General features: G+C 44.8%; 1 protein-coding gene across 2 annotated transcripts; it reads right to left on the reverse strand.

The window, feature by feature from the left end:
* Window positions 1–23,616: 23,616 nt before the first annotated feature.
* SHOX (SHOX homeobox) lies at window positions 23,617–34,609 on the reverse strand. 2 transcript variants are annotated; one of them, XM_075136054.1, is made up of 5 exons: window positions 34,336–34,609; window positions 30,816–31,024; window positions 26,430–26,487; window positions 26,243–26,331; window positions 23,617–24,695 (listed from the first exon to the last, which is right to left on the reverse strand). In XM_075136054.1, the coding sequence occupies exons 1-5, from the start codon at window positions 34,607–34,609 to the stop codon at window positions 24,450–24,452; spliced, it is 876 nt and encodes a 291-aa protein (XP_074992155.1). In that variant the 3' UTR covers window positions 23,617–24,449. The 2 variants fall into 2 exon arrangements, with proteins under 2 accessions (XP_074992155.1, XP_074992096.1); XM_075135995.1 differs by having other exon boundaries at window positions 23,617–24,721; window positions 26,233–26,331.
* Between the last annotated feature and the right edge of the window lie 37,480 nt (window positions 34,610–72,089).

Raw genomic sequence — 72,089 nt, forward strand, 5'->3', positions numbered from 1 at the left:
TTGCACTATTTCGGATTCTCCATTATGTCCTCCTCTTCATTCTGAACTGGGGAACCGGTTAGTTTGACAAACTCTAACTCCTTTGTCAAGAGTTAATTCTTGATGTTCCAACGATTTGTTCCAGATCCCAGTCACAACCTCCTCTGTAATCAGGGCCTTGCTCCATTGAACTGCAAAATTTCCTCTTCAGCCACAGAGACTTTGACTGTTATGGATTTCACCTTCTTTTTTAATTTGTTCTCCTTTTTAAAAAAATCCTTATATTTCGTTATTTCAGAGTAAAATACTCCTGGAACACTTTCACAGGTAATTCCAACTGCCTAAGTAACTGGAAACCAAAGAAACCTGTCAAGACTTCAGTACCACCTATTGTCAGACAGAGCTATTATCTTCTAACTGTCTTCCCTTTTGTAAGCAGATAAAGAGTATGGAGTCATTCACATCTTCTACTGTTATCTTCCACATATCCAGAGTTTCCTCTGCAGTGGATTTTTTCATTGCTTTCACTCAGGGTACTTTCCTCCTTCCTTTTAATTCCCAGCACCATCAGTTACCTCCTGGTGCTTAATGGACTTTGTATCCCACCCATTTCCCATCGCTGTGGATAGCTACACCAGGTACATGGTCCTCAGCCAGACCGACGTCTGGGGCCCTTCACCTTTACAGGCTGGAGATCCAATCCCACGCCCTCTGGCTTGCGGGCACTGTGGTTCACAAATGCCACACTGACAAGGCTGACACCTTGAAGGAATTTCTAAGGCACGAGGTTGCTTTGCTGCCTCAGGGGATTATAGAGCCTGAAGACATACTGCTTGTTGAACAGATTTCTCTCTCAGATACTAAGGTTTCTCATAGTCGCTGAATTTGTCTTCTGTCCAAAGCTCACAGAATAAGTTTCCCGAATGGGGAAGCACTCCTTCTTCTTGAAGGTCAGTTTTCCTACAGTGGAAGACGTTTCTCTTCTTCTTTCTAATTCCCTCAGAAGAACTAGGACTAGGGCAGTTCCTCTCATCATTTCCTAGGTGTGCAAGCCACGCAGCACAAGTTCAGTAAATCTAACAGTTCTTGGAAGGACTGGATCCGTTACACATGCAGGCTGCAGATGGTCTGCACACATCCAGTAAATCTGCTGCTCTCAAGATGCGCAGGACTTAGCACATCTGGTCCAAGATCAGTGGTACAGTAATAAATAAAAAAGGCAAATAAAGTCACACCTTTGGTATAAAAGAGAAGCAGGCAAATACCCCAACGGATACATCGAAGTGGGAAAATATCATTTCCCTCTGTTTGTTGGGGAATCCCAGGCTTGCTGCTTCTAAGACAATCTCACCCATGCTCAGTATGACAGATCTCTGAACACGATGAGCAAGGCTTAAACTACACTCTACGACCAAGCAGGTCGTCAAACGTCTGAAAATCCTTTATAAATAAAGGCAGTCTTCGAATTCCATGCGGTTAGAATTGCCAAAAGACAGAAGGGCATCATCTGGAAAACCTAACAAAATGTAACTTTAAGCAGAGTCAGGAGAAAGAAAAAAAAAAGGAAAATTACTCAAAGTTACCTCTTACCTTGCTTTTTTTGCTGAAAGGCAGAGTTTGAATGGGTTGTACACCTCAGTGATATGCCAGGTGATAATGAAAGATCTTCCATATGAACATCATACATAGGCATATCTGCAAATTCATAAAAGGTCTGAGGCTGCTGCAAGAGCTGACCCAGTGAGCAATGTCGCAAATTGTTGTCTTTTTGTCTCCTGACCACATAAACAAAACTATCTTTATACAATAACTGAGAAAGATGCATCATCAGCCCGTGAGCTGCTGTCAAGAGGTAGGGTGTACTCTCAGTTTTTGTTAAGGCACTTAACAAGCCAAAACTGAATCCGAAGTTAAACCATGATAATAACACCTTTATGGAAAAACCCAATAAATTAATAACATCATAATAATTTTTTCCAGGTTCTCATGACACCTGGTTTTGACTAAAATCCTTACAATCCAGCAGCAACATGCTATAGGACAGTGCAAGAATTTATAGAAAAGTTTTCATCTTCTGCGTTCACACTTCATATGCTTTTTAAATAACTGCTACTACAGTTTTGGTCTCCCCACTGTGTAAATTTGGTAGGATTTACACATAAGGGCTGGTCTATCATCTGTTTGTGGAATATTCAACTCTTGCAGGGGAATAAACTATCTGACATAGCCAAACTTTCCTTCTCCAAATTCCATGTTCTCATAATCCCTGCAGAGCTACAGATTCCAAGAGAAGTGCTGCTATTACGGACCAATGCGAGGCCAACCTTCACTCAGATTCAGGGCTCTGGAAGCACTTTTCTTAATCCAAAACAAGAAGTCAGATTAAATTTTTCCTCCCAACCCTGAGCAAATCCATCACTTTAAACCCTCACAGCTTAAAAATATTAATGTTTTTTCCCTTTTGAATTTGGCAAGATTCTCCTGAGTCAGTGAGAAAGCTGATTGTTTCAAGTTGGACCTGCATAGGTCATTGTGTCCTTAAGAAAACCAAAAGAGAGTGGTTTTACTGACATCATTCAAGGTACATTGTGGTTACATTGGCTGAAGATATAGCCATATATTTAGCACCATTTCAAGTCATAAAAACTTGCTCGTATTTTTTTTTTTTAACTTGAAAAGTTTACTGGCTGGTCACACGTGCACAATTGCAAAATGACTGAACAAATCTTCCAAATGTCAGTTTTCTTTTCAAAACATATTTGTCATTAAAATGAGACAACACATGATCATTTTTACTGCCAATGGACCATTTTAAAGAAAATGTGACTGAGTGAAAACAGGATTACTACAGAGATTTTCTAATCTACTATAAGCAGTTCAAATACAAGGATAATTTGTGTTCCGTTCTTGATTATCAGGAAAGCTTTTGAAAAGTTTGGAGCTAAAGGCTAGAGACATCAAAAAGGAAGTTTAGAGTTTTGTCAATTGCTTTCACTCTGAAAGATTTCTCAGAGTTTGGCCTTAAAAGAATTTTTGAAAGAGTAGACATCGAGCTGCATGGTATGGAAAGCCCTTTATATGCTCTGGTGGGGGAAGGAAAGGGGGGGCCTACCAATTATACTATTACCATTCTTATTACCAGTTTTAGAGGAGAATGACAGTTTAGCAATTTTAGAAATAACGACACTGTATTATCTGATCCTTCTCTTTCCATAATGCAGTATCCTCAACCACACAGTTTTGGGGTCCATTCTTCTAAAAGTACCTGGAAGTTACAAATTATTCCTGGCTGTCAAATTTGGTAATTGTAATACATAAACAACACTGAATAGCCAAACATCCTGTGATCAAACTCACATGCAGAGATAACTGCCTGTGCAGAACAGGCTTTAGCTCATTGAACAATCTTCCCTCAGATAAGCCTGAATTCATGGCGGTTATGATCAACACCAACACCCTCTTCTTGCTGGTGTTCTTACAGAAAACAGGATACTGTGTCTCCCTATAGCTTTCACTCAAGAAAGGATTTAAAGGATTGAGGGTTCCTAAGAAATTTCTAATTAAATACAATAGATTAGGAGGTCTGTGGCATTACAGCTTCATTTGGCCATCCATCAACATTTCATAGCCTTAAGCATATTACCTTGACCAGCAATGTGAAATGTGAATGAACTAGAACACTGACAAGGTTGAGCCCCAAGAGAGAGGAAGATAGAGAAAGAGAAGGGATGGTGGGAAAAAAGCTTACTGAAAAGAGATCTGAAAGAAGAAATAGAATTATGCTTTCTAATGTTGGCAAATAAGATAAATGGATATCAACATTGCAAGTTTTATTATTTTTAAGGTTTGAAAAGCAGAATTTCTATCAGGAGGGAAAAGCTGCCTCTCTTGCTCTCAGATCAGGGTATGTTAAAATTCAAAATATATGACATAATAAGGAAAGATAGTCGGCCTTCCAGTACTGAAACAATGCTTGAAAAATTAGTCTTAGGTCTCTGTTCTGCCCTCAAGGTATTTTTTCTGAACATCATGATGAGAAGGGTTACCTCCAGGAAGGGAAGTAAAGTTAGTCCTAATGAGGCTGAGGCCATAGGCCATCCCATGTGCCAGAATAAGAGAGAAGCATATGGCAGACCTGAGGACCACAGGTGGATTTTTGCTTCCACTGACTAAATTCTCTCTTCTTGAGTCACGTCGCATTCATACCCCAGTCAGTAGAGAGCCAAAATCCAGCCCTAAAGCAGGATGCAAGGTAACAGGTTTTGTTAGTAAACATCTTGATGGTCTGCAGCTGGCAATCTGACCTGGAAAAAGAGTCTTCAGTAGCTGACAGTCTAAGACTCTACTCCAATCCACAAGTGCTTGAGAAAGCTCCAGTTGAGTCCCGGGTTTATGAAAGGGATACCCAGCTCAGTAGCCTTGCTAGACATTTCATTCAGCCTTGCTCGCTCCCGTTCCTTTATAAGTGAACAGGGAATGGTCCTCAAGCAACAAGATGCTTAGGAGCAACAGGCATGTTTCAGATCGTGGTAGTCTGCCCTCACTCACTTTCTTTCCTGGACCCCTCTGAAGCATGTAAGCTTTTCCCTGAGGCATGTATGGACTTTAGCACAGCCTTAGCCAGCCCAACAATTCTGGGAAGCATCAGCCTATTACCCTTGCACAGTAAAGCCAATATTATCGAGCGGTGCCAGCTCCAGTCCTCCTGTACAGTGGATCCCGTTATGATGGGAGACAGGAATCAGCCTGCGGTCTCATCTGCCACTAGGAGAAGCTACTTGGCTCATCTGACCAGGAGAGCAAAGCAATATTGTTTTATGACATATGGAAAAAACTAAAGGCAGGAAAAGTATGATTTAATGAAAAGTGATTTCTGGAGTGCCCACTACAGATGCACTCAGCTGCGTCGCATAAATTGTGAGGAAAGACTCTGGGTTTCTGTGCTTTATTTTGCTTTAGGGTTTTTTCTCAGCCTGCTGGAATTTGTCAGTGCAGGTTTCTGCTGCTTCTAAGATTCTAATTTATGCTTTAGTGTTTTTTTCTTTCGTATATGAAGTGAATTCCTATAAATGCAAAAAAGATTTTTGTAACAGACTTTTCTTACTAGTACCAATATTTTGTTGTGTCTATCAGGAGTACAACAGATGCTTCATTACTGGCCTCATCGGCTTGAGGAGGTGGGATTTCCACCATCACAGGGTTACATCTACTCGTGTGAAAGATTTAAGGCATCTCTGCTACAGAAACAAGTGCAGTCTCGCATTTATGCCATTTCCAGGAATCAAATCATATTTCAGCCACACATATGTTGATCTGTTGATCTTGAGGTAATATTTCCAAAAATCAGTGTTTTGTGTATGACCTCCAGACATATGCTTTTCATTGTAGAAGGATGATGTGGAGAGTGTGACAATCAGCCAGTGTTTCATCAGCGCCCTACCATCACACCTGTCCACCAGTACAACACGGAAGGTTTCTGCAGCTGCGTCACCATCCATACCCACAGTGGGCATACAGTAAGTTACCTCTGACAGTCACGGATTTTGAGAACCCTACAAATTCCTAGCCTACAAATGTCTAGCTCTTAGACATTTCCATATTGACTGGCAGCATGCTTAGTGGCCTGAAGCAGATCGAGGATTTCATGTGCTCTCTTGGGATGCTATTTTATCTCTCTGTCTCGGTGTCCCCACCTGTAAAATGTGTTAAATTTCCTACTGAAGGATATTGTTGTGATTAGTTTTAAATGTTTGTGAAGCATTTTGAAGTTGAAAGGTTTGGAGTAGTAGTTTCTGGCTCAAGTTTACCTTAAGCAAAAGTGAGAGTGTGGAGAAGGTATGTTGTAGCTCCGAGCAGCAACTAAGAATCACTACAACAGTTGTGAGGAGGGGCAGATGATATAGTGATAAGACAGGTCCCTGAACATAGATTCAAATAACAGCTGAAAATATATTTTCATGACATTTGGAATCACTTTAGTGCATTGAATGCAAATATTCATACTTTTAAAAAGAGAATTTTTCCAAAAACACAGACTATTATAAACGTCCAAACAAGAACAAATTGTTATCCATATTCACAGGATAAGCTTTTTGTAGTATTTATTAAAGTCTCTATGCCTTTGATAAACATCAGTTACAAAATCAGAAGGAATACCACTGAATTTGTTTGACTAATCCAATATCATATGTCATAGTCAACATGACCAAATTCCAGGAATCACTCACGGCACAGTGACTCTGGATTGGGGATTTTGTTCAAGATTCAGATACCTAAACTTAGGTGTTAACAATATAGATGGCTACAAAAGAATGAGGTGTCAATCTACTCAATGGGGAGATCTGTGGCTCAATCAGCTGCCATTTCAGATGCTCTAGTGTACCCCGTGAGGTGCCAGCTGCTTCTCCAGAAGATCCCTCCTCTGTATTACCTCAAAACTGACAGCCTCACTTGGAGGTCTCAGGTACCCTAGAAAATCTCCCCTTTGTAAATGAGTCAGGCCCTAAGTATCTGCTCTAGACTCCATTGACTGAATTAACTAGACCTCCATCCCCTTTAGTGGGAGTTTTGGGCACTGAGCTGACAGAGAAACGTACGTATGGAGGCCAAGCTGTATCCCACTCCAAGCTGTAACCAATCCCTGAGGCTTAAGTATGTTATTGTTTACATAAACCAGCTTTCCCAAACTGTGATGATTTTACCTTTGTTAAAGAACTAATGGATATTCATACTAGCACAGTTCCTGGGAGCTACAAACCAACTCATTTATTTTAAAAGTGTTTTAACCAATTGCTCTGAAGAACCCTTTTGACATCCTTAGAGGAACTGTGTGAGGTAGGGCAAGTGCGGGGGGCCCAGTAGGCAGTGCTGGAAACTGCCCTCCAGTGTCTTGCTCTAGAAGAAATGGCTCTCCTCCAGAGGAAAAGGAGGTTCTGCTATTCCTGCCAATTTCAGTGAGAAAGGGTTCTTTCTGTGCCTCAGCAAATGGAAAAAGGGGGTTCCCACCATTCTTCTTGCTGTAGAGCAAGAAAAAGAACCTCTTTCCTCTGCAACTTCCAACAGGGGGGCAGATCATAGCATAGGCAGAGTTAAAAAACAGAATGAAAGCTTATTGTGATATGACACTGTCTCCTAACTGCTGACACAGATATTTGTTAGTACAGTGCAGAGAGAGTTAATTTTGTGTCCTTTTGGACAGTCTTTAAAAATTTCTCTTGTAATAAAGATCTGTTTTACGTAAGGGGCGGTCAGCTTGAGGGTTTTGAGCATCATGCACCTAACAAGTAGTTCAAGAAGTGTTGCCATGCTAGCACTGTGTCACTAGCACAGGGACAGCTGGAAAAAGTGGTGGAAAGCAAGCACAGAAAGACTGCCCCTTGAGCCCCAGCTATTCACCTAGTCCAGTCCCATCCAGCAGTGGATCATGGCATCTCCTGCTATACTGCATCATGAGACGTTAGTTTGGACTAAGAATTTGCTTGTTAGATGGCTAATGTTACCTGAAATAAACTGTAGCTGAGATGAGCAGAACTTCACCACCAGCACAAATGGGAAAGGAAGGGTGGGGTCAGAAGTGGTGGGAGAAATTGATGGGAATTACTGATGATTTCTATCCAAACTTGTGCTTACTGGACGTAAGTGGTCATATTATTCAGGCCAGCAGGAAAACCTAGAGGAAAACAGGTGGAAAAAATAGACCACAGAGGCTTGCTCTGCAAGAAGGAGAAGAGGTGATGATTTTTGCTCCTCAGATAATGTTTTCTAGATTAACGAACACCAAGGAGCAAGAAGGCACTGAAGTACTATTCCAGCCCCAACGAAACTATAATTCTTATGACCAGCATCACCCACTTTTTCCTCTAAGAGTCACAAATGCCACATTTTGCAGATGGCTCTCAGAGAATGTCAAAGGATGTGAAAAATCACAGGCAGCCAGACAGCTTTGACTGAGTACATGTCTGAGGAGGCCCTAGAATGAGAGCTACTCGAGGAAGTGTTATAAGATAAAAAACATTTTTTAAATTTGCCTGAGATGTCATAATATGAATAATTACAATAACATTACAATGAAACCCTTTTGTTTCATCTATTTAGGGGGGAGGGGTTGTTAGCACAAACATTAGACCTAGGATACCTCTCAGCCTATCACACATTCTAGTAGGATGTCAGAAATCTCCAAGAGCAACAGCATTGCACGGGAGCTGCTGATAGCTCCTCAAATGCATAGATTATTCTATTTTTGATTATATGCATATGTCAATCTCAGAGCAAAATTGAGCCCTTAGGGCAAAATTCTCCTCTCAGATCCACACATCAATGGGAGTTCCCTTCATGCAGGAAGAACAGACTATTGGAGTTGAGAGCTGCTGTGTAGGTCAGGATGGAAAATTTTGTCTGTAGTGTTTATTTTTGAAATAGTAAATTTAAAATATAAATGTAATTTTCTGTCATAACAAAAAATTTGAACAGAATCTCAATCTGTCCTACCTGCATCACAAAAAAACATACCACGTTCACAAACATAAACAAATATTTAGCTCAGGGGTTTTGGAGTGAAAGAAGAGGTAAAATTATGTCTTCAGAAAAACTTAATATATTAAATTCTTCCTTTACAATGGTGAAGCTCTTCAGAATGAAAACGCTCTTTATTATAACAGACTCACTGGAGACAAGGTGCTTGAAGAATCAGTTTCATGTAATCCTTCATAAGGTGAGAAATCACATTCCTAGTGCCCTCAGGCCTTTACAGACTGTCTGGGCACATACGTAAAGGAGAAAAGCCTCATTCCACCATGCTCACCATGAAGCATGTCCAGCATATAAAATGGAATTCCATTTTCCAGAAGGCACGATGAAGAGGAAGGATCACTAATCTAGAGCAGCCACTGCTTTAGTGCAACCTTCCCAGATCTGCACAGGCCAATTTTGTATGTAAATTGTGGGTTAAATGTCATAAAATGTACATGTACAAAGAAAGTAGCCAGTCAAGGATTTAGCTTTGGAATTGCTGCCAAAACGCGTATCTGAGCCAGATCTGTGCTCACTTTACACATGCTTTTCTTTGCATGCTTCTTTAATGGTAAAATTAACCCCTTCACAGTGAAATGGTACAGAACCTATACCTCCTTTTAATTCCTAATTCTCTCTAATTGCTAATTTGAAAATTAGCAGCTATTAAAATAATGTTTAAAAGAGTAAATTGGTGCATATATCCTATACTGATCCTCTGGATGGGTGTGAAATTCACCTGAAAATTCCAGGCTGCTGCTGTCAGGCTTTAATGCTGGTGGTCTGATTTAGTGTTCAAAGACTTTTTTTCTCTCTTGCTTCTGCTATTTAGTCTCTTTCAACATCTTCTTGCTTGAAAACATCTATACTCATTAGTCACTATTGAGATCATTAATACGCAGCCTGGGCTCTCTATAACTACTATAAACAAAGACATAAAGTGCTTTCTCATATTTCTTCGGAAGCAGTTGATATTGCAAGAGGGTAAAGAGACTATCAGATAGATATGGTACAAGCAAAGCAGCAGCCAGGGACAACACCTAAGGCTTTGGAAAGATGTCACTATTTTGCATTATTAACAAGAAAAAATCTAAATTAGAAACTCCACTAATGTGCCTGTAGGAACCACATACCCTTAACACAAATGTTTACGAATTAGGTAAGCGTTTAAGTACTCGTTAAATAAATATTCAGCTATAACCCATTCTGCCTGTGGACATGTAGTTAGAAATCTTTGTTATCCTGCTACAGACACCATGGATATAAAACAGTAAAAAGGACAGCTATAAAAAGTTTGCATCCTTTTTCCACTTAAGAAATGTCAAACTTTGTTTTTGTTAGCAGTTCTCTGGGAAATATTTCTCAGGCAGTTTTTTAACTATAACCTGAGAAGAGTATTTAATTGCAAGAATAACCACTGTTGAGTATCAAAATTAACTTAATACTCATTAGTTTGACTATGGCAGTACTTCTTAACTCGACTTGTAAAATTCGTGCAATGAATTATTGAAAAGCCATTATTGAAATAACCTCTTATTTTCTAACATGGCTGCTTATGTTTCCCAGATGAAATACAGCATGCATCTGTTGCCATAGCTACAGTTAGTTTCTGAAATAAACATTACTTCTTTCTCATTCTTATGTCCACATACAAAAAGCTAAACTATGCTATCTTTTCCAATCATATGTATTGTAGGTACAACAGTCCATTTAAATAATAATCTTATTAAAGATAAAAACCTATCTTACCTCAAGATTTCAGACATTTCAGTGATATGAAAGATGGTAATTCTCAGAGTTTATAAACACAACATGGCATGTACATATACAACCTTTAAAGACGTGACCTTTCTGGGACTCCTGTCAATGCATAAAACATGAGGAGGAGGAGTTTAACTAACAAGATGTGGGACATGGGGAAAGGTTTAAATAAAAAGCAGTTCCCCAAAGTGTGCTTGTTGTACCTCTTGGGTTCTAGTCCTGTGGTCTCTGGAGGCTTGGAAAAGAATCTTCTATTCCACGGCTGGGTGGAATTTGGGGTAATTTTATTTGATGAATTGGGCAGTCCTTTTTAACTTTGTCCTCCTGCAGCACAGAGAGTTTGTGTAATTTTCAGACATACGATTTCCAAAAATAACACTCAGTTCAAGGAACTTAGGAGACTGTCCTGGGGCATCAATCTTGTCATGTCCATGCTAAGGTAGCCTTATGCAGCAGTCCTGAAGGAAACATACTGTTGCAAAGAAAACATATCATACTTCTGGCAGTAAGGAGGAAACTAATTTTTCAGAGGTTGCTTCAACTATAACACGTGCAAAGCAGGTGAGTAAAGGCCAAAATAAAATGACACCCCAGAAAAGAAACCACAAATGCACATACAAGTGAGCAGGCAAAGCACCATACAAGTTTCATCCAGGTCCACTTCCAGCTATGGCCAGGGAGACAGACAAAGATATCAACAGATGCTATAACTCAGACCCAAGACCGACAAGGGCCAGGAGCGTAGAGGACATAAATCAGCAGTTGTCCTGCACCTTCAGCAGAACCACACTGAAATATGCAAGCAGTACTCAGCCCTCATGGTGTTGTAAAAGATGTGTGGATATTCTAAACGTGTGCTTTTTTTTTAAGAACCCTTCCTCAAAGTATAATCAACACAGAGCAAAAGCAGACCATTATCAATCCCCAAGAGCCTAAGTAGACGGATGTGCCTTGCAGCATACCTTAAGGGGCAAAGGATTGGAACTATTTTGGACCACTTCGGGAAGTAGATCCCAAAGGGAATACCTTGTCAGCAGCCTTCTTTATACACTGGAAGGGTATAAAGAGTAATCACTCTTTACTGACCAATAGAAACATCAAGAGAGAGGTGGTCTTTTATGTAGATAAGTCCTGAGCCACTCAAGGCTTTAAATACTGAAACGAACCCATTCAGTATCACCATAAAACAAACAAGCAGTCACTGTTGAGCACAGAATGGTAGCTACCAGCAAGATACTCTAACATCTGAGTCAACATAATTATGTAGCTCTATTTGCAATATATTATGATATTCTATGATAGTTTACAGACCCTAGCTAGCATTACTCTTCCCTTATGAAGCATAAAGATACTTGGATCAAGAAGATATAACTTGCTAGGCCCTATAAACTTCACAGATTACAACCCAAGTGAAAGGTTGAGACTAGACTAGCTTGTGACCTGGCTGCGCTGTGGTGCATGATAACAGTATAGCTGTTACTCTTTCAAAATTCAGCATTGGTCTGACAGTGAGGGACATCTATCACCATTTTTCAGAAAACTCTGTGAAAGCTTATGCAATCTCGTTTTAGCCTATTTATAGAAATACCACTATAGATTACTGTTACCAAGCAAGATTGGATAGAGCAAGTGTTCAGATAAAAGGAACAAAGGAACACTGAGTAACTAAGAAAGCAGATAAAGTAAAGCAATTAAAACAATCTGAGAGAAACTATCACTCGCCAAGAAAAGCTATGCTTTTCTGCAACAGCAAAAGTTGTAGGGTCCAAGGTAAAGTGAATAAAGCCCAGGAAGAGATATTTACAGTAATGCATCTGAGACCCTGATTTTCTCAGTCCTTGAGTTGCATGTAGTTTTGATAAAGAACTAGAATTTGAACATTTAAAGGAGATAAGTGATTTGAACTCACCAGCTCCTTCTTCTCCCTTAATCTCCCCTATTCTTTTCCATCAAAATTACTCCAGACTTCACAGTATCATCTAATGTATCATCTATTCAGGAAGAGTATTCATGGTAAAAAAAATCTCTTTCTTCTACTTCTCCATGAACAAAATGCCCAACCCCCCTCAAAGAAAAGGTGTTAGACACTATTCAAGGCCTAGACATAATACATTTCCAAATGGAGCATTTCCAAATGCTCCATACTCAAATCTTTAGCAACAAGGATGAAGGGACAAACAATTCCAAGGCCCCGATATATGAATTGTGTGCCTCTCTGATAAGCAGAGGGGTTCCCATGAGCACAACACCCTAGTTCAAGCCCTGGCTCCGAGTCCATGGCAACCCCAAGCTGGACTTCCCAAAGCCACAGCAAACATATCTCTGCATATCCCTGGCCAACAAAAGCTATATGCCCCTGTAACAGTGCAAGTCTCAAAAAAAAGTACATGAGGCCCAGAAATAAACATTCCCAGAAAATCAGACTCTATTCTAATACTACCACACCGAGAAGTGGCTCCATATTTTATCAACACTACAGCTTTTCCTTCATAGCAAAGTTAGTAACTACAGGAGGAGCAGTAGCAATCCCTCTATATTAATAATAGCTGGCACCTCCTGCAAACTTTTTGTCGTGATCAATAGTCCTAGAACTCGGAGACACAGAAAAGTCAGTTCATCCACAAATATCCATATACATGTTCATAGTCCTTGGCAAACATGGTATAAACTAAATTAAATTAGCCCTTGAAGAAAGACTGCATTTGTCAACCAGCGATAAAACATTCATTCCTCTCACCCCCTAATGCCAGGTTAGAGCTGTGCATCTCCTAATGAAATCACTTCAAATTTGGCCAGCTTCTGCATTTCCCAGCTGTTCCCCTTGCTTCAACCTAGCTTAGCTTCTGCTTGCAGCCTAGAGCTCTCTACATTCTGAACAATTATATATCCAACAGCACTAGCTACAGATCACAAGTGGTGGTGGAGCACACTTCACAATGTATGGGGCTCACTGGGATGCATCTGGATGGGAAGAAAACAGAAGGAGACTGGGACTGTTTTTCCCAAGTCAAAACATCATTTGGCCTAAGGTGAATGCACAGTCTATTGGCCACAGTTAATATCTGTAAGCCTTTCATATCCTTTGCTATTAAGCAGAGACTCACACTGCGCTGAAAGCTTATGTGAGCTGAGAACCTATCTCTTACTGATCTCTAACCAGAATAGGCCCTAAACCCTTTTCCCTCAACCATCCCTCATATCAGAGAGCTCCAATGCCCATAAAATGGAGTCTCCTGTGTAGTTTGTATCAGTGAGTCCTACATCCCTTCAGATGGCTCATTTGCTCAAGTCTTAGGTAAGCTTAAGACACTATAATCATCATTCTCTTCCTATTAGCATAGGCTCTTTTGTGGATCAAGTGATCTCTAGATTTCAGTGGAGAGTCCAGTGACCCAGTCCTAATGGTTCTACAGTGTATGTAATCCAGCTTTTTATTTTTAATTTGGAAAAGGATAATTATAGGCAATTGTATATGTAAATGTTGAAGGAAAAGATTCTCAAAGCTGAAAAAAATAAGCGTTCATCAATTCATTAAACACCCAAAAGTCAGGAAGTGCCATTACTGGCATTTACTGTGCAATCGAATTCTACTCCCATGTGTATACACATTATGGTACATTCTTTAATTATACGATAAGTCTTTTTTTTTCCACAGGACCCCAGCTTTATTCAGTGCACAGCGTTCAGTGAATACAGCAGCTGCTCAATATTTCTCTTTATCCTCATGCTTTATTTACTGCACATCCTCTGAACATTGCATTGAATACAGAGTTACTTGTTGCCTCATGGGTTTTGTGCTGATGCTCGCAAATCTAGTTATCAGTGTACTATAAAGATTAATGAATTTATGGTCACAATCCCCCTATGTACACACTAGAAGAGTGTCATTCCTATGTACACATTAGGAGAGTGTCATTAAACCCATTGTATAGACTGAAGCAGAAAGACACAATGACCTGCTTAACGCAAGACAGTAAGTCAATGGTATATTGCATGAATCTACGCCGCTACGTAATGCTGCCCGCTTGCTCAAAGTCGCAAATCTACATAGCTTGTGTTAATTAAAGTTGTGACAGGCAACACTGAGCATTTCTGTACATCGGACTCCTGGTCTTGTGACTTTAACTCCCAGAAAACAGAAAGCACACATTCAGTGATATCCTGGAAATGTCTTACTGTCTTCAACGTAACAGCTTGAAAGGTTGTAGCAGGCCAGATCTACTTCTCCTACATTATCATTAACTGTGTTAACGACGAAGCCAAACTTCAACTTTTTGCAGTTTTTTCCCTCATTGCCTACATACAGACACCTACCGGTATCTCATGCAAGTAAGGAATACTCCTAGAAAGCGGCTTTACAGTCCCGATTCATTCCTTGAGCAGAGTTTACCTCATGCAGCAACTGAGACAGAGGTCCTGTGGTAAGAATGTACACGATAACGTAAGACGGAACCATATGAGATTGCTTCATTAAAGACCCTAAGGCTATGTATGTGGCAATTTAAATTCTGTCAAGTTTTGAGGGATTTATTTATTAATGTTTATGTGTATCTGTACATCCATATCCTTCCTCTCAAGAGGTCTTTTTGCAACCAGGAAGAGAGGAAAATTGGAAACGTCATGAAGTCTAGGAACTTTGCTGTGCAACACTGATATATTTAGGAAATATTCAAATATTATTGTATTGTGCCCCACCTAGGGAAAACAATAAGATGATTCGTTTTCCCAAGAATCTGTAGAAAAACAATTTGCACTTTAGTTGACTATAATATCAAAAAACACAATAGGGAAACCAGTTAGAATGGAAATCATAGCAGAAAGATCATTTGCCTGCTGTGCCATCAAAGTGGCATCGGTTACAGTCAACTCATTCCCAAGAGATCCATGTTCAGCATGGTCTATAAAGTATTTCTCCAGGACCAAGAGCTCTACTTTTTCAGCTACCCCATCTATTCAGACAAAGGAAGTCAGGAAAACCCAGACTGTAGAGTCCTGTGTGAATCTACTAGCACTGAGTCATTGTGTAAAAGGAAACCTCCTCCTCTGAAGAAAACGAAGTGGTGAAACCGCTGTCATTTGTGCAGTGGAGGACACACGAAGGAAGCATGTGGAAGATACTTGCCATGGAATTGAACAAGTCTGTCCAAAGAGAGATGTCTACAGAGAAGGTGGCTACATCTGAGCTAGGCACACCTTAATATACTCACCGAGGGTCTATTTGCTAAAAGTCTCTGCTTGCTTCCACCAACAAGTTCTGATGTAGATGTCTGAATTGTAAACATCTGAAATTAAGCAAGGTGAAGCAGATGCCCAGTTTCTGTAACTCAATCAGGCTAAAAAGGGAGCAAGCCTCCCAGGCACAGAGATCTGTCATGTGTCAGATATACACAAAAGCAGAACATGAGGCTCATGGAGAAATTTGATGTGTGGAACTAGAGGACCTGCAGCCCTCAGGCTTCAGTAGAGTTTGAGAAGCAGCCAAGAGTCCTGTGTTAAGGTTTTGGAAATAAGTCCTCAAATTCCTCTGAAGTTTAACTTCAGAGTGAGGCATTAAGATCCTTTTTTGGATCCAGATTTCTGACCTTGTATTTTTATAGTCTCTTGGTAGCAATTATAAACCAGCAATTAAATGTAAGAGTAGGATCATTACCCTTAATCATATTGGTAATGAAGTCTGAGTATTTGATTCGGGGAAATGAAATTACATACATTTCCTTTTGTTCTGTTGTCCAATCTCTAGTCATTTACATGTGGTCCTTGAATGTAGATCTGTCTTTCTGTGGTTGCTCCTGCAGACTTGAGTGTACAGATTTCTCTCTAACTTTAACCAGAGTTATGGATATGCAAGCAATATAGGACTGAACCGCACATATTGGTAAAATTTCCACAGTTCGTGGGTATTCATGCCAGCAGATACTCAGTCCTGTTTCCTGTGTAGCTCCTCATAATTTTCTTTTCAGATGTTTGCAGCTCAAAAAATAATAGTCTAAGAGAGAAGCTACTCAAGAAAAAAAGGAAAATTTTACTGACAATTCATAAGGAATTTATTTTGTTACTCTGTTTATTCTTATCCAATTCAATTCAGATCCTGCACAGAGGACTAGAGACAGTAGCCAAAAATGCTGATGGCAATAGGGTCAAAGTATAATTTTTTTGGAACTAAAAATAAATTTTCCTGCAAAGAAGAAGAAAAACATACCCAAAGACAAGAGAGAGGAAACCTCCCTCAGAACTGTCAATGATTTCAGAAAGCAATAGAACAAGTAGCCATTGGAAAAACATGCTTATTAACAAAAATGAAGAGGGAAAAAAATCTCTTCCTAACAGCCAAATTGCCAAAAGAACTTCTCTCTCTTTTCAACATCTGAACTGAATATGAATAGACAAAAAATAAGAGTGTTAAAATGTTTTTATTTATAGATTGCTATTAGATGGTCTTCTGGTGAAGTTAATCTTTCAGCACACACTGTTATCACTTTATATATTTTCTGATTGCTCTTACAGTACATGCTACTGACAACCATTCACTGCCCACGTATCTTTAAGAGACAGAAAGGAAGGATTAATTTTCTTATAATAGCCTGTCTCTTACATAGTTCATGACAGGAGAAACAGGATGTCAGTTTGTGGTGTTGACTTAGAGAGAAACAGTAATCATGATGTGGGACTACTGTACCAACTGCTTTCCAGCTATGTTCCAGGTCAGAGCTCCAATCGACGCAAATACTTGCAGAAAATGCAAGGTTGGAAAAGCTACGTACAGGTTCTGATTTCAGCTTATACAGCCAGCTGCAGACAAGAAAGAATAAAGATGTGCCAGGAGGATTTGGGAAAGGGCTGGGATATGGAACTACCCCTCTTGTAAGGCTGATGAAGTTTAAATGCAATATATGTGTCAGACAAACTGCCTCTCAAACGAGACAAGCCTAACCTAACTCTTGTGACTAGTTTGGAAGTTTAGAACCCGATCCACAGACTGTAACCTAACAGAAAGATTTCCTCTACCCCAGTTTGCTTTGGCGCTGTTGATGAAACAACACGGTGCACAGGAACAAGAGGATTCTTTGAATATCCTTTTCAATAGCAGAATGCCAGATTACAACTAGAAAGAATAAAACTGTAGGAGAAAATTACATCTAACATACTGACAAGCAGGGACGTGGAAAAACCACCTTAATTGTCTGAAAAACAGGGCCCTGATCTAATGCCTCTTCTACGGATTTGAACAGACAACAGAGCAGACCTATCAAATACAGTTCCTAGAATGGTCCACTATGAAGACTCCTTTATTTCTTCTTACACTAAGGAAAAATTATCAATCCTTTAAAAAAAAATAGGATGCCAAACAAAAAAATTCATACTGGTAGATGGGATGTAGAAGTAGCTTCTGATTAGTCATCACTAAGCTATAACTTGCTTTGTGAAACCTACACAGAAGCCAGTGAGAGACCTGTAAGTGAAATGGCTACAGAGTAAGATGCACTGCATTCATTCCTTGCAAGAAGTGAATAAGGTGCTTAAAAAAGAAAAAGCATTAAATACAGAAGAAAAAGCTCTGTTTTAACAGGGAGAAATGCCTTGTTATTAATAGTCCCTTTGGTAGTAGTTATTTTGGGTATCCGTTAACACATGATTACAAATATTTATAAGTTTATTCATATCTCACTTTTACAAGATGTACATTCATATCATGTGATTCAACATAATACACTCTGAAACTGGAACTCAACATGTCTGGTGAATTCATGTAGGAGCATGCTGGCATAACAGAAACCTAAAAAAAAGTTGTTTGCTTGTTTGTTTTTCTCTTCCACAATAACAAACGGGTACAAACTTTTAAGACGAGATGGTTTTGGAGATTTTTTTTTTTCATTTTAGCAATCCCTGAAATGTCTGTAAACTCAGACACACTATGTGTACATAACCAAAACAATGCAACGGTTCTGCAAATCATACTGGCTGCTCATAGTTTTGCAAAAGCAACAGGTTTAAAAAATATAAAAATAAATGCAAAGCATTGTCAAATTTACACTCAACATAATTAAAATAATACACATTTAGAAATTTTCAAACAAAAAAATAAATAAAACATCCACATACATTAATACAAAGAAACAGAGATATTTGCCTGTCTTTGATGTAATTAATACATACCATAAGCCTAGATTCATGAAAGTATTGCCTTTCAATAAATATCTTCAGCTTCAAAATCTGATATTTTCTACATTCTTCAACTGATTTTAGTTAAATATCAATTTTCAATACAAGGTGTATGAACTGCATCAAGTTTCAATTATTTATTGGAAATCAGCAAGTTTCTAAGCTGATTTACTAAAATTAGGCACCAACTTTTAGCATCAAATCTGTCTAACAGACAAACAAAATTTGAGGGGTATCTGGTATCATACCCCTTTTGAAGAATGCCTCAAACACCGAAGCCTACGGCCTGCCACTGACCTGGCTAGAAAGGCCAACTAACAAAAATAACCAATATAATATTAGCCACTGGGTTACATCGATGGCACCCACGTTGCACCTTTTAAAGATGTGACTTAGAGATGCAATTTTACAGAACGCATGAGTCGTAAAGCAGAAGGCTCTGTTCTTCTCTTAAGGAGAGGAGATCACACTTTGTAGCACACTGCATTTCTTTTTTGTTTGTTTCCAAGCAACACCAGGCCTTCACCAGCCCTACCACATCTTACTGCAACTAGTAGAGTTTTTCAAGTGACCGAATGAGAAGTTCTTGCCATGTTTGCCACAGCTGTTTGGAAACTTGTTAGCCATGGGAATTCTGTCACATCAGGGAAAGAAAACAACATAATGGGGTCAGTAGGCTGCTTACAGATGAGGAGTGGGGCACTTCGACCATCTTTTTTAACAAGGAACAGAACAAATTTCCAACCACATTGGTTGTGCACACTTTATAGAGTTGAGTACAATTAGCAATTACAAGGACACCACCTGGATCATTAGACATTAGATATTACAAAAATAAACACATTTCTAAGAAAGATGTGTAATCTATTTTTCCTATACTTTGAAAATTTTCCTCAAACTGAAGGGGGAAAAAGCCTGCCACCTCCAAAGTAATAATGTCTCCAAAAACTAAAATTATCTGTTTAAAAAAAGAAACAATTTATTTTGCCTAGCACATTTAAAAGAGCAGAAAACATGCGTATTTTTCATCTCACAACAAAAAAAAAAAATCATAACCTGGGTTTGCCTTCGGGATCTGGATTTCCGTAGGACTACATGTCTATTGTATTTGAGTCAACAGTCTCAATGTGTCAATGTTATGTCAATTCAAAATTATGTCTTATTATTATTTCATAGGCAAACATAGGACTAAAAGATATAGCAGGTAAAGCATGCAAAGAATTGACATCAGCACACTTGGTCTGTGTGAAAAATTTATAGTAGGGGAAGTTGGTAATCAGGGTTTTCTAGCAATTTGTGCATCCTGCTGGGAACTCGGATTTTTGGTTCTAGTCGTGGCACTGCTGCAGCTCGGCCCCATTGAGTCATAAACCAAATTCCCACTGACGTACGGGGTCAGAGCATTGGGCAGTAACTTTGTGTTCTGTGGAAATAACTCACAGACACATTCTGCCACTCTGAATCATGTTCAATGTTCCCTTTAAGACTTTTGCTGAAGTCAGGTACGGAGTTTAAATTTCTTGGAGCAGGGCCTCTGCTACTTATAGTTTTGAAAGGTGTCTAGCACCACAAAGTTCATGTCAGATTATGATCTGGGGTATGCTGCTACATTACAAAAACAAAAGTAATAATACTCAGTGTTGACAATGGGTGATGGAACCTGGCCCTTGATTTATATGCCTTAATTTCTACAAAAATGGGGATAATAATTCTTACCTACTTCACAAAGGGTGAGGATTAAATAATAAACATTTATACAGTGCTTTGCAAATAAACATTATATAAGTGCTAAGTATTATGATATTAACCAAAATGTCACTACCTCTATATGACCCTACTAAGCAAAAAAAGTTCCAGTATAATTTTTTTCACACATTTCCAAGTCAATAAAAATGAACCATGGAGTCGGCTTGCTATTTTGATACAAATGGATGAAGTACTTAAGCTTATTTGACAGTTCCAAAAAAAATCAGAGATTATTTTTTCCATTATAAAGGGGCCCATGTAATGCATAAAGCCTTTTTTTTATAGACTTGTTTATAAACAGCATTCTTCATTTGGCATTCATTCAAGTTATTTTTCAAATACCAGACCAAACTTTTGAGGAAGATTCTTTAGCAATCCGCATACACTAAATGAAGGCCTCCTCCAAGGGGATTCTGCCCAGCAGCCGCTGTTCTGATGATCTTGGAAATCTCACACTTCTCAAATGAAAGATTACACAAAGATCAAGCTGAATGATGGTGGACAATAAATGAGGCTTGGCATGCCTGAGAATCTAAAAGAATTGCAATACTTTTAAACTTTAATAAGCACCTCAGGACCTTGACTATCTTATCTTCAACCTTCAACATCCTCAAGAAAAATAGTTAAAGAAACAGGAAAAAAAAAAAAAAAAGAAAAGACCACATGTTAACAGAGATGGAGTAGATGCTTTGGTCCAGATTCTCAACTTGTATGGATCACTGGAGCTCCACATGGTGAATGGAGCCACGGTGACTTACACTTAGTGAAAAGTACAGTCCAGTACACGGTAGCCCAGATAGGACTCCTCATTTCTTCCCAACGATGTAAGGATGACAAGAAGAGGAGGCCACCTGCATGCATCATCCAAAACAAGGCAAAGCTTTTATACCACCACTGATGCAATCGGCCCATTTGAGAAACAAGAAAAGCAGAACCGGTTTCGGCTACAGCCCTTGCACAGTGCACCTTTTCATTTCCTTTTGTGCTAAACGAAATGCAAGAGCAGCGTGAAGCACCTTGGTAGATTCACAGCAACGCCCTGCCCTTTTCCCCAGGCTGATCTATGGTACCTCCTTCAAAAGAGGCTAAGCTGATAAATCTTGCCACCTTCTTCCCTTCTGCAGTAGAGGGCAAGACTGTCCTTGAGATATCCATTGAAAGCAATCAGAAGAAACTGTAAGAATTTTTCATTCTGGAAAGATGTATGCTACACTACTAGCCTTGTTTCATGTTAGCAGGGAACTGTATTCATGTTACCACTATTTTTTGCATACAAGAAAGAAGCTATGTGTAGCAAAATTTCTGAGAAAAATCTACAAGCATTTTTGCTGGGTTGGTACCTAGTAAAACAGCAAAGGTGGAAAAGTTATTCCTTCCAATATGAGGTGGGTGCACACTGTACGTGCATCCTGTAACACTGTAAGATCGGTAGCATTCACAGCCTCACTTAGATGTCTGAGAAAATTCAGATCCCAAACCTACAGCTTCAACTGAGCTCATTCTATGGAATTGTTTGAGAGTGAAAACCACTCCTTTCCGAAAGTCCAACACAGGACTGAAAAAATCGCATAAGCCTCTCTTAAACTCTCGAAAGAGGACTTGAAAGGTTAATAATTAGATCACAGGCACAGATAACAAGCAGTCCCCACTCAATCAAAAACTCTGTGCCTTCGGTCTTCAACACTGTGTATCAAATTCTCCTTCGATGGCTGTGGGTATCCAGTACAACAGGTTACTTGTTATAGCCTAAAGCATCTCTGTAGTCATGTTTATTATTTTTCAGGTCTGCATGTTAGAAGTGCTGGAACCATGCCAAATATTTCTTATTTTAGCCAGAAATTCATACATCATCCTGAATAGCATTTTACTTTCTAGGTAATGTTTTGTTTCAATAAGAAATTGTTAATTGCCTGAGATTTTTGTCCGTATTTCTCAGCAACAAGTAACACTATCTTAACATTTTGGCCTTGCTTTAAAAAGGTACTGGGCTTTCACAGAGAGGTAGAAAAGGCAGGTAACATTTATCAGCTCTAGTGAATCCAAAATATAACTACTTCTCACGTAATAAATAGAAGGGAAATGGCACAACTTTGACATTCCAGAAATTTTGCTTGCTAGAAAATATCAAAAGTTGAAGGAGAAACAAAAAAAGAAGACAAGTGTCTAAAATCTATCTACAGCATGAATTTTTGTCCTACAGTAATATTTGGATTTGATAAATATCAGCAAAAGCCAAAACTAGTAATGGATTGCTAAACGAGACATAAAAAGCAGGCTTAATAATGGTACTATTGAGAGGATAACCTTCCATCAACACAGGCCTTGGTAACAAAGGCAACAAATAGCTATCTTGTTAGATGTAGACAAGACCAATATTTGTACCTCCCTCTCTCCTCCCCACCAAAAAATTTTAAAAAAAGATATAATAAACGAATTAGAAGTGAATAGCGTAAAAAAGGGGGGGAGGGGGTGTTGGTAAACCCAGACACTTTGGTAATATAATTTAGAGGATTTCCCTGCTCCCCATCCTTTCTGGATTTATACTAGTTATTTTGCTTAAGCATTAGCTTAAGACTTGGTGTCTAAATCACAGGCAAAAATTAAAATGGCCAAATATTGAACTTGTCCACCTCTACAAAAGACTTCTGTGGGGTTTTTTTTGTTTTTTTCTTTACCTAAAATGATTGCGAAAATGTCATACAGGCTTTTCAGCTTACTTCCCAGAAATATGGCACATTAACTCGACTAGAAATCATGGCATCTACCTTTTCCCATATGTGATGCATATAACTTTATCCATTCGTAGAAGACTCGGACTATCATTTTGGCAAGAAGCTGCAATGCACCAGTCTGAGCATAAAGGATTTAAGTTATGGTTCTTGCAGAATTGGTTATTAACAGAATAAGTACGGCTATTTTTTTTAATCTATAATATTTACAGTATTGCACTTTACTGCACTTAATTGCATTTCACTAAAATTAATGCTGCATCAGTATTATGCCTTAAAACCATACGACCATCTTTGTTGTATAAGTCATTCTTTTTACATCCTGTAAAACAGCGAGATTTTGATTCAAAGATCCAGACATTTGGGAAAGAAAAAAAAGTTAGAAAAATTGACCTGTTTCTGTGGCACAACGCATCTCATTGAGTTCAGGTGATTCTGGCAAAACAGGTACATTTCTTATTGTTCCCATCTTTCAAGTTATCACTAACGATTAGTAAATTCTAGTCTCTCTTTTTTTCTCCTTTCAAAGGACATAGCCATTTGAGACGCACATTTTTTGTTATTGCTGCTTTTTTTTTTTTTTTAGGAAAGAAAAGGAAAAAAAAAAAACTGCCTTGCCTCAGATCTGAAATTCCACATTTAAATTCAAACCAGTTCTGCAGCAGCAGCTCCTCAGTGATGGAAGAGATTCATGGCAGTGAAATAATACTGTTGGCAACAAAGAAATGTCATCTTTAATGGAGACCAGCCCCAAGGATTTATTATTTATTATTATTACTATTTGTTTTGTTTAGTTTCGTTCTAATATATTTCTGATCTTCAAAACGTGTTTAGTTAGACACATGCACAAGGTAGCAAAACTGACAGCAGCAGATGACGTTATGCTGGAGCGATCACTTTTGCCAGGGTCAAAAATCCAAAGTGTCCCCAATGTTCACAGATTAACATAATTTAGAGATCGTTTCCTTTCTTTTTTTTTTTTCCCCCTCTTTTTGTGTGTGTGGGGTTTTTTAACTCTCCTTTCTCTCTCCTCCCACCTACTTTATCCTCCGCGGAGTCTCCGACTCGTGGGTGCGTGTTTGCCGGGGGTGTGTGTGGGGGGGTGGGGGGGTGTCTGTGGGTGTGGGGGTGTGTGTGTGCGTGCGTGCTCGCCCGATGCGGGAGCCGGGCGCCCTCGCCCCGCGACGGGCGGAGAGTCCCCGCCGTGCCACACAGCACCAACGGCCGCCAACGGCCTCCAACGGCCGCCGGGGCCTCCCTCTTCGCCCGGCTCCCCCGGCCGCCAAGTCTCTGGGGGCGAGAGGGCGAGGAAAGCGGCGGGGGGACGCTGCCGCCGGGCGCTCTCAGACCTTGGGAAAGGGGAAAGAAATAAAAAAAAATAACCAAAACCAAAACAAAAATAACAAAAAGGAGAGAAGGCGGCAGGGCGGCCCGGAACGCCCGCTGCTCGCCCTGCGGCCAGGGAGGAGGAGGAGGAGCGGGGGGGCAGAGCGGCGGTCCCCGCGGGTCACACACACGCCCGCCGCGGGCACCCGGGGCGGGGTTGGGGGGCTCGGCCGAAGCGTGTCAGAGCCCCAGGGCCTCGGCGTGCTTCCGGGCCTTCAGCCGCAGGTCGGCGATGCTGGAGTTCTTGCTGTTGCTCTTGGCGGCGGCGGCCACCACGGCGGCGGCGGAGGCGGACTCCGCCAGGGAGGCGATGGGCAGCCCGAAGGGCGGCGGCGGGAACATCAGGTAGGGCGCGTGGGCCGCCAGGTGCGGGTGCAGGTGCGGGTGCGCGTGGGCCACGCCCTCCAGCTGCAGCTGCGCCTGGACCTGGGCGGCGGCGGCAGAGACACGGCGTCAGCCCCCCCCGCCGCCGCCCCCGCGGCGCCTACCCACGGCCGCGGAACCCACCGGCCACCGGCCACCGGCCACCCCCCACCCCCCACCCCCCGCCCCGCCCCGCCCCGCCCCGCCCCGCCCCGCCGCCTCGACCCTTCCCGGGAGCCCCGGCGGCTGAAAGAGCAACTTGTGAGCCGAGCTCCCCGCACGCAAGGGCGGGGCGGGCGCGCAGCGCATCTCCGCTCCGCGCTTAACCAGAGGCGCAGAGACGTGCTTAACCCTCCTCGCATGTAACAACAAAAATAATAAATAAAATAAAAAAAAAATCCGGCCCAATGCACGGGCGCCAACAAGTGCTAAATAGCTATTTTTTTATATATTTTCTTTTTTTCAGGGATGTTTATTTATACCTTGCTAAAAACTCTTTGGCCAAGGGTCCCTTGTATATCGGGGTTGGTGTTTGCTTTGGAGCTTTCTCGACCTACACAAACACGTTGGGTTGACTGAGAGATTTCAGCTCCGGGTAGGTTCGGGGAGGGGTGGGGGAGAGTTTATTTATGCATTTAATTATTTTGGTCCAAATATGTCTTTTTAAAAATCAATACAATTAATCTGTCAGCTCCACGTGTCTCTGAGACGGAGAAGGTGGTGGAGGGTCCCTTTGGACTGGGAAAAATCGATTCCCCGATTAATTGACCAAAAAAAAGCGGGGGGGGGGGGGGAGTTACAAGCGGTGGCGAGGGGTGGCTGGAAGCGGGACGGAATTTCATCCCCCTCGTCCCGATTTCCCCTAGCGGCCTTCCGCCGGGGGGCTGCGCCTCCCTGGGGCAAGGACCCGGGCCCCGCAGCGGCGCCGGTGCCCGCGCTCCGCTGCTGCCCCGGCCCCGGCTGGCCGGCACGGCGGCAGCGCATCGGGGAGAAGGCTCCCCACCTCCTGGGCAGCCGCCTCCATGGGAAACGGCCAGGCCTCGGCAGCCCGCCTGAGTAGGAGGGGGAGAACGACAGGGCAAGGGTCCGCACAGTTTTTCCCCCCTCGTGGTTTCGCCTACCGCGTGGGAGACCCTCCCGCAGCGCTCTCCGGCGCCGGGCGGAGACCGAAGCCCTCGGGGCCGGGCCGCTCCGTCCCCGCGGGGCGCGGGCGTGCTTGCCTGGGCGCCGGCGTGCTTGCCTGGGCGCCCCCGGTCCTTCCCGACCCGGGAAGGCGAGGCACCCCCGGGAGGCCAGGCCGCCTTTGCCACGTCTGCGGGCGGCCCCGGGGCCCTGTGCCAGCCCATCACACGGCGGCGGGGGGGCCCTTAGCACCGGCGGCGCCTCCCGGGGTCCGCCGGACCCCCCGCTCGGCCCCCTCCCCGGGCCCGAGGGGCGCTGAGCTCCCGGCAGCCGGGCGGGGGCTCCGTCACGAAATTTTACAGCCTGTTTTTAATACGTGCCAACTTCTATATAAATGGCACTTGTAAACGTGTCCGGCTTCCTCCCGTGCAAACGAAAGGGGGTCGGAGCTTGCCGGGGGAAAGGAAAATAAAACCGGAGCTAACTACCTGTTGGAAAGGCATCCTCAGGGCTCCCATATTCACATAGGGGGCCACTCTGCAGGCGTCTAAATGGCTGGCGGTTCCCAGGATCACACCTGCGGGGAGAGACAGGGCCGAGTGAGCGGCGAAGGCGGCTCGGCGCCCCGGGACTCCGAGGCCGCCACCCCCCGACCGGCCCGCACCCCTTACCCACCTTTGTGCATCTGGTTTTCCTGCTTTCGGCACTTTGCTCTCCTGTTCTGGAACCAGACCTGTGAAAAGAAAACGCAAACAAAAACAAAAAAAAGAACAAAAATGGAGGTAGACTAGGCAGCTGCTAAGAGAGGGTCATCTCAGAGGCTAGGGATGGAGGGGAGAGGCGAGGGACTCCGCACAACTGCGATGAGGTCTCTCCTCGGGAGCAGCCGAGGGGGAGAGCTCAGCCCCGGCCGGAGTGAGCCCCTCTGTGTGCTGCGGGGGAGCTGTTTGGGGGAGTCCTGCTCTTTGGTGCGGTTTCTCAGTGGGAGCTGGACCTAGCAGACCAGAAGCGCCCCCACAGCCGGGGAGAGCGGGAGCTGGCCGCTTCGCGCTGAGTCTCCGAGGCCCCCGTGTTCCCCGGGCGGGCAGTGGCGGTCCTTGTACCACCCGTCTGGAGCGAGGGGCCGCTCCCACAAACACTTAAAATAAGGCCACACGCAGGCCGAGTGGGACCCTCCCTCCCTTTCCAGTCACACCTCAGATATCCCGGGTGCAGCCAGCGTGGGCCGGTTCACACTCCGGGGTCTGGCCCCTAAGTGACCGGACCGCCTGCTCTCTCCCGAGCTGGGCTGGGAAACGACGAAGATCTCGGAGAAGATGCGAGATACTGAACTTACACAAAAGGGGCTGAATCATTCCCCGTCCCCCAAACGTTAAAAGAAAACAAAACCCACTTCTGTAAGCTTCTGGACAGACAAGAGCAACATCTTTGCAGGCTGGGATGTAAAGAAGTGCTCATGCCCCTACCCGAGAAACGCCTGTAATCCAGTAATCCTGCCCTGATTCCAGCCATTCTGACTCCAACAGGCGCAGAACTTGTAGTTGCCACTGCGCCTCCCCGGCCTCTTTTCCAAGGGCATTTCAGACCCTCATTACTTCCCCCCTTCCGAGGTGCTTGCTTTAGCAGCTTTCCCCAAAGGATCGTCAGAGGCACGGACCGAAACGTTTTGCGGGCCCTTATCCTTACACCAAAACCTACCGAATATGGACAAACATTGACTTTCACCGCTGATAAAATCTTGTCGCTAAGTAAACACCTACAACCTTTGATGTTCTTGCACTTGCCAAGAGATCATACGGTTAATTAATACTAACTGCACTTCCTACATCAAATTTTCCCTTCAAGCTTTCTTCAATTGCCTTAATGATGGTCATTTACAAGGGAGTAATTAGTGCAAAGAAAGGCTTCCAAAGGCATTAATTACCTCGAGTACCTCAGTGATTTTCTTAAGTAGGAATTGGCCTTCTCTGGTTTGGAGCACCATTTTTCCTGCCTCGGGTGGCCGCGGGGGAGCGCGCAGCGGGCGGCTGCGGGGCGCTGCGGGTACCGACCGACCGCTCCCGGTCCCAGTCCCGGTCCCGGTCCCGGTCCCGGTCCCCATCGGCGTGTCGCTAGCGCAGCCCTCCCCGCGCTAACCGGGCACCGCTGCCGCCTCGCTGCCCAGAAACGCAGAGCACGGCACAACCCTGTTTTTCCGTACGAGCAATACGCAAATACCAACAACATGCAACGCTTCTCCTTTTAACCGGGCCGATAGGGATTTATGTGTTTTTTAAAATATGAGCATGCAAAATATCATCGTGCTGTAGCGACAATAATACATTTTTTTTACAGTTGTAAATCCTTGCAGGAAATCTCCTTGTGTGTGTTCCCCACGCCCCCCCCCCCAAAGGAGTATAAATTGTCAGGAGGAATTTAAGCAGCGTTTAAACAACTTCTCTTGCAAATCAGAACATCTTTCAAACAGAAATTATATTTAAATCTGGAAAACGAAGTGCCCTTTCCCTTCAGCTATGAAAAAATAAGGTTATGAGGAATAAAAGTGATGAATTAGCCACTGCGTTAAGCGATAATAAATCAGGCTTGGTGTGATTCACGATCAATTCCAATTAGTCATGAATATGCTAAGTAAAGCACAGTACACTGTTTTAGACAGTTATTTCTTCATTAAGGATCACTCAGTGATTTCTTTCACAAATGCTCTAATCTGATTTCCTTTTGATTTCCATTAGAGACAGTGAATAATGACATTTAATTTAGCCCTGCACCATAAACCCAAAGATATTTGTTGTAATTGAATTACTGCCTGCTCCTCACTATGGTCTCATAACTTTCAATTATAACCCTGACAGCTGGGTGATATGAGTTTCCAGTACAACACTAAAAATAAAAGGTTAATAAGGACTAGCTACCATAGGAGCTTCAATTTATTTACAGCAAATTTCCACACTAAATTGAAACTATATCCTTTAACAGCAAGGGACAAGCGGTTCAGATAGGAATTAGAGAACAATTCGGAAAGTATTAAAAAAAACCCTTTCCTTTTTCCCCCTTTCTCCTTTTTTTCCGCTTCCATTTCTTGATGGATATCAAGCTCTCTGCTTATTTCCTATTTAATTATCCATTTCTCCTCTTTTCCCTCTTGATATTTCTTTTATTTCTAGCTTTGTTTTCATTCAAACCTCTTTTGTAAGGTTATTAAATTTATTAATTTTTTTTATCTCTCTCATAATCTCTGCCTGAATCAGTATCTTTTTTTTCTTTTTTTTTTTTTTTGTGTGTGTGTGTGCTGTTTTAAGATCTGTAAGCACTTGAAGCACCAATTTTCCTGTAACTATGAACATCCTGTTAAGGTGCTGCTCAGTAATAAAGTACTTGAAAGAAAGAGTGCAGAATTCAATTACAAGTAATTTATTTTTATAGAAACAGTACATCAAGGCCTTGGAAAGATATTACAGAGCCCAAGTAAGAAGATCTGGGAAGATGACATAAGAGTTGATGTCCCCTTCAGCAAAAGTTTAATCTTTTCATTAATTTATATGGTGTGGTTAGATCAATCTTCCAGGAAAAAGTAGGCCAGCAGCACTCTGAACCCCTGCAATATCCCCTGCAAGCCGCCCTTCCTAAGGCGTGTGCCCGGCACCATCCCTCGCCTAGCTCCGTTTATACTGGGAGAGGCAGGAGCTGAGAGGAGAAAAGAGCCTTTAAAAAAAACCAAACCAAAACAAAACAAAACAAGAAAGAAAACAACCTAGCTACTCTATTTATTTCGGGAAATGCCTCCAGGAGGCAGTTGTTTAACGCGAGAGAGTGGCTTACTTAGGCACAGGATTGCTGAGCGGGTCCGGGGGGAGCGGGATCCCGCCTCTTCGCTTTCCACGGTGGGTCGTGTTTAAGGAGGGGGACAAGGCGACCCCTCTCCCCGCTCTAGCGCGGAGCTGTATTTCTTGTCTTCCCCCTGTGCCCTGGGATGGGGTTAGGCGCGGAGACGTCCACCTATGCCCACCTAGACACACCCGCACCTATGTGTACCCACGCGCACACACGTATACATGGATATGCATATGCATGCTCATCTCTCATCTCCAGGGTGTGAAGGCGTTTTGCTCGGTCGGGGAGTTGGTTGGGTGACTTTTTCTTCTTAGGTTTTGGTTTGGTTTGGGTCTGTTAGGCCAAGCACAGAGTTATAACCTAAGAAGGGATTTCCTTCAGGTTTCTCCTGCTCTAGGTCTGCTCAGGGAGCCACAGGTTGATCTTATGAATTATTTCTAGGTTTTTCTTTTTTAATGCGACATCTGTTTGGGGGATGCATTCCCTAGTTGGCTTGCGGGGAGGGGGAATATTTTTCCCCTGCATCAAACTGAAAATCGATTTTTAAAATAATCGATGTGGAGCCACCCAAACAGACGGCTCTGATGGCCCCAGAACTACAGCAACCCGGACCTGTTTTCAAGGTTTCGAAGGCTAATTGGTATTTAGCTGTTTCTGAAGCGGGATGGGAAGGACGGGGGGAGACTCTACCAGATGGGGTGCCATGCATTCATACGCTTGCTGCGCGAATCAGAGCGGGCACCTTTCCCTCGGCTCTGGCTAATCCCGTCCCTCAGCACCCAAACCATCTAGCCTTATTCACGGCGATTGTTTTCTGGGCTTTTTTTTCCCACAACGACCCCATAAAAGAAGGAGGGGGGAGAAAGTGAGGATTAAGGGAGAGTTAATGGCACGTTTGCAAGGAAAAATACAATAATTAAAAAAAAATATAGCCAGTTGCTCAGTTATTAGAGATTTGTCACCACTATCACCACAGCATCCCCCGCAAAAAAAAAAAAAAAAAAAAAAAAATTAAACCACCTTCCTAGGAAATGCAAGGCACGGGCAGATATTCCCAGAGCAGAATTACTGTTTGGCAGGACAGGTACAGCGGAGTTGCAAACAGCTTCCCCATCACACGTGTCGCCTCTGCCTTCACCTCCCCGCTTTGGATGAAACGGGGCACTGTGCTAGGTTCCGCTGGCAGTTAGGAAGTGAGGTGAGGACGTTTCCAGGAACAGAGCCTCTTACCTGAACCCTAGCTTCAGACAGTCCCAGCCTCTGGCTTAGTTCCTCCCTCATGAAGGCATCCGGATAGTGAGTCTCATCAAAAAGTCTTTCCAGCTCATTCAACTGCTCTAGTGTGAAATTGGTTCTGCTTCTCCTTTGTTTGAGCTTGGTCTGTCCATCTTCATCTTCTGACTTCACATCTTCCCTCTTCTCTTTGCACTCGTAGATCCCTGCCGGGAGGGGGAAGGGGAAAACGACACTGAGCCTCCCCTCGCACCTCTCCGAAGTTTCTCTCCGCAACACACGGGGGTCACCCCCTCCCCTCTCTTCGTCCCCAAACTCGGCACAACCTGCGGGGGCAACCGGCGGGCGGGAGAAGGGTCCCCGGGCCGGCCCCGGCAGGCCGGAGGGGCGAGCGGGGCTGGGGGCCGGGCCGGGCCGGGCCGGGCCGGGGAGCACCGGCTCGGGCTGAGCCCCGCTGCCGACTCCGGGCCGAGAGAGGGAGCGCTGCCTTGCCTGGCTGATGCCCCATCAGAAAAAGTATATATATATATATATATATAAAAATTTTATTTTCTTTCCAGGGTGAGGAGGAAGCCGTGCCGCCGGTTGGCACGGGCAGTTCGGGGAAGGGGCTGGTAGGGAAACCGCCGGCCCCCCGATACCTCCAGGCGGTGGGAAGAGGCGGGGGAAAGGGGTTTCTCTGTGGCCGTTTTCTCCCAAAGTAAAGAGGGTTATGCAAGAAGCTCCCCACCGCTGTCATGGTGAAGCCACGGCGAAAATATTTGCCTCGTAAAAGAAACTTTCCATGGGCCTGAGACCGAGACCGTCCGTCCCTCTCCCCTTTATCATCCCTCCTTCCCCCAAAATACCTGCCGGCGGGTCGAAACTCCCGGGGCGGCGGGCCTGCGCGGTTCGGCGCGGGGTAGCGGACTGAAGAACCGTGGGTGCCCCCCAGCCCCTCCAAAACAGCAGAACCTCCCCCCCGCCCCAGCCCTCATGGAGCCCAACAGGGCTCGGGGCGAGCTTGAGACCGGAGGCAGCCGCTGTGCAGGGCAGAGGGGAGAAGGGCTGGGGAGACAGCGGGGGAAAACAGTTGCCCTTTTTTGTCGGGGGGGGGGGGAGGGATTTCGCTATTTTGGCTTTATAGCTGTCTTTCCTCTTTTTTTTTGTTTGTTTGTGTTGTTTTTTTTTTTCCCTCCCTTAATACCAGGCGGCCTAAAGCTCCGGCCCTCTTTTAAATCCGGCTAACGAAAAGAGGAGAGGTGCTGCAGCAGGGGGCACCTCTGGAGGCTGAACCGATTCCCCGGGATCCCCTGCCTGCCCGGGGCCCCCCGCCGGGGTGCACATTCAGCGCGGGCACCGGCGGAGTCCCGGGACGAGCCTGCCCCGGCTGCCGCCTTTGTCCTGCTTCACCTTCTGAGCAGTGCGGGGCTGGCAGGGGGGAAGCCACATCTGCAGATGATCCCGAATTAAATCCGTTTTCCCTCATCAAATACACACGTATTTTTTTTATATATATATATGTATGTATGTATGTATACACACACACAAATGTGCGCATGCACGTATATATTATCCTGTATACTTAGGGGCATCCCAAAGTGCAAATAGTAAGTTAATTGAACGTAATAAAACGTCCTGAACTGCATCTGTGCTTCAGCAAGGCGGGGACCCAAGCCGAAGTGCTCATTTTCACTTCCGAAATAAAAACTGTCCCTGGCCGTAATTGCTCCTCCGGGCTCCCCGTCCCCGACTCCCGGCTGGATATCGGCTGCATAAAACTTTGGGAAGGGTCTGGCCTCCGGAGGGAGGTGTTCGCTGGTTGGTTTTAATAGCATTTTGTTCGCATTTCTCCTGTAAGGGGAAGCTCTGGGAAAAGACGAGGGTGCTAACCCAGCAAATGCCTAGGGAAAATTAGGCGCCTTCAAAAGCTCTGTCTCCTTTCGGAGATCCGAGGCTACACCATGTCCGTGATAGGTATAAAATATTAACTAGCATATCGGTGGGACTGAAATCACACGCCGGAATCAGTAGAAATTAGGCTGAAACCTGGCATGAATTTAAACTGTCACAACCATCTCAGCTCTTTCCAACTCCTCCCTTCTATCCCCACCCCCAGCCCCTCTCCATAGATTAGATTAGCTAAACATACAAGCAGAATTTCGATACACAGGGAAAAGGGGGAGCAGTAGAGGTTTGCGTGTTTTTTTTTCTTTCGTATTATAATTTGGTTTTTAGATTTTTTTTCCTGGATTATGCCTTGCTTTCATTTTTTAAAACCATCTCCTGCGCGAATGATTCCTCTAAACTGAGCCCTGTCGTTCTGCAACCTCTCGACCAGAGAAGGAAAATCAGCAGCGCTGAGTGGTACTGGCTTGTGCAGAAACACGGGTACCCGAATATGTGATTATACCCGGTCCTTCTGTTTGGGGAGGGGGTGGAAGAGAAGAGGATATTAAATAAGCGTTTGGGCTGTAAATTAAATTGCCTTTCGCCCAATGTTGTATTAAACAAGATCAAACAGTAGGAAACAGCTGAAAGAGTGGTTGTTGTTCCCCAACCTATTAACCGTTTTTTATTACCCCAAGCTAGCCAGTAGCTCCCCAGGCAGGTCCACCTGTCTAACTTGCCTAGAGACACTTTCTCAACTTTCTAATCCCCCCGCCCTTTTTATTCTCTCCTTCCCCTGCGAGCCCATGCGTGATTTTTAGCTGGCTTGGTTTAAAAATTATTTTTAATTTGAATTTCTTTCCGCTAAGAGAAGGAATGGCGTTTTTCCCCTTGGCCGACGGTCCCCGCGCCCCGGGGGGATGCGGTGCTGCCCTGGCCCGGGTGAGAAGGGCAGGCAGGGGACCGAGGGACCAGGCGGCAGGGCCGGCCGGTGCCTCTCTCCGCAGGGATGCTCCGTCTCACCCGGGCCCGGGCAACTCCCCCAGAGCCAGGCTCCTCTCCTCCTCCTCCTCCTCCTGGCCGGCGGCAGCCTCTGGCTAGGACAGGCTGACCGACACCCGGCAAAATGTCCAGGGAGAGCCCTCTCCACATCCAGCTCTCTCCCAGCAGAAGCAGCAGCATCCTGACGGCCCGGAAGCAGGAAGAACAGGTCTTCTGAGGCATTAAAACTCCCCGGACAAGGTTTCCTCGTACAAAAATACACAGACAGACAAAAATGTCTGACGTCCTGCGCTGCCCCCTTCCCCCGGGCGAGTGACCGCCTAACGCACCCGATCGATTTCGGATGTGAACGGGGGCTCGCGGGGCGGGGGGGAGGACCGAAGTTGCGACTTATTTCTCACGGCTATGTTCACGCTATGCATGCAGGCATATGTGTTTCTAAGCGTATGTTCCCGCCGCTGCGGGAGGGAGGCGGCCGGAGGAGGGAGGCAGGATGCGGGAGGCGAGCCCGCGAGCCCCGCCGGGGCCGGGGCCGGGGCCGCGGTGGCCGGGTCGCCCCCGCTGCGGAGCGCCGGGGGCGGCCGGGGAAGGGGCCGGGGCTGCCGGCGAGGGGCGCGGGGCAGAGGGCGCCTAGCCCCGCTCTTACCTTCCGCCGTCCTGCCCGTGCTGAACTCCTTCAGTTTGTCCTTGTCGCTCTCTACGTGGTCTTTGAAAAGATGCACCGGGCAATGGTTGCTGCTCTCGGTCATGTCCTGCAGGTTAGAGTCAGAGTTTCCAAGCTCCCTAGAGCGAGCCAACCCACTCTCCAAAACTTCCCTGTACGTGATCGTCTCCTTCTTGTTGCTGCTGCCACTGCCGCTGCTGCTCTCCTTGCTTTTCTGGTCAAAAGATTTGGATACAAAAGCCGTAAGTTCTTCCATGGCTGCCCGGTGATCTTATCCACAGAGATCCACTTGTTTTCGGTCGGAGATGTGGCCGTCCTCCGCACGCTGTTTTTGCACGTAGAAGATGGGCTGTATAGGGTTAGATCACTCCTGCTGTTATTTATGCCTTTCAATTTGAGATCACACTATTTATACATGGCTACCTCAGCCCAACCCCCAGCTCTCCCTGTCTCCAGCAATTACTGACTGCTCCATAGTCGCAGGCGGACTCCTAGCAGCTATCTCCCCCACCTCAGTCCAGCAATTGGCTTTCTTTTCATTTCATCACTCTTTGGCATCTTTGCACCTTGATTTAGGGAGGCAAAGAGGCAAAAGCGAAAAAGAGGGGGAGAGAGAGAGGGAGAGAGAGGAATAAAAGGAAGGGGGGGGCAGAAGAGGAAAACATGAAAATAGGTATCTGCATGCTGTAAATGGGTTGCAGGAATGAAAGTCGAGGAAGACTTAATTGATTGTAAGGACATCCTGTGCGTGGCAACACTGTGAGTAAAAACGGACCCACAGCTAATCAAATAACTGTGCTCCTGCAATTAAATGTATCGCTGTCAAGAGGAAAAGAAAATGAGTGTTCAATAAAAAAGGTAATGAATAAAAAGCCGGAGATGTGCATTTGTTGTAATCATCGGAAATTCTACCTGATTTGCTATTTAGCTAATTTCGCTTAATTAAATGGTCAAAATAATCAGCGAACCAAAAACGCTGTTTTGAAAGTGTTGCCTGTTCTGGCGGGCGGGTGGGTGGGTGGGTGCGCGGAGGGGGACGTGTGTTGCAGTTAAAGAAGTTGCGAGGTGTCTTGGAGATCCGTGTCGGTGTGTTCGGAGGATTTGGAGGGGGTTGCTTGGTTGGGAGTTTTATCCATAGGTAAGGGGGCTTTCCGGATGCCTGTACACATTGCAGGATCTGTTTTCTTGTTTACTGTTATTATGTCGCCTGAAGATACTGTTGGGGAAAATTAAAATCTAAAATGTTTCTTTGGATGTAGAGCTACCCTGCTGCGTGCAGTAGAGGGGTAATTTGTTAACACGAGAGTTTGCACACGACAAATAGAGCATTAAATCGTCTTTTTTTTTTTTTTTTTTTTTTTTAACGAAACATATCGTGCAGGGTTTAAGATAGGACTGGCAATAATTTCCCCACCTTGTTCTTGGTAGGCTGCTGTTATTTTTGTTGTACTCCGGGAATAATTATTATTCTGTGCGCTTGAATAGCTGCCTGAAATTCATCTGCAGATAACAGCGCCGGCATTTCTCGCGCCTCTCCGCACCATTTGATCCGCAAGCGGAGCCGACTTTCCAGCTATTTATTTCTGTCTCCTCTCCTCGGGCTTTAACGCGAAGTGTTATTTGGTATTTGGAGGAATTTTGTCTTCTGGTCGTTTGGCTTTTTACGTCCTTCCCATTCCCTCGCCTCCAGTTCGAGATAATCAGAGCCCATCATCACGCCACCCTCTGCTCTGAATCGCAACCAAAGGAGGCTCCTTGCCGGAGCAAGGGGCCATTGTTTCTTTTCCGGGGGAGCGTGGGTCTGCTCTGAAAATTAGCAGAACATTAAAACACTAAAAATACGTTTAATTAATCCAAAGGTGCCCCCAGCACCAGAGTTAACACCTCCACAGGAGGAGGGGTAAAATAATAATCGAGGAAGCAATTAATAAAGGGCTTTAAAAAAAAAATCAATCTCCCCCTGTGCGAATTTAAAATGATTATCTAAGGGACAAGGATTGATCATTTGATCTCGGCACTGCGGATATCCCTGACATTTATTATATTGTTGTGTCTCGGTGGCATCCTTCCTCCAGAGTTCATTTAACAAGTGAGGGAGCCGAGGAAGCCTTACAACTTAACAAACAGGTCTTGTCATCGCAAACGCCAATCAAATCCGAGGCTCTAATGTATATCACACGGCACCACATAAATAATAAAGGCAAACGATAGACGTGGAAGTAACGTATGGCTAAGAAAAGATCCCGGCACGAGACGCTACTTGTGCCTCTCTCATGCAGCCTGCGTGTGTAAGAGCTTGTGGCGGATTGCCGCACACGCCGGTGGCGCGGAGCGTGAGGCGAGGGTGTCACGGACACACGTACACGCGGGGACACGGGCACCCGCTCCCGCGGGGGAGAGGCTCCGCGGGGCCACGCCGGGGCTGAGCCGCCGCCGGGGAAACTTTCCCCAGCCCTCGGCTCGCCCGGCATCGATCCCCCCCCGCCCCCCGTGCCCAGCCTCCCTCTGCCTCCTTCGCAGCAAACAACAAACAAGGATAAATATTTACTAACTCTGCTTCCCTCTCCGCTTTCCAGCCCCGGTGTGGCACGGTGCGCTCCGGCTTCCCCGAGCTGCCGGAGTTTGCACCCCCTCCTCCGGATCCCCCCCCTTTCCTCCCCCTAGCCCCCGTCCCGCTCTCCTCCCCGCGGCTCCCCCCTGCGCCAGCCCCACGCCTGCAGCCCACGCGGGCGCGGGGCCGCGCTTCTCCCGGAGACCCCCCGGGCCCCTCCTGCCACCACCGGGGCTCCTGCCCCCGAGGAGAGGGGCAAATCCAAGCCCCCCCTAAAACAGAGGGGAAAAAAGCCCAGTTGCCTCCCCACCGCCCCATCCCCATCCCGCCCTCCCTCCCCGCTTCCCGGCAGCGCGGGGGCGCCCGGTGGGAAAGCCAATTGCCCCCCGGCTCCCGCAGCCCGCGGGGCGCAGCTCGGTCCGGGGCAGCCACTGGGCGCGCAAATAGCGCGGCAATCCGCGGCCCACCGCCGTTCGCCGCCCCCGACGGCAGCGGGGAGGCCGCCGGGGGGGAGCCCTGCAGACGGGGGGAACTTGCCTCAGACTCGCTCCGAAAGCGAAAAGCGAAACAAAGCACCGGAAAGGGAAAGGGAAAAAAACGGGGGAAATAATAAAAAAAAAAAAAAAAGAAAAGGAGAAGCGGTGCAAGTCGCAACCCTCCCCGGGGATCCGCCCGCCGCCCCACGCCGCGGACCCCCGCGAGAGCGCGGGCAGCCCCGCGGGCGCGCACGGCCTCACCGCAGGCTCCGCGCAGCGCGGAGCTTTGCGAGGGATGATGGGCCCGTCCCGTTCCGTCCCGTCCCAATAGAGCGGGGGGAGGCGGGGAGCGTCCCCGGGCCCCCCCGCAGTCCGCGGCCGTGCGGCCACCTAGGGCAAGGTGGTGCGGGTGTGGGGAAAGGTGGGGGGCAATTTTGACCCCGCTATAAACTTTGGCAGCGGGTTCAGAGGGGAATTACGCTTATTGCTGCTCCTGACAACGGGCTGGGGAGGAGGGATGTAGGGAGGGAGGGAGGAAAGGAGGGAGGGAGAGAGGGAGGGAAAGAGCTGCCGTCCAAACCCCATTCCCTTGCAGGCACTGAGCTCCTGGGACCCTGTCGCAAAAGTAAGAAGTCACCAGCGCCCCTCAGAGCTGCCCCCTGCCCCTGACTCTGCTCGGCACCCCGGTACCCCTTTGCCGGGGCACAAACCACCCCGCTCTCCCTGACCCCTTCCACTCCCCCCAGTCCCTTGCAGGACCGGGCATCAGGAGCATGTTGAGGGCTCCCCTGGCAGCATGGCCTCCCGGGTCACCTGCGGTGCACTGTGCCCCCAAATCCTCCTCCTCCTCCCTCCCCACCGCCCCGGGACACTGGACAGGAGCCCCCCGCCTGCTGGGCGTCCTAACTGGGCAAAAGCGGGGGGTCCGCTCATTCCATTCCTCTTTTCTCCCCCTCTCTTCACTTGCCCCACCGCCGGCCCTATGGGGCTGAGTCCCCTCCGCAGACTCGAGCCCGCCCCCGGGCCGCCGCCTCCTACCCGGCTGCCGCTCCCCGCAGCCCCGGGGGCCCCGCAGGAGCGGGCAGGGGCGGCCGGCGGCGGGCCGGGGGGGCCGGGTAGCGCCGCGCACCTTGGCTGCAGCCGGGCGTCGGTGCCCGGCCCCGGGTGCGCAAAACCGGCCGGGAGCGAGCGGGACCGGGGTGCGAGGGGACATTTGCGAGTAGGGAATCTCGCCCTGCCAGGGGACAGCCCCGGACCAGGTACCGCAGAAGAGGGTTTGTTTAGCGTGGTATCAATACATGTGTTATTTTTTATTCCGCTTTCAAAGGGACCTCTTGACCGTTGGGGTTTTTCTCCGAGTTAAACGAGAGGAGTAATTATGAATGAGTTTAAGCGTCGCATTAGCTTTAAGCATTTCCAAGGCAAAGTATTGGATTTCATATTTATAAGAGGAATTTACATTTATACATTGACTCATGGTATGACGTAGGGCGAAACAGATTTCCTCCCACCCCCCCAGCTTTTTTTGGTCGAAATGGGGCAAATAATTAAACAGAAAAATCATCGTTTTAATCCACGCTTTAATAAGCGCTGACCCGAAGAGCAAGATTTTGTTGAGCAGATAACTGAGTCCTCTCTCCTCATCTCCCTCCCTCCCTGCCTCCCTCCCTCTCTCTCTCTCGTGATTAATTCAGAGACTGTAATCATGGACATTGTACATCAAACCTTTCTGCTCACGCTACAGACTCCTGCAGATTTTTATTGGTTTACATGAAAGCGAGTAAACATATTTCAGAGGATGCCCTTTCAATCTGGCTCCATTTCCACAGCACATAATTCCAAGGACAATTTGTTTTAATAATAAGAATGGATGCAGTGTTAATGGTTTTCAATTTGTGTTAAAAAAAAACATTAAATATTTATAAGTATCGATCGAGGGTTTCAGGATTTTACAGACGTCTTAACACATTTCATAGATGGGATTTTTTTTAATTTAGAAACCTGCGTCGTATTCTCTTTTATGCTGTTTATTGATTTAAGCAACATCCGTGTCTCAAATGAGAGACTAATAGATTTTCATTAAAATAGGCTCTCTTAATCCTGATTGTGAATGGATATGATTGATCCATCCAGCACACTACACATCTATAATATTAATAAAGGACATTATCATGGCAGGACTTGCTTTTCCGTCATCAGGGCACTTTTTTTTTCCCCTCCTTGCAACCTTAAAGATTTATTTGGGAGCCGTAAAATGGCCCACAGGAGGGAAACGCATTGGGAAGAATACATTTTTATATTAGATTTTTTTTTTTTTTGGTAGCTTCAGTGGAAAGACTTTTTTTTTTTTTAAATCTACAAGCCGCTGGGGCAACATATGGTGAAAATTAAACTGTTTCCCCGCAAATCTAATCTTAAAACATTTATGTTCGGTTTTATTTTTAGAAAAACATTTTTAAAGGAGAGGAAAACAATCTTGGATGAAAAGTAAAATAAAGAACATTTGAAAGGCTATAGTTTAAACTAACAATAGCCTACTTCCCCGGCTGAGGCTGCTGGACGGGTATCGTACCTGATGAATATGTTACGAAGCGGTCGGGACAGGAGCGGCTACAGTAATTAATGGAGTGTGACAGAAATGCTAAGGGCTTAATTGTCTTTATTCCGACTTCTAGCAACGTAACCAAAGGGATACATTAATTCAATACAAAACCACACAAATGCTCTCCTCTCCCCTACACGGAGGCACATGCAAACACACATGCTCACACACACACACACACACACACCCCGTCTCTTCTCTATCACAATTATTTTTTTAAAAAAGCTGCATCCTGCCAGCAATGTTAATTACTCTTATGTTCATTACAGCAAGCCTAGAGGTTTTCAAATCCTCATCTACTCTTATTTCTGTAAAATTAAACATTCACGTGGTGAATTACAGTAAGCAATTGCTTTTGTGTGTAATTAATTGCAGTTTAGTGGACGAGCGTAACGGGCAAGTGGCCCCCTCGATTTCAGTCGCCCTGGATAACTCGAGCAGAATTGGAAAAGGCTATCAGAAAAACCGCAGAAAAAGGGGGGGGGAAAGTTCCGAGCTGTAAAGTTTGTACTGATTTTAGCAACACAAAACACAGACAGAGAGAATTGTTTGCCTCCCTCAGTAATGTGCGAGGGACGCTGCAATTTTGAACTCTGTAATAATGATTAATAAGTCAAAAGGGCATACTTTTCTTTTATGGTATGCAGCGCTCAAGGGAATATTCCGTGTATGTCTTTAAAACGAAGTAGGAATATTTACACACATGCACAGAGTTAGCAACAGCACCAAAGAAAGAAAAAAACCCACGAATATTTCAGTGAACTATTACATTTTTGCAATTATTTCCCAATGAGTATTTCAATGAACTGTTACATTTTCCCAATTCACAGGGAAGATTTATGGGATTATTAAGATTTCTAGTGGAAATATTATACAGTGGAAGTTTATCGTCTCTCAGGGATTGTACACCATTTGATATCAATTTCCAGATGTTATGATCTTTTTCAGAAAATAATTGAGTATATTAACTTCTTTCCTACAGAAGACTATTTAGGGTTTGTTTTATTTATTTATTTACTCTGTCAAGCGCACAACTATCTCTTTCCCCCCGCCTCCTTTTCCCTTACCAGAATGAAAATTTTGAAACATTAGAGTAAACTTAAATCAGATAATGGTTTAATGCTCAAGGGAATGAATAATTCCTTTGCGAATTTATTGCAAGCAGAAGCCCGTGGATTTACCTATATTTTTATATAATAAGGTACATTGCCTATTTCGTTGCGCACGGCCGTGGGCGGAGGGGGGGGGCACGGCGGTTCTCGGTGGGTGCCCAGCCCCCGCAGGGTCGCGGAGGTGTGCCGGGGGGAGCCTGCGGGCACCCCAAATGACCCGCGCTCCGTCGGAGCGGCGGGAGGTCCGCCGTGACCGCGCGGTTAAAGCAAGTTGGAAACGACACGCGTGTTTTTAAAAGATCTTTCCGAGGTGGTGCTCGCCTTGTCCGGCGGTAGCTCCCCAAGTCCCCGCAGACCTGGGGAGTAGGCACACGCGTGGACACTCACACACGCACACACAGGCGGATCCGTGCACACAGGCATGCGTGCACAGACACGGACACACACACACACACAAGCCCTGGGACCCCCCCACTCCGCGATTCGGCGGGGCTCAGCGGCAGCGGCGGGGTGCCTCCTCCTCGCCTCCCGGCCCGGCCAGGGGCTGCGCCGGCCCCCCGCAGCCCCCGTGTCAGACGGGGCGGGGTGCTGCCCTGCCCGGGGCTGCATCCGCGGCCGGCCCGGCCCGGCCCGTCGTGGGAGCGGGGCAGGGGGCAGCCTGTTAATGGCAGATTTGCAGCTGTGGCCCGGAGAGGCGCAGGGCGAACGCCCCCCTCGTTCCCGGTCCCCACTCGTGCAGGCTGCGGGTGGGCGAGGTATGCCGGCCGGTCCCTGTTGCTGAGCTCTGCCTCGACCCCCCGGGGCGGGGGGGAATGGGACTCCCCCCACCCGCAGGGCCGGGAGGTGGGTGCTGCAGCGGCGTCTCCCCCGAGGAAGGGTCGGACCGCCTCCCCTCCGGTCCCCGCTGAGCAGGCCCCGGCCCCGATTGCCGCCCCCCGCAGCCGTGGCCCTCGACGGGCAGAGACGCGTCCCCCCCCCGCCCCCGCCCAGCCCCCGCCCGGCCGCCGTCGGAAGGGATGGGGCCGGCCGGAGCGAGATTTCACCCCAAAAAGAGATTAAGGGCTGCGGCGGGCTTCAACGCCCCTGCACGGCGAGGTGGGGAGCGAGGGGGCTAACATTTCACAGGTTACCTCGCCTCGCGTTTATCAGGGTAGTTAAAGGGAAAAAAAGAGGTGGGGGAGAAGGAGAGAGAAAGAAAATCAACTTTAAGAGACTCTGGGTTTAAATAACAGCCTTTGATATTTTGACAGTAAAATGGAAAACACTTAACAGGAGTCAAGTTTTGATGTCTGAGGCTGGCAGCGCCCCCTAAAATTATATTGTCTTGCCTGCTGCTTCAAATTGGACCCAGGACCTTATAACGTCTCTCCAGGTCTTTATCTGCAGCCTTTCTGATTGCAAAACCATAATTGTATCGTTTTACACCAGTCAACTAAGCAAGTGCCCGTGGAATAAAATCCAAAAAGTGCACACACATACCAGCTCTCCGGCTAAAGCAGTCTGTTCTTGGCAAGTTGTAAAGGCCTGCAAATTAAATACCAATTACTGGAAGCAATAAAATGTTTTTTATTGCACGAAATCTACTTAAAAAGAAAAGAATAGTCGTTTTATTTTTGGGAGGGGGAGGGGGGCAGCTCACGAAGACATATATTGGCAGAGAAAGATTATATACAGCGCCTGCTCGGGTCCACAATGGAGACATTCTACCGCCGGCAGCAGGCAGGGCTTTCCCCCCATGTTGTACAGAGGGGGGTTATGCAGAGGTGCTTATGATAGGGATTATTGTAGGTGAGACTCAGAGAGGTGGGAAGCCCGGGAACAGTAGCTCTAGGTAGAAGCGAGTGAGTGGTGCAACCAAGTTATACGCCAGCAGTCCGATGCGCTTTTAAGCCCTGTGCCAAATGAGGCTCTAAGGGGTTGGTGGTGAGAATAACATGGAGCGGGGGGGGGTCTGCAAGGTAGTACAAGAAGAGGTTTGCTTCCCCTGCCCTCTCTTCCTTCCCCTCTTTGGGGAAGAAGGGGTTACAGGCTTCCTACCTTGTGAGCATCAGCATAAAAAGGCTCCTAATTCCCTACTGGACTCCCGATGTACCCCCTCGGTGGGGTACCCCCCTGGGAGGCAGCCTGGGGGCGTGCAGCCAGCGTGTTCCCTGGGGTACCAGTCCCACAGCAAGGCTGCCTTCCCCCCGTGAACATCCTCAACTTTCTACGGAGGGAAACGACATCAGCAAACCTGCCGGTGGGAGGGATGTTTACCCAGATGAGACACCCTCAGATTTGCCTGAGCCGGGCTGCCCTTCACCGCAACGCAGCCCTGTGTCTAACACAAAAAAAGAAGAGTGAAAGTAGTCAGAAAGCTGTGTTCTGGCAGAGGAAAACCAGTGGGATAAGTGATATGACAAACTTCATTTAATACGCTCAGCCCTTGAATTGCGCATTGAAACCTCTCTCAGATACATGCATCCCACTCCTAATTTCCCTAGTGTTTCATTACTCCTGGAATATCCCATCCTTGTGGTTTTCCCTTATATTGTGTCCGCGCTTCACCTTTGGCTTCACTTAACGCCGGGAAGTGCCTGCGGATGGGACAGGACACAGCCCTGGGGAGCACCTACCACGCACGGTGGGTCACGACACTTACGCTGACGGGGGCTTGCGTTGTGCCTCTGTAAATAGGATTTGAAAGAGTGAAGTTTATTTTTTCCGACGACAGAGGCAATTTGAGGATTGCAAGCTTGTTTCTTAACATGACCCCATTCTAAGTGAACTAAATTCTCTGACTCACCAAAGCGTATTATACAGAGCCAGGCTGAGGCAACAAAGAGATCTTCCAAGCTAATTACCCGCAAGCGTGCAGGCTTTCTGTAGATGAATTGGATTTAGAAATGCTTGAAGACTAGACTTGACTAGACTTAGAAACACAGGGAAAATGGAAACACTGCCATGTGTTTTACTGCCATTTCAAAGGTTCCCTGCGCTTGCCATGTGAAATCTCCAACTTTTGAAATGACCGATTTAAGACGCCCTGCTGCTGCTTGCGCTGCGAGGAGAGCAACAGCGCAGACAGGGGCTCGGGGCTGCGGGTTACGCGCAGCCTTTGCCTGGCATAGGGGAGCCGTCACCCCCAGAGCCTGTGTGATGCAGAGGGCCCTGGGATGGTGCTGGCCTCCAAGGAGCCCCCAGAGGCGGTGGTCCTGGGACACCTGGGAAGTTGTAGGCCACTCCCCAGCACCAGTGGGGCTTCTGCAACTGTGGGAAGGGTGATGCTGGTGGGGCTGCTGGCACTAGAAGCAGTAAAGTGAAATATTTTCCTTCCTTGCCCCAAACTGGAGGGGCTTTGGGGCTTATTTTCCCAGCTGATACTCTTTTTTTCTCAGTTGCGCTTTCCCCTCACCTCTGCGGCAAGAAGTGCCGCGCCAGTAGTTTGCCCAGGGTTTGTTCATGCGGGCTCAGCTGCTCGGCAGTAAAGACGTGGCCTTCAGAAATAGTTGGGTCTCCTGATATCAGCCCCAAGGAAATGGAGGCCCAGGGCTGACATCTGCAGGTCCCTCTGTTGCACTGTGCCTTCATTTAATGCTGAGTGAGGAAAAGCTGTGGGGAGGAAAAGGTTTAATGGCATAGTAATACTGCTCCTTTTGGGGCAGGGAGTGGGAGTCACTGTCAGAGAGAAGAGCGTTTATTCATTTATTTTTCCTTAAAGAGGGGAATTCTGTCCTCAATGTTGCTAAATAAACAGGACTTAGGCTGCTGCGCACCCAAATCACACCATGAGCTCCCATTTACACCCCTCTCTGTGTGTCCACATGCACAAATATCCACCTATTGACGAGGCTGTGGAGGTTTCTGGTTTTGTTTAAAAATTGGCCGCCTGTAGCCTCCCCTTAGTTCCTCTGGGTACGCATGAGCAGCTGCGGAGAGCTGCAAGGCTAGCCAACAGACCTTGTAGCCCCCACAGATGTCAATTAGTTTCTCTCGGGCTTCCTTTCGATACACTGGGGTCCTGAGACCTCCATGTGCTGACTTATTTGTAAAGCACGAGTTATTCACTAACTCCGTGTTATTAATTAGAAGATTATCAGCTCTCGGTGGTTTGCCTGCCTGCTGCAGGGAGGTTCCAAGGAAACCCTCATACGGACCACACTTAAGGAGAGCGTCAATTGATTACTATGGTGGGACACTCCTGCTTTCTGCATTAAGGAGCAACTGGAGGGATATGAAAGGCTTCGGAGACCCTGAGTGCCTTTCCAGGCTCAGGTAACCCAGAAAGCAGCTTGCCGCAGCTGTGCCGCCGTGGGTTGGTGAGGGCTGGCCGGCCGCTCGTAGAGGCAAGCCTCGGGACAGGGGCCAAAGGTCTTAGGAAAACGTGCAAAGAGCCCATGTTGGGCTGTAAAGGAAAAAAAAACCCTGCATAAACCCTTCTGGCAACTAGAAAAAGACAAGGAGCTAGGTGCTGAAAGTGCAAAGAGGAAGGGAACAGTTAAGTACATCGCCTCTAGTCACCACAGCTTTTAAAACTAGTTAAACTGACTGTGCTCCTCTGGGAATCCATTTTAGAGGAGGCAAAATTGAGTGCATCTTTAATTTGCCTAATTTTCTTCATCCTATATATTTTTGGATCCTCCCTGCGCTAATGAATCCTTGCTGCGTTCACAGGGAGTGAAACTTGTTAGTATTAGCAGAGGTCATCACGGCCTTTCTCCGAGCCATCACTGTCCTTCCCGTGACTCGATCAAGTATTTGGGAGGGTCATGCCGGGGAAGGAGAAGGGTCAGCTCAACCCGCCTGAAGTTTAACCGCTTGCCTTTGAAAGGAGGCACACTTTGATCTAAGGTGTGGCATCAAGCGCAATATATAGTGTTATATATATAAGCTTTTGTACAGAAAAAAAGAAATCAGGAGGCCAGGTCTGCAGTAACATGAAAGTCTTGGTGCAGAAAAAAACAACCAGTGAAAGCCAGAAGAAGAAGAGTTTGGGTACAAAAGAGGGTTTGGTGATTATGCTGCTGAAGTCCAGGGAATATCTGGGGTTTGTGACCTGACAGAGATCTCTGACTTTGCCACGGATTTCCCATGTGCTGTTGAGTCACTTTTTAATCTTTCGCTGCCTCAGTTTCCTACCTCCAACATGGGAATTACAACAAAACATTTTGTCTTCTCTTCATTTGTCTGCCTTATCTACGCAGTCCATAAAGTTTAGGGCATTGCTTCTATTTTTGTTGTGTCTACTGCTTGGCGGTTCCCTGTTCCTTGGGACCCTTAGGCATTTTCCATAACACAGATAATAAGTTTAACAGGTTCTCTCTTTTTTTTCTGCCTTTGGCCACAGAGCTCATCACATCTTGTTCTCATAAGCCAAATGCAGGAAAGTATCTTCACAGCATCTCTCTGGGGTCTCTGCCCCTCACTGAAAAAGGTCTTACCAGATTACAAGGAAATAGTAATTAATAATCACTGCTGTCCACCAGACTGACCCATCTCATCTGTTCTGCTTGCCAGATTAGTCCGGACCACCAGTGATCCAAAAATAACTTCTCTTCTTAAGACTGAAACACTGAACAGCAGAGCGGTTCCCGCAATTTTTAAAGGGATGATTCATGGAAAGAGAGGACCCGCGCAGGATGTAGACCTCACGCTTGTGCGATCAAGATGCACAAATCCTTTACCGGGGTGGCTGGGAAGAGCAGAGCCCAGGCTTTAAAAGTGGCCAGTCATTTATGTGTCTCCTTTCCCTCTCTAACTGGAGACAACGTGTCCAGATTTAAAACTGTGGTGTGTGTTGTCAGTTCCTGTTGTCTTCAACCCTTATAAGTTGTTAAGTACCGCACTCTTCAGAAAGTCATGTGCCGTGTATCTCCTAAATCACCAAAAGGTGAGGCACTTCAAATTAGAGAGTGCATTTGAAAGGCTAGGTTTAAGTAATTACAAATTGTTGGGGTTTTTTTCCATTACAGCAAAAGAGGGGTATGATCAGATTAAATCTGGCAGACCTGGCTGGAACAGTTTAAGAAGTTACCATCACCAGCTGTTTATTGCTGTTCCTTTGCCAGAGGTTACCTCCTTCTCCCACCCGCAGAAAGAGAGGAGTGAACGTAGACCTCAGCCACTGAAACGCACGGGCCAGCACCTTAGCTCAGACTTGCTTTCACTTTGTGTGCCTACGTAGCATGGCACGCAGGGAGTAAGTATTGAGGACTACTATATCCATAGTTTGGACAGTTAAATGCATACATAAATGCTTGGGATGGATTCACTCCTGCTTTTTATGAATATGCGAGTAAAATGCATTAATGAATAATTTTCCTTGTTTAAATTTTGACGTAATAGCTCATGTGATTGTTTTTCCAGAAGCACACAGATGCAATTAATTTTAAAAATAACTTACTAGTAACAACCGCTAAACATGATTGTGTTTTTGTCCCTTACTTTCTAAGATTTTTCAAACTAGTTTTTTTTCTCTTTGTTGTTTTGTTTTCCCATGGCAAATATTCAGGCTCTGTGGACACAGACTTCATGCTGCTTGAGGCAGGAGATATGAAAATGATACTGTCCTTCAGAGAATCGTAATGTGAATGAGAGAAAAGAAAACTCCCTTTGTGGTCTATTTGTGCATTACCAGGCAACCTTCCTGTGCCTCAAGATCCTTCATATTCAGATACATATCCTTATATACTAGAGAGATTGGATGAAATGTCAAATGTAAATTGTGCATGCTTCAAATTTCTATTACTTCTAAAGTGATTTTAAAATAAAACAGGCCCATTGGGAGAAAAATTAAATGAATATATTTGCTAATCCTAACTTGTAGCTTAAGAAAGATTTTTGGCAGGGGTGCTTGAACAGACATTTCTTAACATTGCTTTGTTTTTGTTTTTTTTTTAATTAGACAATCGATCAATAACAAGGCTCAACAGTAACCAGCTTTTTCTGTGTCCAAGTTAGATGTGTGATGCAAACCAGGTGACTTCATGTGGTTCTCCTGCTTGCCAACTTGAACAGAAGATGTCAGAGTTAGGTCTGCTACTGGAAGCCATTTTCAACGTAAAGAATGACAAAGTAATGACTTTCAAAAACGATTATCAAAAATTCTGAAATTTGTTTGCCAAGCAAAACTATTCATAGAATATTAGGAATGCTTTCTTAGTTTGTTAAAATTACACTTTTACAAATAATAAGTAATATAGACTCCTTAATCTACACCTATCCTTAGTATTTAACAAAGCGTAGTGTACAGGGGAAGAAAAATCAATATTAACTAGGAAAATACATACATAGTCTCCATAATCACATTCTTCAAAAGAAACAAAAAGAAAGGCTTACATGACATATACAGCTGTAAATACATACGAATCAGTTGCAGAGCTGACCCCATTTATAGCTGGACTAGGTGACATAGTGAGGTCCTTTTCTACCTGAATTTTCCTATGATCCTAAAAATCACAACTCATGATTAACCATGCTTCTAATGCACATGCAGGCCATAAATCCCTGATGTAAAGCCACCAGTACCACCACCACCCCCAAACCAGAACAGCAGAGTATACTCCATCCCTGAGTGAGATGCTCATGGTGGAACTGCCTGACACTTGTCAGTAGGAAATGAATGTAGATGCATCACTTGAAATACTTCGTAATTGCCTGCCTGCTTCACTAGATGTTTTCAAAGGCCTGACCTTGGGAATTAATTTTCAGGTGGGTTCACATACCAGTCTCCCCATTTACATTTAGGAGTCCAAGCTCAGAGCCTGGATGGACATCCCCGTTGCTGAGTGTACCACCATACTTATATTTTTCATTTGTGAGGCTAGTCTCACTGCCTCATCCAGGGGTAGGGGCAAGTCTCTCAAGGGGTCTAGTCAAAGCATCTAATTTAAGGTCTTTTTCTGAATCTTCCCCTACCAGAGAATACCTTCATGCAGAAGGCCTATAGCTACCAACCTCCCAACATCAGTACTTAAATTAGGTATCTACTTTGGGCTACAGATGTCATCTATCTAGACCTCTGTAAAGCCTTTGACATGCTCTCCCAGAACATCCTTCTCTCTAAACTGGAGAAGTATGGATTTGATGGGTGGACTATCCGGTGGGTGAGGAATTGGTTGGATGGTCACATCCAGAGGGTAGTGGTCAATGGCTCAACATCCAGATGGAGATCGGTGACAGATGGTGTCCCGCAGGGGTCCGTACTGGGACTGGTACTCTTTAATATCTTCATCAGTGACATAGACAGTGGGATCGAGTGCACCCTCAGCAAATTTGCAGATGACACCAAGCTGAGTGGTGCAGTTGACATGCCTGAGGGACAGGATGCCATCCAGAGGGACCGGGACAAGCTCAATAAGTGGGCCCATGTGAACCTCATGAGGTTCAACAAGGCCAAGTACAAGGTCCTGCACTTGGGTCGGGGCAACCTCTGGTATCAATACAGGCTGGGGGATGAAGGGGTTGAAAGCAGCCTTGCCGAGAAGGACTTGGGGGTACTGGTGGATGAAAAGCTGGACATGAGCTGACAATGTGCACTCGCAGCCCAGAAGGCCAACCATATCTTGGGCTGCATCAAAAGAAGTGTGGCCAGCAGGTTGAGGGAGATGATTCTGCCCCTCTACTCTGCTCTGGTGAGACCCCACTTAGAGTACTGTGTCCAGCTGTGGAGCCCCCAGCACAAGAAAGACATGGACTTGTTGGACTGAGTGCAGAGGAGGGCCACGAAAATGATCAGAGGGATGGAACACCTCTCCTATGAAGAAAGGCTGAGAGAGTTGGGATTATTCAGCCTGGAGAAGAGAAGGCTTCGGGGAGACCTTATTGTGGCCTATGAGTACTTAAAGGGGGCTTATAAGAAAGATGGTGGCAAACTTTTTAGCGGGGCCTATTGCAACAGGACAAGAGGGAATGGTTTTAAACTAAAAGAGGGTAGATTTAGACTAGATATAAGGAAGAAATTTTTTGAGGGTGGTGAAACACTGGAACAGGTTGCCCAGAGAGGCAAGTAGATGCCCCATCCCTGGGAACATTCAAGTTCAGGTTGGACAGGGCTCTGAGCAACCTGATCTAGTTGAAGATGTCCCTGCCCATGGGAGGGCGGTTGGACTAGATGACCTTTAAAGGTCCCTTCCAACCCAAACTATACTATGATTCTATGATTCTATCATTCTATAGCCCATATAAACAGCTCTTCTCCATCCCCTCCAGTCATAATCCCTCTCCCCTTCTCCTCTCTGCTCCCAAAGAAAAGGGTGCTGCAGACAGCCCATACTGGGCACAACCACATGTCCACACCAGCCTTTCAGCTCAGACCAGGAGTGTGCTCATCACGTGAATCTGATGACCATTGGCTACCACTGGAAGCTGTGCACCAGGAGCTGACTTGGTGCACACCAATCAGTAGTAAGAGCTCAGTCCCCAGGACCTGACTACATATAGATCAAAGTAACCCCCCCGAAATGCAGACGGCATGGATGTTGGGTCCCCAGCACCATTTTGCTCTAGAGATCAGCTCCTGCCGGGATGGGCTACTTGCTAACGTAGACATAGACAGGATACAGCCCCCTGTTGTGCTAGTACAGCTACCTCTGTCGTGTCCCTGGCAGCAGATAGAAATGTCATGGCTCCCCAGAGTTTCTGCACAAAATACTGAATACTGGATCTGCTACCCCTCAGAAAACTGTAGGAATACCTTTGTTTATTCAGACATTGTGCTCTCTACAACTGTACTTGCCATGCCTTTCAGTGAATCTAATGAACAATGATGTCTTGTGCTAAAGGCAACAGGAGACACCCGGTAGCAGTACATTGTGTAAAAACTATATAAACTATATAAAGTACACAGATGATGTTGGTCAGGAGCAAAGTTTCCTACGCCAAAGCAAGGTGCAGTGTAACTTTTAACTCCTTAAGAGTGAGCAACTAAAGCCTGTGGAGAGATACCAGACATGGGAACAGATGACTGCTAAGCATTTTAATAACAATAAATTAATTATATATACCCTTTGCCAATGTAACATCCACAGTAAAGTGGCAGTTGCACTGATAATTGCTGTTTCTTTGATAGCATCAAGATGATGGGACTGTGGAGAAGAGTAAATAAAAGATATTGCAAACACACAGCTCTTCCACTGATGCCACATACTTGTTACATTGTGCAGAGAAAGAAAAGACCATCAAGGACATGCAGCCTGCGTGGAAACAAGTGAAAATAAGCCAATAAATTTGCCAGCCTTGTTATCGATAGAGCTGCAAACCCACATCCAAAAGCCTTCAGCATTCGGAGCGGGTACAAAGAAACAAGCAGATGGACTGAAGTAGATTCACCGAGTGTCAGACAACTGCTCCCAGCACAATCGAGCAGAGATTTCTGTGAGACTGGTGCAAAGCTCAGAGCTCAACTAAAAGGATCAAAGAAGGAATAGATCTCCAGAGAACTGCTGAAATCCCTCATGGGGACCACCAAGGTCTCCTACAGTTATCTATCGTACTGAACGTGTAGAGATCTGTAATACAAACATTAAAATCAGTCTGAATGGAGAATGAATAGAGATGATTGAGTGTGGAAGCACCAGATGAAAGAAAAGGTAGAAAGGATATATGTTTTTGGCACCTAGACTAGCAGGTCATCAAAGTCACGCCAGATCTACATGCAGCTTCTCAGTTCTGGAAAACAAGGAAGAGCAGAAGAAAGGGGGGGAGCAGAATGGGACTGAAGCCTCAAAGCACCCAGAAAAAGAGGCAAAGGAGAGAGAATAAATCCTAATGATGCCAGAAGTGTGGTAGGAAGGAAAATGAGAGGAAAGAAGGTAATTACTGACAACTCCTAAAAGGGGGTACATCCAAAACCAGAACATGACCACCAGTCTAAAACCCCAAGGGATGTAAAGAGGAGTCACCAGGCTGTGCCTCTTGTTCTGCCTGTCAGGGAATCGGGGACGCCGGCCGGGCTATATGGACCCAAGACTTGGGGACATGGGAGCTTGTGGGTGTGAGGGCATGAGCCAGGCAGACCAGTTCCGCTGTGAAATAAAATCACCTTCCCTTCCTATAAGGTCTCACCCTGAGCTCTGCTACCTTGTTACTGCAAGTCTGCAACAGTATACTACCTTAATTAATGGAGAAGGGAATAAATAGTCCAAAATTTGGGATAGGGGTTTTAAAGGGAAGTTTATTCAGGTTCCTGCATCCCACAGAAAGTACTGATTAAAGTGCGGAAGCAAACAGCTATGGTGAAAGCCAAACGCAAATCAGGCATTTCTTCCCTCCTAGCAGCAATATAGTGCAAAATTAAAAGGCTGATTAATGAAGATGACATTATGATAGGCAGCCCTTACAACTCTTACATAATTCAAAGGGTAAGCTGAGATACAGGTGTTGATAGCTTAAACGCACACTGACACGGAGCCTGCAAAAGCACTAGTGGAAAGGAGCATTTATAAATGATGAAAACAAACCATTTCAACAGAGCGGCTCTTCACCGGAGTGGAAAATACAGAACCACAACTAGCTAGTGAAACACTGGTGTTAAAGGTGATGGGAACCAGAAGAGACTTAGCTCGATAGCTGAGGAGGCTTCAGACCATTGGCGCAGGTTCAGGCACCCAGAGTCTCTGGGGCCAGGAGTGAGCGCTCGGTGCTCAGGGACCCGCAGATGCCGGTGTTCAGATTTGGAAGCTTTTTCTGCACAATTGGCCTCTATCAGGGACAGGACCAGAGGTGTTTCTGGCTCCCACTGCTCCGCTCAGCTCCAGAGAGCCTTCTTTTTAATGCAGTTTTCATTGCTTATTCATTTTCTTCGCGTTTAACCTTAACAGAGATTTGTTTTGACTATTGGGAGAAGGGAAGTAAGCTCAAGCAGGTGCACGGGGCTTAACTACAGCTTCGATACGCTTGGTTATATATGGATATGTTAACAAAAAGGAAAAAAAGAAAGAAATTGCAAAAAAATAAACAATAGCAAATTTTTTAGTGTTAGGCCTTATGTCCTTAATAATTATCTTTTGCACAAGTTACTGGAAGCAGTCTGCAGATAAGAGTATTGGACTACTGAGCCTGACAGTGAAATAAATGAGACCCAACAATGGAATAAGTACGTATATTTTTAATGATTGTTTGTAATCCTTCTGTGCTTGTATCTCATCAGAAAGTAATTTTTAATTAAAAAAAAAAAATTTTAAATTTCAGTAAAGCTTGCCTGTAATGTGGTTCAGAGATGTTTCATTGGTCTGAGGTATTCTCAGATGGCTGATATAAATAAACAGTTTGAAAAGTGTCTGGTAGTGATTCAAAAGCATAAACAAGGCAAGAAGGATTTTTTTTTCTTTTTTTGTCTATTCATCTAAGTCTCTTTTGTCCTTCTGACAAAACTCATCTTCGACAGGGTTTTCTTTTTCCACAGGTTTCCTCTTATTTGGTCCAATGTCATCCACTGCTCCTTATTCACTCTGCAGCATTTCCCTGTGCTGAATGTGTTTTTACAAAGCTTTCAGGGTTCCATGCATTTCCAACTGCTCATCTGGGGGAAATAAAAGCCCTAGCTATTCGAACAATAGCAAAAGCCATGGACTTAAATTTATGTAAGAGAGGTGTGACAAACAAACAAACATGCAAAACTCCTCTTTTGAGTACCCAGGAAAAGATGTAATGAAATTCCACAGGAACAAATGGAATTACTCCACATACAGACTCCTTTAGGAGGTCGCAACCTGATCCCAAAATGGTTAGAGCAACCCCTGGTTATCCTGGGCGCATGCCGCCCTGGGATAAACAGTCGTAATAATAGTGAGTTCAGGAAACCTGTAGCCATTTTTGTAGTGTGGACTTTTCCTCCCAACACATGGCTGATGGTAACGCCCCGTGGCGGCAGCGGGGACTGGGTGCGTGGACCGCACAGGCAGTTTCCCCACAATACTAAACTGGGACGTTGTCCTCAATCCGCAGACGTTCCCTGAACACGGCAGCGCTGCGTTTGAGCACACAGTGCACTCCTCCTTGCCCACTGCTGTCTGCCACCCATTACCTGAATTCAGTGTGCCAGCCCAGGCAGGTTAACCCAAGCACGCTTACTCACATAGGATGTACACTTATCAGCTACGTACAATACATAAAATATAAACTGTAAAAGTCTCCCATTAAAAAAAGTCCAAGAAACACTGTGCCACTTTCTGAATGGAACCAGAAAGAGGAAATTATTACATAAAATATTAGACTTGTCTGTTTTGCCTGAACCAAATGAAGTATAAATAGTAAACTGAGAATGTAGCTGATGAAAAGTGAAGTTGATTTTAAATTAAATGCATAAATGAATCACGTTTTAAAATGTAACTTTGAAGGTATTGGGTAATGAGAAGTAGAACTGCATTCACGTCACTTAAATTTACTTATCTAAAAGTTAGGTGTGCAGTTAAAGCTGGTGGTGTGGGCTTCCTCTCCTATACTGCGTAAAGAGGCTATCACCCTGATGGGGGAATTTGTCCTGTTTCATTTACCCATTCACCCATCTCAGCCCATGCTGCATGCCCCAGAGGGATGGCTCGCTTTCACTTTCTGAAGGCCCTTCTTTGCTGCCCTCGGAAGAATCCCAAGCAGATTTCTCAGAGTCATGCTTAACTCTAAAGCAGGATACGATGAGTCTTACCCTCCTATGCAATACCATGGACTCAAAACTTATTGCCTGCCATCTTCATAATTTATTAGGAGTTGCTATAACACAATTTTTTTCTGGTCACCTTGTACATGGCTGTGGCCCATGCTCTATGATGATAACATCCCACAGTTTGAAAACAAACCCTTTCAGCTGTTATAATAAATGTAAATGTACCTATTGCCTTCTACTGAACCAAGTAAGACCAGCTCATGTACATATCAGTCTCTAACTGCTTCTGCATTATTCATACACAGATTACTGTGTGTATATGAGCATATAAAAAAAGATTACATTTGTATACCTTCACACCTAAGTGTCTCTGAATGTGAATAATATAAAGACAGCTTGCACAGTATGGGCTAGTGGCTTATAATTTGAGGATATCTAAAAAGGTGGGCAATTTATCTTGTGTTTTTAAATAACAGCTGTTTCACTATCTACGTGGCTTTATCTACCAACTAGCTTGTACTGCCGGGTATCACTGATCGAATAGCAGCTTTACTTATGCCTTCTTTTTCTACAGGGATGGTTTACAATAAGGAAAATGTTAAAGGTGCATGGCTCATTTAATCAGCAATTTTGCAAGTGTTTTACTTATGTCAACAAAGAACAAATTGTTTTTAGCGTCTTGTATCTAGAATGCAGTATGCAGCATAAATTATTCAAATCAAAGCAACATAAATTTTTGTACAGTAAAGGGGAAGCCGCAGAATTCACTGCTGTGTGTTACAGCTTTGGATAGGACAATGACCTCTAATCAAACCTCCTCAATACAGTCCTTACACTTAAGATGCCAACTTGCCACTAAGGACCTGATTATCTATAAATTTATGGGAACCTGCAATAACTGGTGTTTGCCTCCTGATAATGTTTCCTGACACATATCAGGAGATTCAGCTGATCTGTGTTAGAGATTATTGTACAGAATCTGCAGTTTATACAGGCAATGAGTAGACAGAAAGTCCATTTGAGACCTTTAGCTATAGAGAAGCACATAAGGAAAACTGTTTCCATAGAAACATGCCCCACAGCTGTAGTTAGTATAGGAAAAATAGTTTTATGATTATTTCAATGAAGTTCTACCTTTTGTTTTCAATGCAAGGTATATACAATAGGTTGTTTCATAGTGTCATCTCAGTGTAGCTAAGGTCTTACATGTGAAATTCACGCCAAAGTGAAGGACCCCATCTTTCTCTTGTGTCCCTAAGAGTTTTATCAGATCGTGTACACAGTGTCCACAGCAGAATGATTTTTACATAAAACAGTATTGCTTTTCAGTATTTATTCTCTGTACAATCAATGTTTACTTTTACATTAACTCACAAAATTGTACATAAATTTCTCAGAAATTCTAGATAATCAGCAAAGGACCAGCTAACCTTCCAACAAATCCAGGGGAGGGATGTCCAGTGATTCCAGGAGGAGATGAGTCAGACCAAAGGGCAGCTATAGGAAAACAGAGGGTGGGCATGAATAATTTGCTAACAGTTTGGCAACATCTTCTTTCCATTCAGGTCATTTCCGATTTAGATGGAAATTTTCTAACCAGTTCCCTGGAAATGACAAGGTTGGTGCATCTCCAAACTAGTTAATCCAAGCCATTTTTAGGAGAGCTTTTGGTTCCGCTTCGTTGCGTGGCTGCAAAGGCACAAGGCAGAATCCATCTTGTGCTGGTAAGAAGACAGATCCGCACATCCAGTTGAGATTTTTCTCCCTCTCATTTCAAAAGTGTTAACAAGGCTGCAAATTTCCCCTTCCTGCCTGGCACGAACATGGACTTTATTAGCTGCTTCCATGTGCATATGCAATGCACAGAGTAATATGACGCTTGGATTTTTTCCTAATGAGTTTGAAATTAGTATAGTTGAATTGCACCAACTTACACTATGGGCTGGGAAATGCGTGACTAGGAGCTGGATTTTGTGTGTGAGTAAGTGAACAAGGCCAATAAACAATAATTTAACACCGAATGTGTTGAAATCTGTTGCCATGCCAGCTGTGGCACAGGTTTGGTGTGTTTATGATGATGAGTGGTTATTTTGTTTCCTCTGTCATTTCCAAACAGGACTTAAATCATATCCTCCTGGACAAACTTTGCTTGTGGACTTCACACCCATGCAAAACCAATGCAAGCTGGACGGATATCTGTCTCAGTGTCTCCAAAAGGCACGTTTTCCAGAAACCATGTTCTGTACAGTGAAGGAAGACAGAACCGGATAAAAGATATTTAGACAGTAGCATGTAATAGCTTACAGGGAGGGAGGAAAGGTTCTTAACTTAGGTATGATCCCACATACCGCTTAACAGAGCTGTGCTTCAGGGGCTCCTCCTGCCTGCCAGTGGTCCCCATATGATGCTAAGTTTTAAAGTTACGTGCTTAAGTTGGTGCTGAAAAGTAGATGTTGTCAGTACCTCCAAATGACTCAGCCCTGCTTCAGAAGTGATGTCCTGCAGTCCACCAACTTAATAAAAATTAGGTTGATAAAACCCAGGCAACTGATGCAGAAACTGATGTTGGTAGACCTGTAGCATTGCTGCCGTTTTAGGCAAGTAACTTCAAAAATCTATCTCCTTGAATTGTAAGAAGCAAGCGGTGGCTTCACATGTGCTAATTCTACAAAATCCCACAATAGCACTATAGAAAAGAAAAAAAAATTGGGTAACATTTTGTGCAGTGTTTTAACAATAACATACTAAGACCATACGAATAGGAATTGGTTTGGCTACAGAGGATTTGAAAAAGTACTTCAATAAAAAAGAACTTAATAATCCACAGTTCAGTGAGACGTAACCAAATAATTCACATATACCAGACAAAAAAATACTCCCACATGCCTCCAGAGCACCTCCAAGGAAAAGTTTCTTTCCAAAATAGAGATCACTAGCTTAGTCATTTTCTTTTCAAGTTTGCAATATGACCCATCTTGGCTTCCCAACAACTACAGCAAGGCTTCAAGAAGATTTTCCTCATACCATTTAATTTGTTAATGGGATTTGCATGCACCCTTCCAAAGAAGTATCAAGAAAGTTGGCCTCATTGTTCGTGATGGCCAGACAAGGGGAAGAATAATTGTGTCATACAAAATCTATCCATGTTCTCCCCACAGAGACATAATTACATGTTCAAAACTTAGAGAGGTGGAAGAGCCAGCTCAGATTCCACCTAAGTCTGAAGGATTAATCTCTATGTCAATTCTAATGGTACAAAAGATCTGAGTGTAATTTCCTCTTCTGCCTTGTGGTATACCAGATTGCAGAAGATTGCATGTATTATTTTAAGGTTCTCCAGAGAAAATTTCCCCGGGCTTCCCTACAAGGACTTTCGACCACAGTACAGCGTTTAAGGGGAAGGGTATTGGAAGAAACAGAAATGGAGTACTTAAGGAGCATAGGAAGCAAGTTGCAGAGCAGGCAGAGACGATAAAAGGGGGAGAAAATTCACGACGGTATCTGAAGATGACAGAGGAAAGCTTGGCCTGATGAAAGGAAAAGGCAAAATTCCCACTGACTCAATGGAGCCCAGAGTTTACTCCAGGAGGGAAAATTGTGCTGCGAGGGAGAACCGTCAATAAAAAGCAGGAGTCTGAGATACATCAGCGAGCTGGATTGCCACGTTTTAGTACAAACTTGAGTGCCACGAGCCAATACTGGTAGATGCACAGGAGAAGGGAGCGGCAGTGGGAAGGGTCAATGTAAACAACTCTTGCTGCTGGCAGAATCACCAAATACAAAATTTTGATAAAAGGTGAAAACAGAAACAGCTTTTGATTTGGGGGACTCTGGGTGCAGGCGAGGCATAAGTTTGTCCTCGCTGTAAGCTGACAGGACTGAAGAAGCTGCGAGGTAACCTTGCGAAAGGACCCAGCCCGCTCGGGAGCCTCAGCCATTGATCTGGGCATGGCTGAAACCTGTGTTCAAAGCGGAGGAGCCAGATCTGCAGCCACAGCTGCTCCAGCCCAAATAGCTGCTCCGTCACAACAGAGATATCTTTGGCTGCTCGTTTCTGGGGATTTTCATGGAGGGAGGCTTTGCCTTCTTTGTTTTCAGGAAAAGCATGAAGTGACTTTTTTCCACTCCATATTTTACAAAAGAAAAAGAAAAGAAGAAGGAGCTCTGTAAATTGAATCAAAAAGCAACAAGTATTTCTAAAGCTTCTGAAATCACTTCAAGCGCTTAGGCAAAGCTAACACAGCTAGAGGCTTCTTAGAAAGCCACAGCAAAAAGGGACTTTACCCCCATCAGGCACATGTGACAGTCCCCCACCACGGAGAGAGATGGGAAACGGCCGACGAGTTTCGTGGTTCTTTCACCAAGCCTTCTCCTCGCTTTCTATTTTGACTGTATTGCAGGGGTCCATTTTAACGTGCTGGGTTTATTGGTTTGTTTTGGTTTTTATTTGCAGTGCTATCCAGTGCCTGACTGGAAAAGAGAGAGAGACTCGAGAAAGGCGAATCCATTTTGCATCAATAACAAAACATCACATTTCTAAGGGAAGGAAAACAACTGCTTTTTAAAAACAGGGCTGTGCTTGTTTGTCTGTTGGTTCATACAGAACGGTTATCAAGCCAAAACAGTCCTGGTGATCGTGTTTTGCCAGCACAGAGAGAACAAAGGATTATTAAAAATAATATAAACCGATGACATATGTTACCAGTATTAAAATTGATGCACATTCCTGCGTAGCGTAGGGGAAGCCAGGAGCTGGATTTTATCTTTAACAAAGTCAGAAAATAAAAGCAAACCATTTCAGTCTTATTACCTCTAACAGGGAAGTATTTCTTTCTGTCTGCCTGGGGAGGAGAGGTTGGGGGGGCAAGGTTTGGTTTGGACAAAACTCAGTCGATCTCCCCCCCCAGAAGCAGATCCAGCTTGACACAGGTACTTCTGCAAATATTTTCCCCACAAAAAGGTTATGAACCAAAGCCAGGAGCAATGAGATGACTGTCAAAAAGTAGCAGGATCGGACCCACCATCTTCAGACCCAGAAATGCGCTTCATAAGACATTTTAATTTCAAGTATTAAAACCTTTTTACAGTGGTGGCACGCAGAAAGAAACGAGGGTCCTTTTGTCCCAACCATGAGACAAACAATTGCACAAAAAGCCACCCCTGCTTCAGAAAGCTCTCCCACCTCGCCTACGAATTCTGTACGGCCACAAGCAGTTCGAAGCCGTTCACTGAGGTCTTCCCTCACACCGCCCCTTTACCCACACTCACCTGGTCTTTCGCACGGTCTGGGGATCTCCAAATGAGCCCGGGTTTGCAGTTTCGCTCTAAGCCTGACCTTACAGTTGCCGCAAAGCGAAGAAACTTGTTTGTAATGCTCGCACATTATGCGGGGATGGCGCGCTGTCAACACATGCAGTGTTATGGACTGGAAAATCCAAATACAGTTTGCAAAGCCATTGGAGGTTTTCCACAGAGTACTTGCAAGGGCCTCTCCTAATTGAATTTGCCAAAATTCACATGAACTCAGATTTAATCCAATCAGTTCTACATCACATGTCTTTCAACATTGACAAAATATTTTTTTCTAATTGTGACTCTCTTATGGAACCAAATGAATCAGAAAGGGACTTAAATGAAAACCAGTCCAGATTGTTCTACACTTTAACCTTACATCTGTGCTTAATTAGGATGCTCAATTTCCCTAAACTCAAGTCATAAAATGGAAGTAATCTGTGGCCTGTTTGTCAGTCATTATAGGGCAGCAGACCTGCAAATCAAGGCAGGCTCAAATGCACAGGATCCTGTTCAACACGGCCATTGAAGGAAACATGGGAGACGTTATTGTGCAGCAGGCTGGAAGGGAGTCGAGAGAAGTTTGCTGAGAAAGACGCGTGTGAATGACCTGCGTGCTGAAAATGTGGCTGAGGCTTGAAAGAAGGAGCAAATGAATGTGGAAAACACGTGTGATTATTTAAGGCTCCCTCATTCTGACCACATGAGGCTCTTCCAAAAGGCCTGATAATAATTGGTGCTGGACAATATCTTCAGCCACAGAAAAGGAAACAGCCTCCTCCTCAAATCAAAACTGCTCTCTTAGGAGTGCCAGCACCTTCGGCTGGTGTAACCTTTTAGGGTGTAATTTTGAGACGTTACAAGGTCCTCAGTGGCTACGCCGCTCCCCCAACCCTGCTCTCCGGCCCCGGTCCTGCACACCACGTGGGTCACCCATCCTTCCCTCGTGTGAGGGACTATGCTGTAGAGCCAAGCAAGAAAAAATCCCCACAACGCCAGCTGCCCCTTTCCAAGAGCTTTTCTAAGGACCTGGATCTTTTCCCTGGCTCAGTTTCGCAGCCCATTCCCACACACTGCGGCACCAGCTGAAACCGCAGCAAGGGAGGGCTGGCATCTCCTGGAAAGGCTTTGGCACCAGCGGCGCTGCCGCGTGGGGCAACACCCTCGAACACCTTGTCTCCTTGCAGCCAGCGAAAGTAGCTGCAATTAACCCACATCCTTAAAAGCGTGAGAAAGACGTGTCATCTAGAGTTGTTAAAGATGCACTATCCGGGGCTATGGCAAATCACTGGAGGAACAATAAAACCCTACCCCACACACCAAGGTCTGTCATCATTCATTTCAAACATGCACTTCAGAGTGTTGCCGTTGTGTTGTTTTTTGACATCTTGAGATCTGCATGAGAAATCCCTGTGGACGTGCTGTAAATCCATATCTACAGCAGTAAGTTTTCATTGCATCAGTGTTATTAAATATATATATACACTCATATATATATTATTTGGCGATGCTGAATGAACAATTGGCCTTTAACTCCACCTAGACTATTAGGTCGTACTATAGGTCAGTGAAAAAGTAATTTTCCCTAGATTTGTAATAAGGTCTGGGATTTGACCTATGACCCCAATGTCACAAGGTATTCATTATCTCCACACAGATGATATACAGGCAAAGAAACATATATTTTTTATAGAACTGGAAGAATTATATTTGATGGATACATTTTATTAGATGGATTTTATTACCTGGATAAACTCAATTAGCAGACCTCATTAATTTTGAAAATGTAACTTATTTACATTGAGCTATTCTTCCTGTGGCCATTAGCATTCAAAACATATAAACTTGAGCTCAGGGCACAGTTGAATTCTTTTCGGTTCAGTGGTCAAACCAAAAAAAAAAAAAAAGAAAAGAGAGAGGAAGAAGTCCTCTAACCAGAACAGAAAGCTTATTTTTTGTATCAATGCAGAATGTTTTATTTAACCTGTAATTAAAATTTTTTTCCCTGGTTCTTAAGCTATTTTTTTTCTTTCATTCTTAAAAAATGTTAGCCAACATTCAAAACATCATTTCCTAATGAGAAGCTGAAATGTTTTGCTTCCAAAGCAATAGAAACTAGCACTTTATCTTTGTGGGGTGGGGAAGTTGTTTGCTTTGTCTTAATTGAGTAAATAGGTTCAATCTCCTGCCTCTGGACTTAGGAAACAATTTCACTAGTCCATGAAAACATTGCATTTGCTCTGAGTACCCATATTTGCAGAAAAATATTAGTGACATGTAGTAAGCAGAATGTAAAAGGCTAAAGATATAACTGAAAGGTGTCTGCATATAATATATCCATATCAAAACGTACACATTGCAAGAGTTTCTGAGAGGTAAAGGACGAGTCTGTGAACCACGTGTCCATACAGTATTGTCCCTCAGCTGATTCCCAGGGGCATTTCTGCCACGGCCAGAAAAATCCACCCTCTGCATGGCAGATGCTTCTGTCCCTGGCCAAAAAGGGGAGTGAGAGGCCGTCAGCACAGGGTTCATTTCCTAATATTAGGCTTCTTAAAGTTGGATGTCCAGATCAAGTTACGCTTTTGTAGCCAAAGGAGAAAGATAAAGCTCCACCTGAGACCGAGCCACCCCACACCACAGGGCAGGAGTCGGAGGTGGGTGGGGAGGGTGACTCGCCTGCCGGGGTCCCTGCTACCGCCCCCGGGGCAGCGGGAGCCCAGGCAGTGTGCCCAGACCAGGCATCTCACACACAGGTGGTTCGAGTTAGGTGAGGTGAATCCCATCCACCTGCATTCTGGGAAACATTAGCAATGACTGCGTTAGCCCAGAGCTAAATATTTAGGATGAAGCTCCCTCAAGCTTGATTCACCCAGTTCCTGCAACCCAGAGCTGCCATGAGCAGCAAGGTGGGGAGCCCCTCAGCACAGGTAAGGCTCCCAGGGATGTACGAGGTCTGATTACGGCTATATTGGGAAGAAAGCAGCATGGACGACAGTATTCCTGCTATCTCCCAATGCAGAGCACCTCCTCTGAGGGCTTCTCCAGATAACTGTAATTTAGAACAGCCATAAGGTATTACCAGCCACTGGCTTGGCTCAGGACTGGCGGTGGCGTGGCAACGCAGCATGAATAACCACACCACTGATGCTGAGGATCCAGCCGCTAGAGCAAGGTCCACTGTTATTATTAGCATCATGAAGCAACTTTTATTCTGAGACTGAACTACTTGTGTGTCCGTCCAATGAATTCCTGTTAAAAGACTAAATCTGCTAGGGGATAAAAATCCATTACAAGTGAGAAGCAATTTACAGTAGAGAATTGACCTATAAAACCAACGCATTTCCATTGCACTAATCCAAAACATATTTCAGAAAATAGGTCTGCACTCTGAAATAGGTCTTGTTAAAACAACCGACCTGTTAAAATTACGTGCTTACTGTGGCAAGCCTGTATATTTTAAAAGGATTTTCGTGTGTTGGGCATTAGTCCTAGGAAATTTTCTAAGAAAGTGACCTCACTCCTCAAAAAGGCGGTGAGAGATTTAAAAGCAAGGCACATCCCTGGGAATTCAGAGCGAGCAGCTTACAACGCTCCCTGTCTCTCGGACTTCTTCCCTCCCGCTCATTTCTGCATCGCCTCTCATACTGTCCCTTACACCTGGAACATTTTGGCCTCTTCCTATCTGCCAGATTTTTTCCTTTCTCTATTTCAAATTCTTCCTTAACTCACTAAGTCACTTCCTCCTGACTTCTTGGACCTGGGGCCCCCGTTCTCCCACGGAGAAGCTCCCTCACTCGGGGGAGAAAGCCTGACGGCCGGTGCGCGTGCTCTGTAGTTGCCCTGCGAAGCCCAGGAGATGTGCACAGATGCACGGTGACTTGGCAGACGACTGCCTACAGTCAGGACAGGAGCGTCTCGCATTATCCTGGGCATGCCTCTCTTTTTTTCAGGACTGGCCCACAGTACTTGAACTGGGATCCTCCAGTGCTTGCGTAGGAGAAGTCAGAGGCTCGGAGAGGGGAAGAGCAGCATCCAAGTTTTCAGGAAAGCCAGCTTCAATTCCTGAGGGCTCCAGGTCTTGCTCTGGAGCCCACCGAACTCCATGGAAGGAATTCAGTTGGCTTTTGGTTGTCTATGGCTGGAGGATTGGATCTCAGCAGAGAAACAATGAAGTGCTGTTGTGTGAAAGAGTTCTGCCCCCAATGGAACATGTCAGTGGAAAATAGATCTTCACGAGCAGGAGAGGTTCACAGCGATCACTGGGAAGCCCCTGTGTGTTTGTGCTTTTTTTTTTCTACTGGTATAGAAGTGCAGCTTGAACTTAAGTCCATTCCTATTATTAACTACGTTGGGAGAATGAGAACTGTAGTAAAAATAAAACTAACAAATCTTTTTTTTTTTCCCCTCTTCCTATCCTCATGCTTCCAGATGTTGCAGTCATGACTACATAAGACTTTTTAAAAATGGTAAACATAAACAATTTTACAATAAAACAATTCATGAATGTGACAGATTACTTCATAGCAACCTATTTTATTAGCATACAGATAGTAGCACGAAGGTGAGATTCAGCAGAGGCAAAGAAGGCACCTACCTCAGCCTTGTCTGGGTCCACTGTCACTCCCATTCAGCAATGGCCCCACATTTTACTACCAATGTAGCCACAGAAGCCCTTCCTATTACCCGTGATGTCACTTGGAAGCGTTGCCTCTAGGCAGACACCAACCCTACATACCTGGGCAATATTTCTAAATTCCTCTTTTGTAGCATATCTCTGCTTCCTCCACCTGTATGGTGCCTTTTGGCATTGGAGCTCCACTATGAGCTCTCTGCTTACCCAAAGCAGTCTCCTGAAACATCTGCTTGTCTTCATGAGTGCCGGACTGTTCTCGTGCTTGGAGCATGCTGTCCTTGAAGGCCTGTTGGCTTACCTGAGCTCCTTTGCCCTTCAGAGCTGCTTCCCCTGGGATCCCACTTACCAGTTGCCTAAATGTGCTGAAATCTGCTCTCCTGAAGTCCAGGGTCTGCCTTCTGCTCCCTCCTCTCTCCTCCCAGGACCTCACACCCCACCATTTTTCAGGACTGGCCTACAGTACTTGAACTGGGATCCCCCAGCCAAGGCTATTACTGATTCCCACATCCCCAACGTGTTCTTCCTTGGCAGTGAACAACAGATGCAGCTATGGGTCACCCCTGGTTGGCCAACCCAGTATCTGTTTCAAGAAGTTATCCCTGATGCCCTCCAGAAACCTCCTGGACTGCTAGTGTAGTGCCATGTTGCCCTTCCAGCAGATGTCAGGGAGGTTAAACTCCCCCATGAGAACCTGGGTCTGTGCTTCAGAGGTTTCCTCCAGTGCTTCAGAGAAGGCTTCATCCACTTGCTCACCCTGATGGGATGTCTATAATACCCTCCCATCGTGATATCCCTCTCACAGGCCTCTCCCCTGACCCACAGGGCTCTCCACCAGCCCATCATCCGTCCCACTGAAGAGCTCCTTGTACCCGGGCTGCTCCTTCACAGAGATAGCAAGCCCCTTGTCCTCTCATCTTCCCTGCTGGTCTCTCCTGGAGAGCCGCTACCTGTCATTGCAGCCACCCCAGGTGTGCGAGCTGGCCCACCACTTCTCAGTTATTCCGACAATGTTGTGGTTGAGTAGAAAAAACTCCTAGTTTTCAGTCTTGTTGCAGCATCTCAGAGTCTGTTCATTTTCAGGTCTGCCCCTGCAGGAAGGGGCTCAGGAAGGACAAAAACCTGCGTCCTTTGGATACAACAGGAGGACCCAGCACCAGCCACAGCTTTTGTTGCAAACAGCTGCCCTCTGCCTTGCAGACAGCATAGACACCGCTGAGCAAGAGCAGCAGCAGGGTTAGTTCCTGGGACAGGGGGACTCTGCTGGGGTCTGCCTGTGGCTGTGCCAAGATGCATCCATTCCCCTTGCAGCTCCCCCACAGCTCCCTCGTGGCCTTGCTCCTGTCAAGGGGGAGAAGGATGGCAGCAAGGTATGTAAAGCCAGAGAGGTCCAGCAATCTCCAGAGGCAGCCAGAGAGGCCATCCGCTGCTCAGTGAGGGTCTGGGGCTGAATAATTCAAAGCTGAGCAGGCTGCTTGAGTCAGCAGAGACCTCATGGAGAAGCGCAGGCCCCGCTATCAAACCACTGTCTCCTCCATGCTCTAAAGGACACAGTACGCCTTTCTATCAAAAAGTTCTGAACTCCTCAACCTTTCAAATGGCTAACAAATGTGTTTGATTATGTGGCAGATTTTCATATGTTGACAAAGCCTTGTTAATCAGGAGAGCAAGGCTCTATCTACAGAGATATAGAATATACAAGGAGAAATTTCAACACCTCATTAGAAAAATAAATTAATGTCTTTTCTGAGAATGTGGCATGGGCAAAACATGTCCTCATATGGTATAAACACTTGGTGAGATGAGCTTCATAGCTTTACCATGATTTCACCGCTCGAGAGTGAAGTGGCCATCCCAAACTGACACAAATCAAAACTTTATGCTACTCTAGGACATGTTCTGCCTCCCCCTTCTTCTTGTGATGATCTCCATCAACCATCAGATCGTATAATTTAATATAACACAAAATCTAGACCTCTTGACACAGATCCCCTCCTGCATCCGAGGAGGGACAACTCTAATTTATACCAGATGGCTTCAGACTATAAGAAACCCTGTGCCAGCTGAGGGCTAGCCAAGCACAGGTGTGCCCCACCCTGTCCCAAAATGCCTTTTCCTATTCTCCTTCTTTCCACCCAAGGAGAAGCAGATGTGGGAGGGAGCCGGCAGCACCGCTCTGCACCAGCTGAGAATTATGCCAAGCCCCAGTTAACGCACCCAGGGGTCACATCCGAGACGCTCTGTACAGAGGTGAAAGGAAAAAGTATCTGCTCTTTTACTTTAAGTAAGAGTCACAAATCAAGGGGAAAAAGAAAACAGCAAATTCAGAATTAAATGCATGAAAATGTTTAATATATTGCCAGAATGTCGATGAAAATGAAGAAGTGGATTCCAAGGAATCTAGAGAAAATGATCCCTTTGAGTCAAACATTAATAAAAGTCTGCAGTGATATAGGGATGATCTCATGCTCATGGTTATTTCCCGTTTGCAACTTTTTTTCTTGGTATAGTTTTTTTTTTAATCCCAGATGTTGTAAAGTTAATTACACAATCACTTGAGCATTACAAAAAAATGAATAAAGAATACTGATACACGAGTCACTACAGCGCAGCACAGAATGAAGAAAAATTGTCTTCAGAAAAAGGCAATTTATACATAGTACCAGAGCTGAAATTCTTCGGTATTCTTCAGCCAAACGCTGCTTTTTGCAAGGGAGAAATTTTCAGCTCAGGCTGAAAATTGCTGGGAGCCTGTTCTGCTGCAAGAGCAACACAGCAACACAAGCTGCAAGAGCAACACAACCCCAGCCGGAAAGTAATGCTTGCCAGTGAAGGGTGGTATAAATACAAACACATCTAGAGGGAAGTCTTTTGCAGACTGGTATGTCATAAACCCTCTGTTCATTGTGCTTCCTTGTCCCACATGCAAGGCAAGATGTAAGGAGCCATGTTCTTTAAGGCCCACCTGTTTTAGGAAACACATACACTTAAGTACCATTGGCATTCACGTAACCCATCTCCGCAGTGCATAGCTGTGCCATCAGCCCAGTGCTGGTGATATATTGAGTGTCGCAGCGTGACTGCAAATCTGCAGGATTTGCATACGTAAATATGGGTGTGCAGGTTCACAGTAATGTTTGGAAAGTGTAGACGTTCCTCCCCTTTTAAAAAATGTGATTCATTAAAGGTTATTTCAAAGTACTTAGAGTTGGCTTCAAAACACGAATCGAGCTCCTTAGCCAGCTCTTCCGAAAACATCCAAAAATATTCTGGTCCACTTCCTCACTGGAAAGAATATACCTGTGGGCAGAGACCAAAGAAATCAGACACCAACTTGTTTACTTTAAAGAAAACACAGTGCCTGTTGAAAGGCAATCGGCCATCCTGGTTTGGGCTACGCTGTACACAGATTTTTTGACTGTAGCACATGACCGAGCCTCTTCCACAAAGATCTCAACCACACAGGTCACTAAATACCCATCAGAGCAGAGAGGGAACAATTCCCATGCTGGAATGTGGTGTCACCTGCCATTGATGGTAAAGGCGTTTGGATGCAAACACCAAAAGAGAGGACAGACTTAATTTAAGGCAAATTCTCGAGACAGATAACACGGATCTGACAGTAGCATCTGGCCTTTGGTGATAGCATTAAAATTAGGAGATACTTTGTCTAATAAACACGAGTGAAAGCCAAGAGATTTCTAGGAAAAAATAATTCATATATTCAGAGAATTGGAGGCACAGAGTTTCTCTTGCCATTTCATTTTTCAACAACCATTTTCCCAGCTTTTTCCTCACTTTCTTCTGAAGGCTATTGGGTCATTTTTTGGCACAGAGGATGACAGTTCACTACCTCTGACTATTTAAAGTTAACTCTTTGACTATGCCACAAGGGCTTGGGGGATTACTTTGTAAAACAGATTTTTTAAAATACTTCCTACTAGATTTGTCAGGTGATGAGACATTTTATTAACTTTGTTGCTATGAATTTTTATCAGGCCAATGAGGAATATTCATTCCTAAGAGGTTTGAACTAATAAAATTGTAAAATGAAAAGCTGTAACAAGTGCTTCATCTCTCGATAGCTATGTTTTTAAAACTGACTCTCATCCTGTGACTAATCTTGACTTTTTCTGTTTTTGAAAATACTTATGTTTGCCTTTGTTGCACTGTGGTTTTTAAAGCCCTGACACCTGGAATCCTGTGAATATGTAGGAAGCCAAATTTCATCACAAAACCAAAATGAAATCCTCCAAGTGTTATACAAAGAAACATATAAACCCATGATTGATATGTAGATTCCTAAACTGACTAGCTTTAGAATCAAGAGGGATTGTTGTGATTGTCTCACTATTTTCCATACAATTGAGCCCCTAGAACTTCCCTATACTAATTCGTGCTTCAAGATTAAAAGCTGTGCTTGCAGCAGAGCAGCTTTTTTAGAAAAATGTTTCATCTCCATTAATGGAGAATCCAGCACAATCCTGTGTAAATCATTCCAAATGATTAATTATCCTTGCTGTTAAGAATATGCACCTTCTTTTTCGGTCTGAATTTGCCTCGCTTCAGTTTCCAGCCATTGGTCTTATTAGTCACTGTACCTTTGTCTGCCAGACTGAAAAGCCCTGTATTACCTAAACCTTTTCCTTGTAGAGGTACTTATGGGCTATGATCAAGTCACTGTTAACCTTCTCTCTTGGAAGTTACTTAAATCTTTTCCTATTAGTTATCCTTTAATTATTCTCAGAGCTCCTCTCTGAACTCGTGCCAATTTTTTTACATCCTTCTTGAATTTTGGGCACCGGATCTGGACATAGGACCCCAGCAAGCAGAGCACCGGTACCAAGAACAGTGGAAATAGTCCTACTTCCTATCCCTTTTTTTTTATACCGGCAGGAACTGATTTAGCCCTTCTGGCTGTAGTGTCGTGCTGGGAGCTTGTGCTCAGGTGATTTTCATCCTGACCACAAATACCCTTTCCAAAATTTTCTACTTCAGAAGCAGAGCTCCCCTGGAAGTACAACCTGCATGTGTTGTTCCCAGACTGGTCATTTCACATTCAACCACCCCAAAACACTTCTCATTTTACCAGGTCCAACATTTTCTCTCTGTATCAGTGACTATCTCCAAATTGTTGTCTCAGCTGTGAGGAGCTCCATCTTTGATTCTTAAGTTACTGCTAAAAATGGGAAACAGCAAGAAAACCAAAAACCAAAGAATGCACCTTCTTGATGGAGGCTCCCTGTCTAGAATCAGATTTGGATGCACCGTTGAACTCAGTTTCAGTCTATTTAATGTGTGACATTGATTTTATAACATTCTGCTTTGTTATTCAAGATGTGTGGTCCCATATGCAATAATGTCGGAATTTTATTACTTCTATCAACCAAAGTTGTAATCACATTAAAATTTATACTGAGCTAGTCTGAGAAGATTCTTCTATAAATAATTATTAATGATATTTCCTTCCTTTAAACCATTATTAATCTGGTCCCATATCTGCTATTTTGCTGCTTTCTCAGGGAATGCTCTCAGTTGATTTTGGTTACTTGAGGTATCTCTTCTGCTTTTTCTAAATATGTGTGCATCTGTTTTTTTTCTGAAGTCTTCCTGTTTCCCAGAATTTACTGAAACTTAATGATCCACCATGCTTCTCAGCTCACAGCCTGAAACTCTTGGACATGATGATTTGAAAAGGTCCTATTTTAGTATCTGTAATTTAACACCATCTTTAGTCACTGTGGAAGGGGGATATATTTTATAATTATTGCATGACTTAAATACACTATCTGTTTTCTCCTTCTGTCTTCCTCTAGCTGGGGTATGGAAAGGTTTATTGAATATTTCAGCCTCTTATCGACAGTTCTGCCATGCCTAACTAGTCAGTGAAACAACACTTTTATTGAGATTCCTTTTGCTCTTTAGGTACTCAAAAGCTCTTTCCACTGCCTTACATTCTGCTGGCTATAGCTTTCCCTTTGTATCTTTTTTCTTCCCTCATCAATTTTCTTAATTTCATAATTTATCCTTACTGCTATCCACTTTTCTTTTTTCCATATGCTGTTTTTTAATTGCTATACATGCTTTCCCTTCCCATATGTACCTGGCTGTTTTTAAGCCTTCTTTCCTGACGTTAGGTTTTTAGCTCTTGGATGATTTATAAAACATTATAAAAGAGTTCAATCTTTCATATTTTACCATTTCAGTTCTTCCAAGCTGACTCATGTCTTAATTTTGTAAAACTGGACTCTTAGGAACTCTAAGTACATATATTACTGATGTGAACTTTATGTGGTTTGCATAAACAAACATAGTCAATCTGAGCTGATTATTAGTTCTCAGCTGAGCTTCTATCCACCTGTCAAGATGAGGTCCAATCCAGAATTGTCCTGTGTTGGTTGCCACCCTTTCTGAGCTAGAAAATTTTCATCTATAATTTTGCAGAATTCCAAGGGTATTTTAATACTTGGCAGCATGAAACTTCTAACATATGTCATTCGTACTGAAAACCTCCATGATAGCACAGCTTTTCTTTTTCTACACCTGATAGATGGATGTTTAAGCAGCCAGTCATCCTGCACTCTAGTGTGATTTGGCAGGCAGCAATAGGCACCAGCAGCCCCCCATCTTCTGCTTTATGTTTCGGAAGAGCAGCCCATAAGCATTTAAGAGCACTTGGCAATGATTCAGAGGCAGCTGATGCCATTTTCAATGTAGACTGCCATTCTCTGTCCTTTTATATTAATTCGATCAGTCCTTGGAAAAAAATTTTCATACCATTCATAAAATGATTTTAACATTCCAGTCATGCCAGTTTTCCTTCCGGTGGCTTATAATACCAAGTGGAGCATGTGTGCACTAATCAGTGAGCAAGTCCCTTTCCTTTTGCTTGTTACTGGGCACCTTGCAATCCTTGAAGGCAATTAGAGACTTTTCTTCAGGTCTCTGGCACCTTGATTAATTTTGTTCTGTGTATCTTCATTTTTCTGTTTTCTCTCTCCTTCACCACCACGCCCTTTTGTTGTTGTTTAGTTTAATATGTTTCAGACCAGTCTAAGCAGCCTGTATCTCAGAAAACTAGTTTCCATCTGCTATGATTCTTCTTCTGAGACTAGTTAACCTGCCTCTCCTCCCCTTTCCACAAGGGAGAAGAAAACTCCCTTGAACCAAAACACTCTGCCCGGTGCCATTTGCCTCACCAGCAGCTTGCTTCTGGACACCACTTGGGTACATCTTCAGTCTGTCCGTGGTCTCTGGATCTGCTGCCAACCAGTGGAACACCACGTAGTCCTGGGTCACAATTGCTAGGCATGGCACAGGGAGCAGGGCTGAAGGGGTGAGAGCCTTCCCTGGCAGCACATTCGCCTCCACTGACATCCAACCCATCCAGCCCCTCTCTAATCTGGCTCTTTTTAAAAGAAAGTGGGGCTTTGCACCCTCTGATTTCATAAAAGTATAAGGGTAAGACTTAATGGCCTGGCCATCAAGAAC

This window comes from Calonectris borealis, chromosome 1 (assembly GCF_964195595.1).
Source record: "Calonectris borealis chromosome 1, bCalBor7.hap1.2, whole genome shotgun sequence".
In the NCBI taxonomy this organism is placed as follows: domain Eukaryota; kingdom Metazoa; phylum Chordata; class Aves; order Procellariiformes; family Procellariidae; genus Calonectris; species Calonectris borealis.

What these genes read in the sequence shown, in the direction of transcription:
- SHOX (XM_075135995.1), bottom strand. Translation starts at nt 34,609, where the DNA reads ATGGAAGAACTTACGGCTTTTGTATCCAAATCTTTTGACCAGAAAAGC. An exon ending in CACGGGCAGGACGGCGGAAG is followed by an intron (nt 31,025 to 34,335) that starts GTAAGAGCGGGG and finishes CCCTCCCGGCAG; the next exon opens with GGATCTACGAGTGCAAAGAG. An exon ending in GGAAAACCAGATGCACAAAG is followed by an intron (nt 26,332 to 26,429) that starts GTGGGTAAGGGG and finishes CTCTCCCCGCAG; the next exon opens with GTGTGATCCTGGGAACCGCC.